Below are 63,947 nucleotides of genomic sequence, written 5' to 3' on the forward strand. Positions count from 1 at the left end.
AATGCCTCTATGCCAGAAGTGTCTGCAGTTGTTTCTTGTAGTAAGGGCGCAAAAGAATAAAAACAATACTCCACCTTGATTGCAAAAAATTAGAGAAGAGCCAAATAAATACATAAATAAAAGTGAAAAGAGTTTATCAGCCCAGGTGAGCGTACCCTTCCTGCTCCCAAAAACAGTACGTGAACTGCTATAGGAAAGGGTCTCTAACACATGTACAGGAAGAAAAATAGACCAAGAAATATTTATTTTATGGTCAACAAGCCATGTGACAAGAGTGTGCAAAGCCCAGAGCCACGCATGCCTAGCAGCAGAGAGCTGAGCTCTGGGGAGCAGTGGGGGTCTTGTCAAGCAGGAGGCATGTGCAGCAATGGATGGGTTCCACAGCAGGGCTGGCTCACAACATATCGGGTGTGTTCAGACTGCCCCACCACCTCCTGATGTATGGGGGTTTCTTTTCCTTTTCCTCTCTTGAATTTCATCCAATGTTCAAACAACCCCCAACCCCTGGAGAGCTGAGGGTGCTAGGAAGTTCATGCTAGGGAGCCCCAATATGTTACAGAGCAGGCTTCTCCTCAGGATCTCCTGGCAATGCTGAGAAGGAAGGCACCTTCTGGAGAACTCACCTAAGTCCCCTAAACAGATTCTGTATTACAGTATTCTGTAAACAGTCAATAAAAGATACCTCTGCTAACTGGTGCTGCTGGGTTAATTTCTTCCTTAGGAGGGCTGTGCTCCAGGTCCCTACAGGCTGACAAGAGAAAATGCTAATGTCACCAGTGCCTGCTTGGAAGAGATTTGAAGCAGGAGTGAGGGATGCTGCTGCAGGTCAGGGCAGCATGCAGCCCTGAAGGACAGTGCAGATCCAGATTTAAGAGCAGAGACCTCAGCGACTCCTGCAATGGTTGATCAATGGCAAGGAGTCAAAGGCAGTTGAACAGGCAGGTCCCCCTCCCCTGCTAGGACCAGCGCTGAAGATAGAAATGAATTGCTGCAGCCTGAAGCTGCTGCTACTGCAGCACCTCCCAGGGTCTTTACTGAAAGCCATGTTTCAGAGGCACCACGCATTTGCTGCTAAACAAGGCAGGAGTTCAGAGCCCTTCCTGATAGCTGTCTGCGGTGCTGCAAATCAACACGTCCTGGCTTGGAAACACAACAAGTGAATAGCAAGACCAGGACCAAAATACAGCTTTTCAGCCCCTCTGTCCCTTCGCTTCATCTCATCTGCAACAGCTGTCTCATCTTTTTCCAGCTCTATGATGACCTTGTGCCAATGGAGACCAGTTGCTGCAGACCAGCCATAGACTGGGCCCACCTTTGTGCCCACCACTAAAGCAGAGGTGCAGCAAGAGATACAGAATGCAGACAGGCCGTCACAGGACACTTCATGCCCTGCTGGGTGTGAGGTTAAATCAATGTGTTGTGTCTGGGCTCTGCCACAGCAAGCTGTGGGGACAGACCATAAGGATGCTTCCCTAAAAGCACCCTTCCTGCCCAGCTCTCTACACCTTAACCCCATCCGGGCTTAATTTATAGGGGAAGTTATGGGCAGAAGGACTTGCAGTCCTACCTACTCCCCACTCACTGGAGGGCATTTCCATACCAGTCCAGATCAGGGGGCTGGTTTGCACTTAAGAGTCCTCCATCAGCGAAGTATCTCGACCATGAACTGCTCTATGATCACCCATCTGGAGGTCAAGACTCTTCCCAACTTCTCTTGGTTATTTCTTGTTCCCTTCCCTGAAACAAGATCTGAAGGGTCATAGCCATCAGCATTTTTCCATCTTAACACCTCTAGGGGATGTATCCAGTCCTTGTCCACAGCAGAAGAAGGAAGTGGCCTCTCGATGGCAATGCCTCCAAAGAGGGTGCAGCCAAAATGACTTGCCACCCTGTGCTGGCACCTGATGATTGGAGCAAATTAAAGCCTGCTGGGACAGTGCTAGTTTAGGCAAGATCCAGACTAGTCACCCCGAAATCCTCCAAGGGTTAGGAGGAGCACGGAGAGGTTGCATCACCTTTTCCCTGTACCTGCACTGAGCTCACACTGGCAGTTCCCAAAATCTTGTTCTCAGTGTCCTTTACCATCCAGATGCCCACTGTACCTCGCAAGCTTTGCAGCCCAAATACAAGCCTGGTAGGATGAGCAAGTACTTTTGTTCTCAGAGACCCTCTGAACCTATGAAATCTGGAAGGGATGGTGCCACACAGGAGAGAGCCACCCTGCTTGGCATGCAGGCACAGGTCTGCTCAGCTAAAGGCAGAGCTGACACAAAATTGGAAGTACCCCAAAGCCAGCCTTTCCTACATTTAACAAGTGTGACAAATGAGTTACCATCATCCCTTCCCCCGACGGACCGTCTTTATCTGCAAGGAAAATGGATGCTGTGTAAATGAACCAGGGGGAATTCTGAACTGACTCTGCATCATTTTTGCATGCATAAACCATCAGGGATGGAGAGGGTGCGCTAGTATTAGTAACAATCACATTTATTATTTGTTGCACACATTATAGGAGGTGTGAATGCTGAAATTGCTGTGTTGTAGCAGGTCAGAGGCCCACCCAAACCTGCCTTAGACACAAAGAGGGTAGCAGAGGAGCATGCAGTAACCCCTTGGCTGGAGGATGGGATGATTGATTCCAGGCAGCTGCTCAGCTTCACCACAGCCCTCACCTCAGCTCCACCTGCAGCTCTGGGCCAGGAGCAGCAAAGCCCCTGTGCTCTCCCCTCCTGTCCCTTTCATTTTAATGGAGTCCCTCCAAAATCATGCAGTAGGAAAGCACCCCCAAATGGGGAAAAGGGAGGGGGAAAGATAGATTTCCAAATATTCATTTAGTCTTGCCATTGTTTGATAACCCCAAATTAAGATGGCAAAACTGCATCTCCATATACTGTCAGGCAGGTACATCCCAGATTGCACCAACCTTGCTGTTACGTGAAAGAATGAACTTTTGTTCATTCTGAAGAAATGATGGAAAGAAAAGCAGCAGCCGAATCTTGACAGGTCCTGTGACTGCTTTGTGCTTTTTGCCTTTTCTCTTTTTTTCTTTTTTTTTTTTTAATTTTGCAAGAAGGTTCCAGAAGCTCAGGTTTTGCCAAGGCTGACACCCGATGCAGCAGAAGGCAGGCTTTCAAAGGTTGCTTCTCTGCCTTTTCACTTCTGCCACTCACGTCACGCAGCGCTCTCCAAATCACACCTTTTTTTGGCTGCGAAGCCACAGCCTCTGTTGCACTCGACGGCGGGAAGGAAAACTGAGAGGAGGGGGTGGAAGAGAGGAACAGCCAAACGCTGCTTGAGAAGCATCTTTTGATGGGGAAGAACTGACGGTCACGTTGCCATATAGAGATTTAATTGTATTCCTTCAGGAAACTGATCTTGACAGCTTGACGAGGATTTCGGTTTGCTTTTTCTTCAGGTAGATGGGAAAAAATGGAGAAGGGGGAAGTGATTGTTCCCTTTTAGTCGACATTATGAGATTGTGCCTAAAATACTGCTGCTGGTTTTGTGCCCCTGGTAAAGAAAGATGTTCGGGGTGGGCGCGGTGAAAGGCCACCGAGCTTGATGAGGGGCACGCGTGCCTGGGAAGGAGATGGGGTGGGAGCGGGGCTCGTTCAGTCCGGCGAGGAAAGAGCTTCGGAGTTCCTTCACGGCAGCGCCAGCACCTCGGAGAAGGTTAGGGAGGAAAGGAAGGAGTCGGATGCCCGCTCCGAGCTTGAGCTGCCCTGCTGCGCGAGGCAGGCAGAGGGCCCCCTTACACTGCTCCAGTGCACCCAGCAGCTCGCCGCAACGCCGCCAGCCCATCTCCGCGGCCTCTGGGCAGACCAGAAGGCTTCTGGTCCCTTGCCGGGAGCGGTGGTCCATCCCCGCCCGTCCCGGGCAGCAGGCACTCGCCCCCCACCAAACCCGACCGCAGAGGAGATGGGAGCCCCTACCCGGGGCAAGAGGCAGCGTGGAGTGAGGCTGGCTCCGGCACCCTAAAACTATCCAGAGGCAGGTGGGGGCAAGAGCCTCCTGCAGGGACGTGCCCCTTATGCCAGCCGGTATGCGTGCATCACGCAAGGGCCTGGCGCCGCTACACATTTACCCTCCACACTGGCCGGGAGAGGTGGCTGCGGGCCGGGTGTCGGCGTGCTTGAGAGCAAACCCGCTGCCCCGCAGCTCTCAGGGACGCCGCCGAGCCAGTTCTCAGACAGCAGCGCACGAAATCCCAACGGGAGTGGGCGGATTCTGTTCGGTCGGTAAATGCAACCCCGCAGCTTTCCTAGTCTAGGGGAAGAGTAATGGAGAGCTGGAGTTAATTCAGGTAACAACCTTCCAGCCCAGCACCAGTATTCATCAGTTCCCATGCCATGGGTGAGCTGCAGGGCTTGCAGGCAAAGCACGGTGAGTCAGGGCTGGAGCAGCACTCAGCCTGGATACCCAAACTAACAATTAGAGATGTAAATGGCAACCTCTATCCTTCTGTGGGCCGTGTGAGCCACCAGCAAAATCCAACACTGAGATGTAGCCTCAAAACCCTGCTTCCCAGGCACTTCGTGGAGCAGGAGGCAGAGTCACGCTGCCAGCAAGTGGCAGCTTTGGCCTCTTCCCACCCATGTGCTTATGTCCTGGGTGACCTTACTAAAGTCCTTTCTCCTCTATATTTTCCCCTCAAAAACGGTCTCATCGGTTGTCAGAGGAGGAACTGCAGTCTTGCTCAGTGACACCAGGTCTTGGGCTTGCTTGGGACCTTGGCACCATGGGGGTCCTGCAAGTGGTGCAATTGCAGCAGTGCACAGATACAATCAGTGGATACAGGCGAAGAGCAGGGCACTGCTGGAGGTGCTTCTCCCCTACTCTCCATCCTTGCACACTGTCAGGACTGTACAGGATACGTGCCACAGGCTGGGCAGAGAAGAGAGCCCGGCTCTGCAGGCAAACCACGGCAGTGCGCAGCCCTGCCAGGGGGAGGAGAAGGAGGCACAGATGGCAGCAGATGCTCTCATCAGTGGAAATGATTGAAGCAAAACACAAACCAAACCAAAACAAAACAAAAAAAAAATCCTAGCAACTGGTGAGCAGCCTAACAAAAAACAGCACAGGGGTAGAGAAAAGGGGTCTAGACTGAAAGGACCCTTGCATGGAGCCTAACTCTGTGCTGCCTTCTGGCCCAGGATAATGTTTTCCCATCCTCAATTCACATATGGAGAAGAAAGACCGTGCCTCATCCTAGAGCACTGGGCAGTGATTATTTCTGAAGACTTGGATGCACTGAAACAAAACCCTTTGGTGTCTCTCCCTTTCCCCTGCCCCTGTCCTTTCTCTCGTTCCCCTCCCACTGCCTTCAAAGGAGTGAATGTGACCCCAGACGGCTTCTAAGCACAGCAAAGCCACTTGCCCACCCTCACTGCCCAGGGCAAACCGGCATATGAGCCAACATGACATGCTGTTTCAGCACTGGGGTGAAGGAGCAGGCACACTCCCTGCACCTGAGGGGTGTTACTGCAAAGCCTCTGCGCAGCTTAGCTGCTACCGTTGACCTCAGCTCCTCCAGCGTGATCACTTCGTGCTGGTGCAAAGGTCCTGCTCCTCCACCCCTCCTGTCCCCTGACTTTGACCCATCATGTTGGTACTCAGCAGCCATGCCTCACATCTGGCACATCTCCATACTCCTGCCTAGCTTTTTTCAGACTTGCCCTGGGCAGAGGGAATCAGAGGGATTTTATTCAGTGTATGACGGGGTTTTTTCTTCCCTTTTTCCCTTTGGCAGGAGCTCTTCATGGCACAGTCAGAGCCCCAGAATGAATGCTTCTGCAGCATGTGCTGAGCTGAATGGCACAGCACGCAGCCCTCCAGCCTGCTACTTCTGCAATTAATTGCATGGTAGCTGCTTTTGCGACATGCACGTGCAGCTCTGTGCCCTGCAGCTCTGTGTGAGTGCTGAGCCACACTGTGCACAGGCAGGTATTTCTGTTGAGAAAATGGAGACAGATCCAGGGCAGCCCCTTCTGTGAAAAACACAGCTGCCTGATGATGCTGCAAGTGCCTTTTGCCTGCTCAAGCACGTCAGCTCTCTTCACTAATGGAGTGACATCATTTTGGGCTTTGCAGGGGGAAGGTGGCATGCTGGGATTCACCAGGAATCTGCTGGGCTCCATCCCAGCCATTGGGGTGGGACAGCTGGAAACCTGCCTCCCAGAGACTGCATGGACAGGAGCCAAAGAGGGAAGTGATCCCTTCCTTCGGTGGGATGCACAGTTCACCATAGTCAATAGGTTTCTTTACAAACAGGGTGATATAGAGACTGGTAAACACCATCCTCACCATGCCTCACTCCAGGATGCTACCACAAGGGTGACAGACACATGCATGGCAGAAACAACTGCACTTGGTGGAAGTGGAGCCATGTCAGCCGAAGTCTCGATGCTGGGATCAGCCATCAGCACAGTTTCAAGGTGCCAGCATCCTCTTCAGTGAGAATATAGTGCCCTGTGCCACAGCCAGTGCTGCCAGCTCAAGGCTGACAGGAGACTGGCTCAGCTGGTAGCTCAAGCAACTGCATCTGAACATCAGGCAGGGTTAAATATCAAAATTATTTGGCCATTTAAAGTAATTGCAGTTTAGCAAAAAGTTTGTCCTTTGTGACGGGTAAGAAAGTTGGTTTGACAGCAATTCCTTTTTCCTAGTTTCAGTTTCCTTCATGATTAGGCTCCGATTTTAATCCCTGTAGGATGCAGGAGGCTCCACTGTGCTCTTCTGCACTTGGCCTGCCACGGCAATTAAGGGTCTGGAAAACGTTTTAAAAAGAACTATTACGTGTACAAGCGTAACTTGCGTTTGAAACATGTAGCTGGGATGCAATCCATCTTTGGATGTGCCTAAAATCTGGGAAAGGAAAAAACAGAGTAGGGCAAATTATTTTTTAAGTGCTTTACCTGAAATAAAGCACTTTCCTGTAGCAGTAAGCCACTTGCTGCATAATTTTTTGGTTGGTTCATGATGGTTGTAATGGGGAGGGGGAGGATGCTGGCCCTGGGGCTGAGACAATAGATTCACATCTGGTAGATAGGAGCTTAGAGCATGAGGCTGCTTTGTTCTGCCTGCCTGACCGTAACAGCATCACCCTGGCTGTCCCTGCTTAATTTCCCCTTGGGCAAACAGAGATGTTGCTCGCCCAGTCAGTGCGCCCGAGCCACCCAGAGCCAAGCGCGGGTCCTCCCCGCTCTGCCCGTGCTCAGGCTGGCTGCCCTCTTCCGTGTAGCCACAGGTCCACACCCAGGTGCCAGAATTTCAGGTTGAGCAGGATTGGGATCTAAATAGGGTTAGCTCCCAGCGCTGGGAGGCAGGTGAGGTTTTGCAAGCTTCCCTCACCACCTGCTCCCATCCCCTGCAATCCTGGGAGCAGTTTAACTGCAGTGAATCATTTGTTTTGGTTTCTCCCCACCAGGCACTTGGCTGCAGTGAGTCCTTGTGCAGATGCACCAGGCATGGGAGAGATGCCGGGATCGTGGGCTGGAGTTGCTACTGCCAGCCATGAGAACCGCATCACACTGATCCCCAGTCCTGATGGAACATCTCCTCCTGTTTGCTGCCATTAGGGATTTTGTATGGATTGACTCTCCTGTGTCCCCATCACAGAGTGATGCACCAGGGGAACTGTATGGGTGGCTGAGGAGACGTTGCTGGAGATGAAGGCTCAAGAGGCAGCTCAGCTTGGCCTCTTTCTGGAATGAACAGTCCAAGGCAGGTGTCTGGCAGTCCCTCAAGACACCTCATCCTCTGCTTCTTCCTCACCACTTCCCCATCCCTTGCCTATAGCCAGCCCAGGATCCTGCTCCCATCTCCTTCCTCACACTCCTCCCTTGCACTATGCCACCGTCCAGCCAGGGAGCAATCTTCTTAAGAGCCAATCTGGGATGCTCATCTGGCAGCAGCATGCCAGGCCCATGGTTGGAAACATTGATTTTAACTGGGGTTTGGAAAGAAACTGTTTAAATCCTCTCCCTTCAGCAGGCTTCAAGAGCTCGTGGCTCTCTGCCTAGATAACAGCTTTTACGAGGAAGCTTTGGGATTTTGAAACTCATTCCTTTGCCCTTCTTTTTTAATATTTTACCCCTGAAAAGGAGTGTTGAGCAGGGAAGGAAACAGCCCTAAGCTGAGGCAAGAGGAGTCCTTCTCAGTTTTATCCCAGCTGGGGCACTTCGTACAGCTGTGAGGAGGGACCTGGGCAGGAAAACCAGCAGGAAAGGCAGAATGGAGGAAAGACTCCAGCTTCATTCCAGCCATGCTGGGAATGTTCCTGCTCCCACCAGGACCAAGTGCTCCAGAGCTGCTAAAGGAGCAAGCGCCTGCGCTACCCCAACATCTTGCCACTGGTTATGGTAACTGGGTAGAAAATCCATGCCATTTTGGTACAGTGGCCTTGATTTTGCAAAGTTTTCCCTGCTGACATCTTTGAGTGAGCTGATTTTCTGCTTATGCAGTGGGGAGAGTGAGATTTTTTAGCATCCCAGGGTTTTATACCTCTGGTGCTCCACGAGAAATGACCTTTCTGGGAGAGATTTTGCTGCCAGTAACTGTGGGAGCTCAACACCCTTCTTGAGCAAGTTGCTGGCTGTGTGTCCGGGGAGATGAGAGTTAATTTTAAAACATCCAGCATCTGTGTCGGCAGGGAGGAAGGTTCCCTTGATTTCCTAAGCACCAGCAAAACCTAAGCTTCTAAACCCTAATCCCTCTCTAAACTGGAGCTGCCAGGCTAGGGCCAAGGACAGAAAAACCCTGCTGCATTAGCCAGACCAGCCGCTTGGCTATTCTGCGGCACTGCAGAGGGATAGAGGTGAGCTCACTCTATCCAGCCAGGAGCTGACCCTTGGGCCAGGCTTCCCCAGCTCCCAACCTTTGGGCCACTCTTTGCCATGTAGTCCTCCAAGATGTTTACCTCTGTCTTTCACCTGCTTGGGCACTTCAGAGAGAGTGGGTCCTGCAATGCAGCCCTGGAAGCCACCCTACAGCCCGAGCTCAGCAGTGGGATGTTTTAGGTGGGCAGAGAGGGCAGGTGAACTGCAGGCAGGAGGGGTGGCCTTGCCTGCGGGAGAGCTCCAAGCTGAGCATTGCCCGCATCTCCAGGGGCAGAAGGCCAGAAGGGCAGCCTGGGAACCACTGATGAACCAAAAATACACAAAAGTGCATTTTCTGCCAGGAGCAGTGTGGCACTGGAGGTGTCCCCTGGGAATCTCAGCAGCCAGGAGGGTCACCCCCAAAAAAAACCTTTGCTGCCCAGGCCACTCTTTCCGTGGAGTAATCTGTCTCCTTGCAAGAGAGCATCACCCAGAATCAGTCATTAGGGTTGGAAGGGACCTCTGGAGATCACCTAGTCCCACCACTCTGCCGAGGCAGGGCCGCCTAGAGCAGGTTACACAGGAACACATCCAGATGGGTTTTGAGTATCTCCAGGAAGGGAGAATCCACAACCTCCTTAGGCAGTCTGTTCCAGTGCTCTGCCACCCTCAATGTAAAGAAGTTCTTCATATTGAGGAGAAACTTCTTTGGTTTATGGCCATTGCACCTTGCCCTGTCACTGGGAACCACTGAGAAGAGCCTGGCACCATCCTCCTGGCAACCACCTTTGAGATATTTATATGCACTAATGGGATCCCCCCTCAGTCTCCTCTTCTCTAGACTAAACAGGCCCAGCTCCTGCAATCCCTCCTCATGAGAGAGATGCTCCAGACTACTGCTCATCTCTGTGGTCCTCCACTGGACACTCTCCAGCAGCTACAAAACCTCCAGGCATGGGAGCCAACCGCGCAGCCCGTCCGCGGCGGGGGGCGAGCAGCAGCGAGTCCCGAGGGGCTCCGCACTGCCGGTGTGGGGGGATGCGCAATCCCCGCTCCCTGCGCGCCGCTCCGCGCCCGCGGGGCTGACGTCACCCTGCCCCTGCGCCGCCCGCGCTGATTGGCTGCGGGTGACGTCAACGCTGTCTTTTTTCCCCTTCTTTTTTTTTTCCCTTCCCCCGTTCCCGAGGCATGACCTCATCGCCGGCCCATTCCCGGCGGAGCGGCGCGGAGCAGCGCGGAGCAGCGCGGAGCGGCCCCCCCCCCCCCCCCCTCCCCCCCGCTCCCCATCCCTTCCCCGCCCGCCGCGGCATGCGGGCCCTGCGGCGCCGGCAGCCGCCGCGCCAGCGGACAGCCCGCGGAGCGGCGCGGCCGTCCGCGCCCGCCGCGCCGGGTCAGTGCAGCCCCTATCGATGTCCTTGCGATCGCGGGGAGGGGAGAGGGGGGAGGACGGGGACGGGCAGGGAGCGGGGGGGGCGCGGTGCAGCGCGCCCGCATGTGCGGAGCGGAGCCGGCATCGCGCCCAGCGTCCGTGGATAGCGCGAAAACATACACCTACACATGTACGCGTATAGATGTGCATAGAATGTATATAGATAGAGGGGTTTGGGTGTTTTAGGGGGGGGTGGAATTATTCTGGTGCAAGGAAAAAAATGAAGGGGGGTGCTGGGGATGGGGAGGGAGCAGCCCTGCAGCGGGCTGCGCCGCGGGGATTGGGAAGGGGGGGGCTGGCTCTCCGCGGCCGCGCATGTCGGGCGCGCTGCGCTTGTTTTCGGGGGGTGGTGGTGTTGAAAATCCCACCCTGCTTTCGCGGTGTGCGCTTGCCTGTCTGCGGTGATGCAGGTGAGGAGGGGGTTTGGGGAACTGCGGGGAATGCGCGCTGTCCTGCCAGGCCGGGGGTCGCGGGCTGAGGGGTTTTCTCTCGGGGGCTGAGGGCTGGTGTTTGAGGAGTCGGTGTTAACAGCGCTGTGGTTTTTCTGATGATGAAAGAGGTTGGAGTGTCGCCCTGTGTCCTTGGCGTTTAAACGAAGCCGGCATGTGTTCAGCAGCGGGGGTTTTCATGCAACACTTCACTGCTGAAGCTCCAAAGGCACTGCTAGCGATTAATGAGTTAAGATGCCCGTTTAAAATAATCCTCTCCACCACTCCTAATGTGCATGGACCGATTGATCCCCCCCTCGCAATTATTACGAGTGATAAATGTCACTTTCTGTGCTGAGTGTTGGTTGTTTTTAAATATTCCTGGTTATTTCCCTTATTGATAAATAAGTTCCCTCTTCTTCCTGCTCCCCCCTCCCTTTTCTCCTCCCCCAGAATTAAATTCCTGAGCAACAGCAAAAGCTGATGTCAGTGCTTCAGCTTGCATTGGGGGAGCTCTGTGCACAGGTCAGTAATTTGCGGTTTCGTTAGAAGGAAGGACGCGGTGCAGTGCTGTTCTGTTAAGGATATTTGGATTTTTCTAGGCACAGATGCATTTATCCTTCGTATTGTGGTAGTTATGAGCAGCTCTCTGGTGGGAGCTGGGCGCTGCAGCAGCATGTGTGGAGGAGACCATCCCAAGCAGTTAGTGATGACAAATGCATTGGGAATAGTTGACAGAGGTTTCAATCTCCCTCTGATTTGGGGTATAAAGGCAGAGCCCTCACGGGAGATGGTCAGGGTACCCAAGAAACCCTGAACAGGTAGCACTGAAGATTGCGCCTGGCAGTCCAGGGGCCATGTTAACCTTGAAAGCAGCTTGCCCGTGGAGCGGTGTTTAACATTTGCTTGCATTGTCTTTCTCATCGTCTTGCGTTGAGGCGAAAGGATAGGGGCACAGCTGCCTACGCGCCTAAATGTGGCTGTGGAGAGCTTTGTTTTCGGAAGGATTAGATGCATGGGAATTGGTGCTTATGGGTTTGGCCTTGTCTCTGTCAGATGGGGTTTGCTCGTGCTGTCGGAGGGTGTCCGTGCCAGGAGGACTCTCTCTGCAGAAGAGGTTTGTCAGGGTTTGTCAGGGTCTGGTTGGGGGTTCCTGTGCTCACTTTGGCTTTGCTTGTAACGGCTCCCAAAATGAAATAAGCTGCAGCACCGAGAAAACCTTCCTGGCCATAGCTAGAGGTATTTGGGAATTTAAAATGCCTGCCAGGGCTTTGCAGGTGTCTTGTCCCCAATTTTGCCTGTCACAGCCATGGTGGCAGAACTGGATATGTAGGACTGTTCAAACACTTGACCCCAGAGAGGACAGTTGGGTGCATGAGCAGCAGATGAATGCCCAAATACCTCTTTGCAATGGCAGTAGGCAGAGATTCCTGCCCTCAGCCCGTCAGCAACATGCTTGAGCAGCACAAAGCTTGGGCTAAAGGGTCTCCAAGCTGAGACGGCAGCACCTCACACCAAAAGGCTTTTAACCTAACAGGTATAACCCCCATGGCTTCCAGTTGTCCCTGCCTTGTGTCAACGCAGGGTGTAGGGAAGGAAAACCTAGATCTAGCACTGCTGTTTAAATCTAGCTGCATCTATGCTTGGGAGAGCGGAGCAAAGTGGCCAGAGTCCTTAGGAACATTCACTGGGGGCTCTGCATGGAGATTATCCCTGCAAATATGGCACCATCTTTGTCTGCAGAACATATTTTTGCTGGGTGACACGCACCTTGATGAGAAAGCCACTGAGATGTCTGCCTTTAGAGAGCTTAAATTCATCTAAAATTAAATGCAATGCCACTATTACTACCAAAATACCCCCAAAGGCTGGGTAAGACGTTGCATACTCCCTGTCCCATACTGCCAAATTGGATCCTGGGAGGTGGGAGAAAACTAGCTTTACCCCTGCAGCCACATCCCCCCCAAAAGACCTCACTAAAGACTGGAAACCTGTTGTGGCTCTGGATTTCTGAAATGACTTCTCTTAACATCAGTATGAGTGAGTCCCCTCTCCATTCCTACCTCTTACCTCTGCACCAGCTGCTTTAATCTATGTAAGAGATAAGAAGTGTGTTATGTAGGTGCTTTTCCTCTTTGTATTTCTCCACCTGTAAGTGAGGCTGTTCTTAGGGATCAGAGGTTAGTTTCTCCCATGCACAGCTTAGCTCCCAAAGCCCTGGGTACAGGCAGGTGCAAAGCATGTTAACACTATCAGGAATGGAAGGGGGAAAAAGAGGTGCTCCGGCACTTGGCAGTCTTGATTTATGGTGCAGGATTGTAGGATGCTGCCATCATATTGAAACAATTCCAGCAGACTGAGTCTTGTAGCGAAGGAGGTGACAAAGAGATTGAGCTTGAGGCTGCTGCATCCTCCCTGCCTGGTAGGACAGTGGGGAGGTTGCACTGGCAGAGTTTGTAGACCTTTTTGCCCTCTGCTGTTGGTTTAATGGCAGTGATAAGAGCGAGATGGCTGCAGAAACAGACAAGTGCTCCCTGTCCTCCAAGCACAGTAGCTGGGTCTCACCCTGCTCTTTTCCCTGCTGCTATGCAGAGGAGCTCCTGCAGCTGGAGCAGCAATGCCGTCATTCCGTGGGGAAAGATCCAACGGGCTCCTCTGCATCCCCATGCCCTCTGGGTTTTAAAACCTGTTTTTCAAGCTTTATGTTTCTTCTCTGAAGATACACCTGTCCCGCCTGATGCCGGCTGGGAAGGAGGCACCTGATGTAATTATGGACAAGCTTGGGGAAGGGAGGTGAGTGGCCTGGGAGCATTCATCAGATAAGAAACTAAACAAGCTCTCTGCTCAAGATTTTCTCAGGCTTGCTCAGGAGACCTGGGTGTAATTTGTGTGCAGGATTATGATACAGCCAGGGGAATGTAAGGGGGTAAAAACTGACCGTGCAAGATACTCTACACTAGTGGTATCAGGGGCTGCCCTCAAAGCCAGGCAGAGCTTGTGGTGTGATTAGTGGCAGTGCAGGTTCCCACAGGGACAGTGGGTGGTGTATTGAACCTTAGTGATGTCCTGGTGGCTTTGCTTGCTCCTCTGATGGAGGGGAAGACCGTGTCATGTGTCACATCCCCATGGGAGAGATGTTCTGACAGAAGCAGACCAGCAGTTGAGACCACGGTGGAACATACAAAGCTCTGGCCTGGCTGAACTGTCTCCTCTTTAGCATGAGGTCATGGAAAGGAAAACGGTCTCATCCCTTCTTCTTACCAAAGGTGTTTATAGACTTTCTACCCCTATCCTTTGGGTCAGTGCTATCTGAGAATCTCCTTTGGCTCTCAGAAACTTCAAGGAGAGTGAGAGTAAGGGAGAGCCATGATGGGGGACCATGGGACACTGGGGACAGAGCCCCGTGCAGCCTATGCCAATAGAGTGCCAATGGCTCCTGTAGGATAGCTTGCTCCACCTCTCTGCTATTTGGCTTTTCCTCTGAGGTTTTGTAAACACAGCTGGACATGGTAATCTAGCTTGGTGTGAAGGGAGCTTCTTCCTTTCCTTTGCCCAGAGCTTCTGTAGGGTTTTGTGCTTCTTTAGATCTCCAGTTTCCAAAACTGACAGGTCATACTTGTTTGTGTGATGCCTTGGAAGGATCAGGATTTCAGAAGGTGGGTGCTATAGTAGCCAGGATGGGATTGGAGGAGAACCTGGAGGTGCTCACTGGACTTTGGTCCAGCACATGAAGAGTCTCATAGTGCAAGCAGGGAGTGCTAACAGCACAGAAATGCAGGGACTGTGTGGCATGAAGGTGAAATAAATGATGCATTTTGCATTGAATTAAATTAAGAGCATCCCAGCAACCTATCTGGGGCTAGGAATCCTTCCATGATTCCTTCTTTCTTTCCCACTCCTCTTACGCATTTTCCCACGTTGTTTACTGTGTGTGGAAAGCCCTCGTGGTTCCTGTTCGCTCACCCCAATGTGTGCATGCATGACTTGTCTGCCTTCATTTTATCATTTTTTTTTAAACCAAGCCTTCAGGTCTCTTGGGGCAGAGACCTTGTGTTCTTCAGGAGTGTCTCTAGAGCGCTTTATGGTGCTGTATCATTTTGCAAAAGGGGCTCTCTGTGCAGCATTTCTTTATGCTGAGTTATGGGGAACATAATTTCTGAGCCTCCTGATGACTGACAACAAGTCATTTGGTGACCAGAATGACAAAGCAACCTGTTCTAGTGTTGGCATTAGCTCTGCTTTAAGGGAGAGAAGGCTGGACCAGATGAGCTCCTGAGATCCTATTCAACCTAAATTATTCCATGACTACTCCATGAATACCCACCATCCTGCTTCTCCCAGGCTTTTGTAAAATACCTGTTATTAGGCAGTGGTGGTGAGGGGACATGAAACAAGGTGGACCACAGCTTTGATCCTGTATGGAGATTCCAATGACAGCATGACCCTGGCATCCTCCCCTCCACGGCACGTGTCCTCCAGCGCTGCTAATGATGCAGTGCGTCTTCCCGGTTCGTCTCTGCCGACCCAAGTTACTCATCCAGAACATAGGTGCGCGGTGTGCCCACATCCACCTCTTTTCATCTCACCTTTTTTCTTCCTTTTAATAAGGGATTTAGTCCTTTGAGGAGCACTGCTGTCTAAAGCATATGGTAATTCAGCTGATGCAGCAGAAGCTCTGGTAGAAATTTCAGTCTGTTTATTAGGTGGTTGCAGGGTGTTTGTTTTTTTTTGTCAAGCAAGTCAAGCCCTTCCCACACATGAAACCTGCTTCTGCTTAAATCACGCATCTCCCATTGAAATCCAGCCCCTCCTGGGTAATGCCAGGCAATATTTGCTGCAGACAAAGAGGGTCCATCAGTCTCTGGGGCATGCTGTTGAAAAGAAGCAACCAAGAAGTATCTACAGCATCTGATTGTTTTTGCGTTGCCTCTAACAACCGTTGTTTCTAAGCTTGTGGTGGCAGCCCAGTCCTCCTTGAACTGTAGCTTGAGTGGAGTTATTCATGCCATCTTCATCTGCCTTGGCCGGCAGCCCTGCATGGGGAACGGGCAGGCACAGCCTGAGCTTCACTTGGCACTTGAGGCTGTTGAGTAGAGGGCTGGTGCAGAGGGTGCCAGCACTGCTGACTTGTGAGCTAGCCTCTGAAAAACCGTATTAACTGCTTTGCTGCTGTCAGTGGACCTTGCAGGGGTGTCCCCGCCAGCTCTGCTGGCTCAGTGGGGCTAAGACCAGAAGTCAAGCAAGCTTGGAGCTCCCCTTTACACCTTACTGGCTGCCCACCTCAGGAGCAGTTCTTCTGGTGGAAAGTCAAAAGGATGCAGCAGGACAGAAAGGTGACCCAGAGGGTTGAGCCTCCAGCTGAAACTGAGCTGGAGCTCTCTGAATGATCCTGTGGGGTGGTGAAGGGACAAAATGCCTCCCATGCACCAAGAGGAGTTGACTGCTGCTGCAAAATACCCCAATGCAAATCTCTGACTGGGCAGAATCTCCCCAGACACATCCTTTTGTAAAGCACTTGCATTGTGCCATTAAAAATAGATCGGCGTGTTCTCTGCTTGCTTGCCGAGTGCTGATGCCTGGTAATTCTGTGTCGTCCTCTCAATCCCTTCTGCTTTGAGCTTGGCAGGCTCTTTGTCTGGCACCTGAGCAAGGTTCATTCAGCAGTACCTGATATAAAGACTAGCATGAGCTCTGTTGGAGTATAGCAGGATGGGCAGGAAAGTCAGGAGGACTGAACTGATCTTAGCTGGGGGTCAGCCAGCAACCCTAAAGGGGCAAGGCTTGGTGTGATGACCCAATGCTTTCTGTTGCATGATCAGAAGAAGGGATGAATCAGACCTGCTGGTGTGGAAATGAGCTGGAGGATGTTAAAACTCTGGATGGATATCATGATATTTCTCTGTTTTTTTTTTTTAAACTAGGGTTAATGTATATATGTGTATATATCTATATACACATACTTCTTCAATGTCTGCCTGGAGTTGGTGAGGGGAATATTGCTGCTCATTTCCGCCTGTGAATGAGTTCATCTTGCTTCCCACCAACAATAGCAATGATAATACGGATTAAGAGAGAAGATTACAAAATGCTCTCAGTAAAGAGGCTAGGCTGTAGGATTTCATACATGAAGAGCTATGGCATCTGACCAGCAACCTGTAGCTCGACATGGTCAATGGGCACCTGCTTGTCCAGACACTGTGAGGACAGAGGAAGACCTCCAAAATGCTTTGTCTGACCTCCATGTAATCTCAGGTTAACAGAACAAAACCATCCGGTTATGAATCACAGCCCCCAAGGGAAAAGGAAAGAGTGGGACAGGAACATCAGCTTGGGTTTTGCTTTGTCTTGTGAGTTTTTTCTAGATAAAGGTAATCCTCCAAAACCAGGAGTTGGTGCATCCTCACTGGGGCTGTGGTAAGAGGTAGAGCCTGAGCTGACTAGTGCTAATTCATCCCAATCCTGTGAGCAATTTGGCTATTGTGTGTGTATTGGAAATTCAGCAAGCCTTGAACCAGGTCAGAAGAGCCTTGCAAAATGTGTTTGCTGCCCTGGGGAGTGTCTCATCCCATGAAAAGTCAATGTAGCCCCTTGCATCTGAGTTGAATTCTGGGTCTCTGAAGGAAGGCCAGAGTTTCATCAAGAGGTTTCAGGGTGGCATAACCGTGGTGGGCATTGGCCTCTGCTGACTGGAAACCTGTGCCAGGATTTTCACTTGCACCTTAGTTTGTGCCACTTATCATCAAAAACTGTGTAAATCCTGCCAGGACACAGCAGCGCTGTTTTTCAGAGAGGCCAGGGGTCCTATTTGTCATTTAAATATGGGACACTAATGACACTGTGCTGGGTGGGTGCCAGCAGACTGCCACTGTGTTTGCTAGGTACTTGCTCCACCAGCCTTGGCCTCATCTGTGACTGTCCCTGGCACTGTACTGACATGGACAAGCTCATGTCTCTCAGGATTGTCCTTAAGCAGTGAAATGCTGGCATATTTATCTGCAGCCTCGAGGAACCACAGCTTAATCCTGTGCTTTCTTTCATTTAGCATGTAGGTGTTGTGGGAAAAGAGTGTGCAGATTCTGGAGACCCTTTCATAAATATCCATCAGGTATTTATGGTGTCTGGTATCCTAGGACAAGAGAGCGGGACCAGCCCTACAGCAGTATCTAACTGCATACCTTTCTCAGCTGCCTCTGTCTGCTCTTGTTGCAAAAAGGCAAACAAGCTACTGGAGATTCCCAAGATAAGCTTCTGGGCTCATGGGGTCATGCAGCAAATGGTGGGAAGATCAGGCAGTGGGCAGCAAGGGCCATTGAAGCATCAGTAGGGCTAGATTTCCCTTCTCCAGTGTGATGTGTCCTCTGTGATATGTGCCAAGCTGCTCAAAGCTGAAGGTGGTTTTTGCTCTGAGATGAGAGCCTGGCCAGCTCTTGGCTTGACAGGATGAGGACAGAAATGGGATAGCATTGGTATTAGAAAGCAGGATGCTTGGGAGCTCCATCCTCAGTGTGGTAGTAGTGATTAAATGGCTGGCTGATTGTGGGTAACCTTTGGGCTTAGCTTGTGTAGGCTTTAAAATGAAAGCTTGTGTTTATGCTGAAGGGGAAAATGTATAAATCATCTTAAAAACACAAGTCTAAGACAAGCAGATACTGGCCTTGTCATCAAGACTCTGGCTAAATTCCCTTCCCTGCTGTCCTCATTGGCTTTTCCTGACCAAATCTCCAGACTGACCACCATGACTGCAGTGAAAGTTTTCTGTGAATGTCCAGTATGCAAATCCTTAAATGCACCTGGGTTGCTTTGGTGGAAGCAGGCTAGGAGACAATTGCATTTGTAGGCATAGCCCATCCAAAGTTGCTGGCACAACATCAGGTGGTGGGAGGGGATGAGGGAACCTTTGCTTGGCTCAACTGGCCTCCAGAAGACCTGGTCTGCCTTGCAGCATAAGGGGTGCATGGGAAAGGCTCCCTTGCAGCTGGGTACATTCTGTCCTCTTTCCTTTCATCCCTGTGTTCCTGTCTGTGGCTTGAGCATGAGCAGCCCCCTAGCAGCCATGTACCAACGCTGACCATCCCTGTGCCACATGCCTCAGCACTGCATCCCTTGTCTGGTGTGAATGCACTGTCTGACACCCTTCTGAAGGACATCCTGGTCCTTCAGCAATGTCCTCTGTTGGAAAACATCTTCTGGACTGAGGGCTGCAGGTGCAGAGGGGAAATGGGAGGTGCAGGGTGGGAAGCGGGCACTGCTTGCAGGCATGCAGCTCCTTGCAGGGCTCCCCACCATGCTGCTTCCAGCCTACGGGAATCGAAAGGAGGCTGCTGCAGAGAAAGGAGGAGGGGAAGAGAAATTAAGGGAAAATCATGAGATCAGCAAGCAGCTGAGCATGAAACCCTGGCAAAGGTGCAGCAGCTGCCTCCTGATGGTGTGCTGTGGGAAGAAGGGGAGGCTGCTGGGGGAGTCCTCTATCTGCCATGGGAAAACCCTCTGTGGGTCTTGGGGAGTTAGAGCTGGGCTGCTTACCACATTGCCATTCCCCAAATCTTCACACTGCTGTGGCTTGGGAGGTGTCATTCCTCCCATCCTTTAGATTCACTGGGGAAAGGTGGACAAGCAGAGTTTGTGTCTGGGTTAGTGGATGTTGTTAATGGTGTTTCCCAGCCTCGTTTTATGGAGCAGAAGAAAAAAGACACTCCATTTTTTTTCATTGTCAAGCAGAGAAATCTTTTGTGCTGCCTTTTAAAGGGACCTTGAGTAGCTGCTAAAAAATCAGCAACAGTTACATCACCTCCAAAGCGGCTATTGCAGGCACCTGACAGCTTTGTCTCACTGCCACTTTGGGGGAATCATTAATGCTCCAAATTCCTTGCCCTTGGAGGAAGCCTGCATCTATCTCTGGGAGGGAGAAGCTACTACACATTTTGTGATGTTGTGAGTAGCAGAAGGGGATCAGTAGATGGGCTGCAGTTCACAGCAGATGGGGTGCAGCAGGAGGACACATCCTGGAGTTTCCTAGCCCCATCCCATTTGCTAATCTGGGTTTGTCAGCCCATGGAGAACCCAAGCATCTTTCTGGGGAGAGAGCTGAAGGCACTGCAGTAGCATCGCCTCGGGCTGGAGGCGCAGCCGTTGCCTGGCAGCTGAGGGTTTCCAGGGAAACCAGAGGTGCTAACTTGTTAATGAGTCCCACGTCCCTGATTGCTGCTGCAAAATAATAATAATTAGTAATAGGCCCGTGATTTAGGAATCCCTCAAACAGCATGAGCCTGCCGAGGGGAGTTCGCTAAGTGCCAAAGCACTTGAAAGAAATGAGGGGATGGGGAGGAAAAGAAGGGTGGAGGGCTTGGAAAAAGTGCCATTGTTTACATCCTAATAACTGTCTGGAGAGCTGGGGGCCAATGGGGTCCTGCCAGCATCTCACTGGTAAGCCTAGGGCTGTGGCAAGGCTGACCTGGATGGATGGATGGAGGATGGGTGGATGGACGGATGGATGGACGGATGGATGGATGGATGGATGGATGGATGGATGGATGGATGGATGGATGGATGGATAGAGGAGCCCTGGCCAGGCAGCATCCTGCTGCAGGCTTCAGAGGACATGGATGTTTCCCCAGGAGGGCTGCAGAGGGAAAAGCCAGCTCCCTTAGCTCAGTGCTGCTGGGTGGAGATAGAGATGGCAGCTCTTCAGGAATGGCTGCTTTTGTGAGTTACTGGGGACAAATGAGCAGGCATTTCTCTGTGGTTCTCTTATGCCTTGGCAAACTCAAGGTGGAGATGCCATCAAAGAGCATTCTTCTGGGATGATCACCACAGGGAGTGTGCTGTAGATCCAGTCTCACTTACATGATGGAAATATTTTCATGGGGTCAGAGCTGCTTCCATGCAGCAAAGCTGGCCTGCCCAAGGCAGTGAGGGGAGATTCTCCTCAATACAATTACTAGCTTGGTGCAAAGGGTAGACATGCCAGTTAGTGAGGTTTATAGTTGCTGCAGACATGCGAGGCTTCCAGTTGGTGTCTCTGATACAAGAGAAACCAGATCTGCACCTTTGCCATACCACATCTCTTAGGTGAGGACCTTGTGCAAGGCATGAAATTGAGGGAAGCAGCCTCCACCTTGGTGACCTGTGTTGAGCCAGCACAGGGATGAGTTCCCGTGGTCTGCCATGACACACAAATAGACTCAGGCTGGGTGTGTTTCAGGTTTTCCTGCTCTCTTGCCTGACCTGACCAGAAGAGAGTCACAGCCAGGTTGATCACTTGCCACACACATCTCTGTCATGCTTGTGACTCACGTGGCCACCACGCCTCACCTGACATAAATGTCCATGAAAGTGACACCAGGGACACAGCCTCAATGAGAAGGCAGTTGGCCCAGCCTGTGTGCTAAGCTATGCCCGTCTTTCTGTCCCTTGGCTGCAGTGTGGCCTCTCCTGTTTGGATGTCCCCATTCAGCTAAGCCACTTGCCCATCTTCTCATTACAGGCACTCCAGGGAGAGGTGGGATTAAAGGATTATGGTAATGTTCTTCAGGAACACTCAAGAAGATTAGGATGTCTATAATAAACTGATAAGAGAGGGACACAGTTATATTTCTGAAATCCTAATTTAGGTTCCAGGTTAACCTTTTCCCCTGGTCTCATGTCACTATAGTGAGAAGAACCCTTATGTCAGCAGTGCTTCATGGCTATGCCTGTTCCTTCACTTTTCCTTTGACCCATCTGAGCAGAAGCAGAAAGACATCTTCCTTCTCTGGTAACCTTCCCAGGTATAGAGGCATTAGAGCTCATTCTTCTCAGAGACCATTTCACACACAGCCTGCAAGGTACTGTGAAGATCTCATAGCCTCTGCTGGTACCTGGGGTGTCTGTTAGCTGGGGATGAACCCACCACCCCTCAGCTTGGCTTCAAAATGTCCTGTGGTTGCTGGCAGAGAAGCGGCTTATCTGCTTTTGACCTGGCTAGGCATGCTCTTTGAGAAGTCCTTGTGTCTTGGGTCTGATGCCAAGGTTACTGTTCCCTACAACCACACTCAGCCATCTCCATCTCCCATAAAGGCCACCAGAAAGAGAGGCAGAATGGACTTGTTCTGCCTTCCCCCATGTCTTTCAGGTAGAGCTGGAAGTGGAACCTGGTTGATAAATCACATGTGTCTACCACCAGGAGAAGACCTTTATCTGGTTGTTCTGCAGAAGGGTGGCTATTAGATAAGCCAGGAAGCCTCTTTGTCTGTCTTCTCCAATCTCTTCCACCCAAACTCCTGGTCATCTATTAGAACTTCATGATTGGAAGGCCTCTTCTGCTGGCTTAATCCTCTCAGAGCAGTTAAGTGATCAAGGATCTGTTATCTTGCCCAGACTCGTCTATTTGTATCTGAGACCTCCAAAGTTTTCCCCTTGTTATCTGGAGAGTAGATACCACATTATCTCTGGAGGTACTCAGTGGGCCCCCTGTGTTGGATCACTCCTTCCTCCCACTTCAGTCTTTCACTCTCATCCCTCTGCTGTTGTATTATCCCCATCCTTTTTGTCTATTGACTCTCCATTCCCTTTCTATTTCATGGATGTAATTGAAGAGCAGAGAAGAATTTGCAGCCTGGTGTCCTGATGGGGAAGGGAGGCAGAAAGTGATTTGGGGAGTGGGGTGTGAAAGGAAGAGGAAGGGGAAAAGCTGGCTAATCTGCATCCTTTCTGAGTGCCCTGGCTCTATAGCCAAGGTACAGCAGGGGGTCTTCTGGCAGGGCGGTAGCGACGTAATGAGGCGTCACATCGCAGAGGGAGCCCGCCTCGCTCCCCCTCAGACCCCCTAATTAGAACTGTTTCAGTTTTTAAGCCCCCCTGGAGGAGTGCCGGGGGAGGCAGGAGGAGCGGGGTCCCTGTGGCGGGGGAACCGCCGGCTGCCCGCGGGGGGGCAGCTCTAATTGGAGTCACTGCAAGGAGCCGCAGAGCCATACAAGCTTGCCGTGGGGCTGGGGACAGCAATGCCACGGAGCTGGGGGACTGCCAGAATCCTTTGTGTCAGGAGGGACCATCACTAGTGCGGCTTTTAGGAGATGCACCCGTCCCCCGTCCCGTCACGTCCGTGTCCCCCCCCCCCGCAATTTGAATGAATGCATTGGCAGAGGCAGCCTGCATGTAATATAGGGGCAGGGGAGGATTACACATCCTAATGTGGCCTCATACTGGGAGCTTAGATCTAGAAGCTTGGGATATGTACCCTCTGCTTTGGGAGGCAGGTCTGGTAGCCCAGGGAAGTTGGGGCTGTTAATGCTGGAGTCATGAGCCAGAGCAAATGCTGGGACCCCATCCTCTATTCTGTGGCTTTCCATGCCTTTCCTGTGAGCTGGCTGTGTCCGTCAGGTTTGGTGGCTGGTGACTGAGATCCCTGTCGTTTCACCCAGTAGTGAAATGACAGGGACCCATTCCTCTCATGTGTCTTGAGCTATCATTGCAGTAGGTGCCCACACCACAGGGGCTTTGACTGTGGGAGCTTCCAAGAACTGCTGGTTCACTGGGATCAGCATGCATAAGCCTCCTTTAGTCCATGGGCTAAATCCTGGTCCTGCAGAAATCTTTACAATGGCCTTTCCAGGCATGGCATTCATAGTCCTTCTAATTCAGATGCATTAAATCTTCTCACAACAGCTTGTGGGTTCTCTCTAAAACACCGTCTGGCAGGAACAAGAGGAGCCTGGTAGTAGCCAGGGCTTATTTTCTGAATGACTGCAGCAGCATTAAAACCTAATGCCATTAAAACATGATTACAATGATGTATGCCGTTAAAACCTTAGAAGACATCCTGAGCTGAATGCCCCCCACCTGCCTATTTCTCCTGCAGACCCCATGGGTTGGACATGAAGGAACCTTGTTCTTCTGGTGGCACTTTAGAGAGAACCAGGCTTGACCCTCCTCAGCTCCTAAACGGAGCCCTGATATGTACCCCTGTAAACAAACCCGCTTTCAAAGTATGTGCAAGTTTGATGCTGGAAAGCAGCAGTCACTTCGGGGCCATCTTGATCCAAGTACAGCTTCCCACGGCCTCTGCCCTAATGCCTGTCCTGTTTCTTGAAGGCAGGAGTGAAGTTCAGCTCAACTTCTTGGCTTCTGAGAGAAGTCATTTTCTCTTGACTTGCCAGGAGGCAAGCTGGCAAGATACCCATGAGCAGGCTCTGATTAAAAGGCAGATCGAAATCCACTGTAAAATGATGGATGTGAGTGAGCAAACCTGATTTGGTGGTGTGTCTGATGGGCCCTGAACTAGCTATTGCCATGCAGCAGCAAAACCTTACAGCTGAGCTAAACTACTTCTGTGAAACCATTAGGTCTGTGCTTGGCAGAGGTCAGGAAAACAAAATTGAGTGCAAGGAGCTGTTAGGCTGGGAGCAGGGAAAGGAAGAGATGTCTTGCCCTGTGGAGGTGCCTCATGCCTGCCTTTCAAACATGGCATGTCAGGGCTGGCCAAGGTGGTCAAAGGTATCTGTGCAGCAGGAGGCTCTGTAGATGCTCTGACCTGAAAGGGTCCTAAACGAGATCTAAATGTGGTGAGAACCGTGGGGAAGGTGATTAGGGAATGGGCATGTGGGGCCTCTTCCAGTGCAAGTAGTAAGGGTCACCCAGAGAAACCATGGGTTAGCAGATTTGGAGCAAACCGGGTGAAGGACATCTTCATCATAGCTGGCAAACCATTCCGCTACCTGCCACTGGCCACTGGGCCTGTTAAAGTTGACATGGCTTCAGAAAGCTATTAAACAAATTCATGGAAGAAAGTTCCACTGAGGGCTGTTAAATACAAAGAGAAAACCTCTTGCTTGGGCAGCTCTGAAGCCACAGATGCCCTCAGGCTTTGAGAACATACCTAGAAAGTGCGGCTTGTTGCACTCTTACATTCTTCTAAGGGCATCTTCTGAAGGCCAAACCCTTGGGGATTTGGACCAAGGTGAATGTCACATCCTGCCCAGCTGACCAGTTGTCTTCTCCTTTCCTCTCTTTCCAGGTTCAGCACAATGAGTTGGCATCCTGGGTGTTAGCAGTGTGAGGAGACCAGGACAGGTGCTGCCCTGCTCACCCCTTACCCCCTTGCTCGTTTCCCCCAGGGAGACGGGTGTTGGCATCCTTCTGCCCCTTGCCCCCAACTCACCATAGAGGGGACAGGCCCGTTATGGCTGGGGACAGGCTCCCACGCAAGGTGATGGACCCGAAGAAGCTGGCCAGCCTCCTGCGGAACGGAGCAGAGGGCACCCTGGTCATTGACAGCCGCTCCTTTGTGGAGTACAACTCCTGGCACGTCCTCAGCTCTGTCAACATCTGCTGCTCCAAGCTTGTCAAGAGGAGGCTTCAGCAGGACAAGGTTTCCATCACAGAACTCATCCAGCCTGCCTCCAAGATGAAGGTAGGGGGTCTGTCCCTCACTTTTCCAGGTGGATGCTTGTACCCCTCTTCCCAGTAGAAAATGGAAGGGTGGGGGTGGGATGCAGACTGGCTTAAGGGCTGGCTACATGGTATGCACTGGCTATGCCTGGTATATACATCATCCTCTTCCATCCCTTGACACCAGTATCTGCTGGCATCTCTCTGGCACTCTTTGGGGAGTTGGAGTGTGAGCTCATGCAGCCACAGGGCTGTCCTTCAGGACCCGCTCATTGCTCCCACCCTGGTGACGTGGTTCCCTGCTCCAGGAGTCCTTCCCGGGCAAGTCTAACAGGTATATCAGCCTTCAGAGTTGTCCTACGCCAGCAAATAACTCCCCAAAGCCTTCCTGGAGCTGTAAACTTAATCCCCTGCTAAAAACTCTTCCCCACCCCTCTGTCATCTCTAACTCCATTCACGACATGTAATCCTCCTCCCCTGTGACACCAGAAGCTCTTATCCGGTGTCATGGCATATTATCTCTCACAGGCTCCTCTCTCTATAGCTCCTAGTTGAATAATAGAGGTGGCTCTGAGCCACAGAGCTGGGCTGGAGCCCTGGCCAGGGTGCCCCTACGGTGCCATAGCCTGGGCCCTGCCCTCCACTGAGATGCTGCTGGAGGCCTGTGCCGGTGGGTGCCGGAGGTTGGTTTTCTATCATAGCCCACCCTCCTACTAGCTTGCTTTTACCATTTCCCCCTCCTGCCTTGCGATTTTATGGCAAAGCGAGGGTAATTCAGGCGATTAATCAAATGCTGGGCCCAGCTGGAGCCATCTGTGGTGTGTGTCGTCCCCCCCCCGCCGCCCCACAGAGCCATTGCTGCCCGCATTGGCTGCCAGTGACATCACCCCGCTGGGATCAAGGGGACTCGCAGCACGGGGGGGCCAGGCTCGCGCCAATCTGCTGCAGTGATGCTCTGCACTGGGCGATTTGGAGGGGATTGCAGAGACTGATTCCTGAACGGCTTTAGCTGCTCTTAAATCCCCAGGGGAATAAAGCAGAATAATCAGTTTTGCGCGAGGTAGGAGGAGAGCAATACGGACGCCTTCCTCCCAGCGAGGGTCACCTCTGCAGTGGCCGCTGTCATGTCACGTGGAGCAGCATCAGCAGCAAAGGCAATGTGCAAGGAGAGGAAGAAGAGGAGGATAATGGGGAAGGGGAAAGCATGGAAGAGTTAACATCAGCTGATGCTGTCCACCTTCAACCCTGCAGCCTATGAGCTGCAGAGGAGCAGTGGCTCCCAGAGGAGTTGACTGGTCTGTCCTGGTGGTCCCTGTTCTGTTCTCATAGAAGCAGCAATAGCCTCCTTCCTGCTCCTGGATCGTTGCATAATGGTCCAAGTACCGGCTGTGGATGTGATTATAACCAGGGATGGGGGGAGCGGAGGAGAGGTGTTGCCTCCGTCTTTAGTTCATGCCTTTTTCTGTTCTTTTTGGTACGGCTGAAATCTCTCCTGGCACATCCGCAGGCAGGAGGCCACCTGCCCCTGCTGCTGCTGCTCATACGCTGGCTCTCCCAGTGCATGCAGCCTGGGAATTAATTAAGCCTCAGGACACCCCTGTGAGGTTAAGCCGCTTGCCCTGGAAAGCTGAAGTGGGATCCAGAGGGGTTACAGCCATGTCCTCATCTGGCATAAAGCAGGTGTGGTGGCCATGGCTTGAGATGCCCAAGGCTTTTCATTACACACCTGCAAGCTTGTATTTTCATGTCATGAACTCTCCTCTCCACCTTTCTCTTTCCCCCATGCCTCTGATTTCAGACACTTGGGTTGTAGATGTATTTTGGGGCCCCCAGTAATCAATAAGGTATGCTGCTCGAGGGGCATAGATCCTCAGAGGGAGATGCTGAAAGCTGGTTTAGATCTCCATTACCCTGTCTTCACCTGCCATCTCTGGCCTGCTCTACCCCTGGCTCCCCACACCAGGGCTAGGGAAGGCGTTGGGGCAAAGTCGGAGGGGCGGGGGGCACGGCTGGTGTTGGGAGCAGATGGCAGGAAGGGTGACATCAGTGGTGCGATTGTCCGGCTCCATTATTCCTTCTGACGGGCCTCCCGCCCTCCTCCTGTTTCCTGCTCCCGGCCAGCCGGGGCTGCCGAGACAAAGGCTGCTGGCAGCGACATGGGCCTGCCCGGGCAGGGAAAGGGCAGTCCTGAGCCCCCACCTTGCCTTGCTCCTCCTCATCTGCCCGGAGCAAAGAGAGCTTTTGGACAACCCCACCCAGCTCTCCCCTCCACTGCTCCCACCTGCTTGCAGGCAGGGGGGATGAGAGCATTCGTCTAATTTGCCTTTCCCAGTGTTCACACCCCTCTTTTCCATACTGCTATTAAGGAAGGGTTCCATTAATGATGCTTCTGGATGCTGCGGTTTGAAGCGATGCTGTGGGATGACAGCAGCTCCTGGCTTTTTTGGTGCAACGAAAGGAAAGGGCCGTTTGGTAGGAAAGAAGAAATAGGGAAAATAAAAATCCCTTTCTTTTTCCAATGAAATATGCCTACCATTGTGGGCATAGCTAAACCACCCCTCCCCGAACCCCTTCTTCCCATGGTGCCTTAGCTGGGAAATACCACAGCAGCAATTCATTTCCCAATTAGCAATAGTGTCCCTCCACACAAAGATGGTACCAACATAATATTCTGGTTTTGGTTTGGAACCCTTCTTTCAATACTAACAATAATAAATGCTCCCAATAATAAATTCCAGTAACAACTGGAATAATTCAACTCCTCAGTACAGTTTCAGGGGCAGAGGTTATGGGAAATTCCTGCTTGGGTTTTTCACTAGCATTTCTTGAGGGAGATGTTGAAATTTTCACTTCTTCAAGATCCCCCTGGAAAGTCTTTCTACCTCTCGACCTCTTGCTTCCTGAAACGCAGCTATCTCCAGAGCAGCTACAGTCACAGTTTGAGGCATGACAAGGGTCTCTTTGGGCAATTGGAATATTTATGTATTTGCATTAGGAGCATGGGTCTGCAAGCAGCTGTTTTGCTTGAGGGGAAGCTGGGGCTTATTTTTGAGCCGTGTGCCTGACTTCTCTTTATGTTGATAGAAGCCCTGTTATTTCAGTGGGGTGATTCACTGTGTTTTGAAACAATATGTGACTGAGATGTTGGTAGCAATTGGGATAATCAGGATAGCTTGCTCTTATCTTAGCCTAGATCACCTGAAGAGCATCATGATCCCTGCTTGGCAGCCAGGAAAAGGTGGAGCAGGGACAAGGACTGTGTTTAAGCACCCAGTGCCCGGCACCACATGTCCAGCCAGGGCTGGTGAGGGTGATAGGGAGCACTGGGCTTGGCGCAAAGGCAATAAATGGTTTCAGCTGGTGTTTGGTTGGGGCTGTTGGCTCCAGGCTGGCCATAGCCCCCAGCTGAGACGCTAGCAGGCAGGAGGCTTGTCCCTGGGGAGGTGCCGTGGGGTATATCCAGCAGTGGGTGGGTTAGCAGCTTTTCAAAGGCATTCAAGTGCTTGCAAGGCCTAGTCAACATCTTGGGGCCAAAAGACATTCTGCGCCCTAGCCACTTGCTGTCTGAATGCAGGAACCCTTTCTGGAGGGTGATTCCTGGGGGCTTGGTTACTTCAGCAGTCTTCGAGTGATGGGTGATGGGAGTTCAATACATGGGCAGTCTTGAACCCCCATGGAAGAGCTCCCACCACCAAGGTGCTGCTCCTCAGAAGGACTCCTCTGTTGTCAGCTGTGCTTCTGCCGTATGTTAACACCTGGAAGAATCAGGAATCTGGCCCTGAGCATCTCTTCAGGTTTACCCTCCTCCTCTGCCCCACTTAGCTTTTAACCTCTGAATATTTAAGGCCAGAAATGGGGCTGAACATTCCCCTGATATCAGGAGTGTGTGAAGTTAATGAGAGACCATGGGGACCTGATTAAATATCTCCCTCTCATTTCTCTTTGTGGCAAGGAGCAGTGACAACAGCGTGGGCTGCCTGTGTGCTCCATGACAGTTCCTCAGGACCATCTTGCAGGCATTCTCGCCCCAGTAAGTGGGGTATTTATTTTCTGCAGCCAGGCCATGCAAGGCCAGCACTTGTTTGGCATTTACATTGAGTGAAACCTTATAACTTTAATAAGATGTAAACCGTGTCACACATCTCTGCCGTTGCTCAGCAACCCTGCAGTAATGGCCCAAACAAAGCCTCCCCATGTGGAGGGAACACTAAATCCTATTGTGGGATAATTCTGCTTGGCCAGATATGCTATCTCCCCTGCAGCCACCCTGGTCTGGACCATGCAGCCAGGATGAGTCCCTCCCCTACCGCCACTCAGTCCCCAGCTCACTGTGCTTTTGGGGGAGATGCTTTTGTTAACCTGGGGCTTCAGGAAGAGGACTAGATTTTTGGGATATGCTAACAGTGTGCTAGGGGGGCTTGAAGGGATAGTGGCCCTGTTAAGGACTGGCAGTCTTCCAGCTCAGAGTTGGCTCAGCAGCTACTGTGTTTCCCTCCAGCTGTGCTTGGATGCCCTCCTGTGAAAGTCCTGCTTCAGGGATGGGGGAGGCAGAGATGCTGGTATAGATCCTCAGCTGGCTTGCCCCCAGGTGGATTCAGTAGTTTTTCAGTGTCTTATTTTAAAATTCACATGTCCTTTTCCCTTCCCGCTCATCCTGCTGCTGCCTTTTCAACCCTCCCATCTTCCTGCTGACCTGCAGGGCCAGTTTTGCTCTCCAGTTCCTGGTGCTGGGATGGAGACATGCGGCTCCTTTGAGCTTCCCCCTTCCTAATGCAGAGCTGTGCATGGTGCCCTGGCAGGGATTTCTGCCAATGCAGGACTGTCCTTCTGCTGCAGCGAGGAGACATGATGAGCTCAGCTAAATCAGTGCGCCCTGGAGTTTTAATTTGGGTGGCGCTCATGTTATGAGCAGGGAAGCACCTGCAGCAGGGCGTGAAAGCAGCATTAATACTGACAGCAATCCCGAGTGAATCTGCTGTGGTGGTAAGACAGGGCATGGCAGTGAGACAGCAAAAGGAGGTGGGTACCTGTGAGTGGTTCCTAGTTTGAGTGGTCTCCTAATGAGATTTTGGAGAGGGCCAGGCAGGGGGTGGGCACTGGGCAGCTCCAACACAAGCTGGAGGAGAGATCGGCTTGGGTGTGTAGACCCTGCTTCCCTGCCTGCTGCTGCCTCCTCCTCCCACAGTGTGATGGATGTGCCTTACCCCGCTGGCTGGGAGGGCAGGTGCTCAGAAGGCAGGCATATGCCATCCGCATTCAGCAGATGCATTGAGCCATGCCTGTGTGAGCATTTTTACCTTCTTTTAATGCATGGACCTTCATGTAGGTGTAGGAATGGTTGGCTGTACTTTGAGTGCTCTTGCTGCAATGTAGCCATCACCAGGCATGGGAGGACTCCTGCCTGCAGACAGCTGTGTGCCTTCAGGGTACCCCACCATCTCACCTACCCCAGAGACTGCAGCATCAGGCAGTAGGGCTGGGTGCTGTTTGTGGTGTGTAAAGTCACATGAGAGCAGCCCAGGAGCTCCTTTCCCGCTCCCCAGCATATCTCTACAGTGTACAAGCACTGCCATGCATTAGAAAAGGAAGAAAGAGCATCCCCTGAACATCCACTGAGCTAAAGAAAAGCTCCTTCATCCCTCAAGGGTGATCTGCAGGTTTGGGTTGAGCTTTCAGAGGGGTAGTGCCTACAGAGGTGTCACTGTGCTGGAGAGCGTCTCCAGGCTGAGGCCTGAAGAGCACCATTTGCTCTAGCCACAGTATGAGGGCTGTGCTAGGAGCACCCCTGTCTGCAGAACCACCCCCCAGTCCTTGTGACACCAGCCAGGACACAGAGGAGTATCTGAGGGCAAAGGCTGGGTGGGGAGGAGGTGGTGGAAGAAGTCACAGTGACTTCTGGGATGCACTTAAGTAATGGTAAGCTGAAGGTGGGCAGTGGGGAGGAGTGACACTATTTCAGGTTAGGGTGCTCAGTTCTTGCCATCAGCGGAGCTACTCTAGCAGGCAACTGCACCGACATGCTTGTAGCCGTGAAGCAGAGTCCCAGCCTGCCTGGACCCTTCATGTGATGATTAAAAGCCAGCTTGTGGGGATGGTGTAGAGCTGTGATCTTCTGCTTGTATGACTGCTAAATTCAGCTTTGCTTCCCATGGCTGTGTGGGCAGCAGCACCCCCAGCATTCAGCCTATTTCTGCGACTCCCAGTTTTCGCTGTTCCCCTGCAGGTGGAGGCAGAGGAGCACCAGGACGTGGTGGTCTATGACCAGAGCACACGGGACGTGACCGGCTTGGCTGCTGACAGCTTCCTCTCCATCCTCCTGGGCAAGCTGGACAGCTGTTTCCACAGCGTCTCCATCCTTACAGGTAGGAGCCCTGGGCTACCACTCCACCTGGCACTCGTGCCCTAAGTCCGGAGTTACGGAGCTGTGGTCACACGTGTCCATGTGCGTCTGCTGCCCTGGCCACCGGTGGCTGTGGTGGTGGAGGGCAGCCCTGCACGCAGACCAAGGAGGCCCAACCCACACTGGCATTGTTAGGTCCTCCCTGTGCGTTCATTCCTTGCACTGTCTAGCACCCCACCACTGCACCCACCAGCCAGGGTGCAGTGAGAGAAGAGGCTATGTGGTGGTCACAACGGCATAGATCCAGACACCTTCATTCGGCCATTGTTACACTGCTTCATCCCTGGTCAAAGCACCAAAAGCCAGACCTGGTTCAGCTCTTCTGTTCCCTCTCGCTGCTGTTAAAGGGAAGGCTGGAGAGGAAATCCATGGATGTGCTGGGAGAGGGAAGAGGAAGGAAAGCAGGGGCAGAGGGTCATCACTGAGTGAGTCAAGGTCTGCTGGAGATGGTGCTTTCCAGGCGTGAGCACACAGGCAGGAGGAGGCACAATGCTACCCTAATTACAGCCCTTCTGCATAACGCAGGCAACCGATGAATGAAATACTCCAACTCAGCAGAGAGGAGGAGAAAGAGGCAGAGAGCTGCTGAAGGGGGAGTTAAAGCTGCTTTTAATTCCCCGTGGCTGGGACATCTTTGTGGCTGGCTGCCCACCTCTGAGCTTGCTGCCTGTGGAGGGGTGGGCAGGTGCTGCCCCTTGGCCCTGCTGAGCTCAGCCAAGCTCCTAGATACTGCCAAAAGCAGAGATGGGATCACCTCTGTTCCCCAAGCCCATCCTCATCCTATGGTGATTGGGTATTGCTTTGTGGCTCACATGGAGGGTACTGACCTCCGTGTTCCCAAGGCATCACAGGGATGGAGGGAGCTGCTGTTCCTGCCAATCCCGCAGTGTAACAGACCTTTGGAAGGGGTAGTTGTGATGGGGAAGGTGGCACAAGCAAGTGGCATTCAAGGGACCCTGCCTGTGCAAGGCACAGGTCAGTGCTGCTGGATTGGAGCAGCTGCATTGTGATGGGGAGAACAGAGAAGAGAAATAGTGGCATAAACCTCCCAGTTTGAGGGTTTCGAAAGCAAGCAGGGACTACATGAAATCACAGTAAAGCTGATTAACATGGCCCAGGCTGCAGGCGCTTGGCTGGGACCTGCACTGGAAGATGCCACCATGAGCTTGCTATGGTGGCCCTTGGCCTGGCCCAACAGCAGTGCCTGTGGCTCCAAGGTTGTTGTGGCATAAACAAGGGTATGGCTTGGTGCATGGTGCAGGAGAAGTTGGATTCAGTCACATCTGGAAAGGAATCTGCTTAGTCACCAGGACAGGTCAGGAAACAGCCTGTGCATGACCCCAGCACCCCACAACCTGCTGCCACTTTCCCAGGGTTGGGCAAGAGGCAGCACTGTGTGCTGGCTGCAAACCCCCATCCCCGAGTCCTCCTGAGGCAGGGATGGAGCTGGGTAAGGTGGCCCGGAAAGCCTGGGAGCTTTCTGCTCCCTGGAAAAGCAAGGGGAGGCTTGGGGGCCCCCCATAGTACTGGCACACCACAGCAGCATGCATGGCATGCCCCATGCTGGGTGAGCATCAGCAGGGTGCCACCCCCTTGCCATCAGCATCACCACCACCAAGCCTCCATAAGCAAATCTGCACCTTCCTTGGGCACATACATACTCCGTCTTCAGGGCAGCCATTTCCATCCCTCTGGGCTGCAGAAGCCCAGATGCCCAAGCAGGAGTGTGGCTGTGCTGGGTGCCGAGCAAAACCTTAAACCACCCTAAGTCAAAGTGCTGCAGGACCACAGCCTGCTGTGGAACATGGACCACCAGCGGGTGGAAAAAACGGGAACCAAAGTGTAGAACACTGGGTCATGGCGGCGGCGGTTTACATGGAAATGGTGACTGGAAGCGGCTGCAGAGAGCATCCGGGGAAGGCTGGGCACACTGTCCGACAGGCACAGCTTCCTCCTGCCTGTGCTGTGGGCAGCAGACGTGTTGTTTCAGAGGCAGCTCTGCAGCACTTGAGAGCTCTGGGGCAGGATATTTGGGCTGGGCCTGATTCTGACCCCTCTCCCTGGTGGGGTTTAACCCCTTGGTCTACCCACTCCAGGCTCAGTCACCTTGTCCCACCCCAACCCATCCTGTGTCCCAAAAGGAGTGCCTGGATCCTCCCTGGAGGTGGCTTGTGACCCCAGTGGGGAGTTAGCCTGGCAAGGGCTGCTGAAATTTCAGGGTTCTATCCTGAAATCTCAGCCTGCCCCTAAATGGATGTCAGCACCTCAGGGAACCCCATCCTGAGTGTTCCCAGTCTGGTGTGGCAGCCATATGCAGCCCCTCCGTGATCCCCAGCTCTCATCAACCCAGGCAAAGTGACACACATCCAGTCTTTACTGTCCCCATCTCGTGCAAATGCCTTGCTCGGCCATTCCTGCTCAACTGCAGCCCATCATTCATGAGACCCTTGAAGCAGCTGATGGAGTCTGGTGGGTGAGGACAGAAGAGCTAGGCATGAGGAGCAATGGCAGGGACCCCTCAAGGGTTAACAGCTCAGAAGCAGCGATTCCAGCAGGCTGGGAAGGAGGAACCTGAGTCAATTATTCCCAGTCTTGGAAATCATCAGCTTCTCTTCTTTTTTCCCCCCTTTTTTTTTTTTTTTTTAATTGTGTAAGTATAAATAGTGCTGCTTGCTGCCCTCCATCCGTGGGAGCAGAAAGACTGTTGATTTATATGGTTTTCCTGACATCACATGAAGTGGTGGAAAACTGAATGGAGCCAACATTTTTCCTGCATTACGTAATGCCCCCTCCCTCCCAGCCCAGCTCTGCTATTCCTGCAGGAGCCTGACTGTTCTTTAACCTTTGTTTACTTCAGCACAAACCCTTGCTTTTTTGCCTTTCTTTTTTTTTCTTTCCCTGCTATTTTTTGCCCTTTTTTCTTCTTTTTTTTTTTCGCTTTGCTTTTTTGCCCCCCTCTTCCCCTTTGCAAACACCCACTTGGATTTTATTAACAGCTATTATCTGTTTATGAAGCAGCAGCAACAGCAGCGGTCTGGCTCCAACGTTCCCTGACGGCTCCCGCATGCCAGCTCTTGTATTGGAGCCTGGCCAGAGCCAAAGCATGGTGCTGAGCTGCTGGGTGCCGAGTTTCACCAGCTCCTCTCCATTTGCCCAGCTGCAGTGGAGGGTGGGGAGATTCTCCTTTACTCTCATTCAACAGTTAAAAGCGACAGCTGAGGGCTTGGGATGCTCACCCAGATGATGCTCAGGCATCCATCCTCCATGGTGTCCTTGGGCTGAGCGCTGGGCTCTCCTCTCCTGTGCCCAAAGCCATATGCCACCTGGAGAGGACAGCAGGGTGGCAGTGTGACCAGCAGCCTGGACTGCTGGGTTTGGGACTCTCCTTGCACAGCAGAGGCTCTTTACATTGTGGTTTCATGAGCCAGGGGAGCTTTATCATTGCAATATCATTCTCTGACCTGAAACAGGCCCCTCACTTGCTTTCTGAACTCGAGTCACAAGCTTTTCATCTGGCTTGGGAGCACGTGTGATATCATATTCAGCCCCCTTGTACCCCCCCCCCCCCCCCCCCCAACCCCCCCCCCCCCCCCCCCCGTACCAATTCTTCAAGGAATGTTTAAATTTTCCAATCCTGTTCTTTCTAAATTTGGAGTGTCTGTTTACTCCCAGGATTCGGAAAGAATGTGACAATATCATCAGCGAGAAATCCCTCCCAGCCCTCCACTCGCCATCGTCCTCAGCAGCGCTGGCCATCACCCAGGCTCTCTCCAGCCCGGCCATCCAGCCCAGCCAGGGAGAGCTGTAATTGTATGGCAGTGGTGATCCGGAGAGGGCTGAGATTTGGGAGATTTCAAGGGAATCTGCCAAAGGGAGGTGACTTGAGAGCAGACAAAATAAAGTAGTGAAAAAAGAAAGGGGATTTCCATTGCAGGAGCTGACACTTGTTCTGCCAAGCATGAGTGGGTTCAGCACTGGCTGGAATTATTTTAGAAATGAGGACTCGGGGAGAAATGATTTTAATCAAAAAAATAAAAGAAAAAGCACTTTTTTTTTTTTTTTGCAGAGGGACAGTCCTAAAAAGAGGTTAATCATTAGGGCAGATGAATGTCACTTTGCTCATCCTTGATTGAAAATACAGTGGTGCTTTTGCTTGTCATGTCAGTGGGAAGCCACATGCCAGCATCACATCACCCTTGCTGCCTGCTCTGCTTGAAACATGTTGGGTTGGAGCTGGTTTAGAGGAAAACAGAAGATATATGAAAAAGCCAAGCTAGGTAGGTGCAAAAGTAGCACGCAGGCAGGGCAGGGCAGAGCAGAGCAGAGGAGGCTTGCTTTTAGTCAGAATCGCAGGGGCTGGAGACTCTGTGTGCATCTGAAAGGCAACAAAGGTACAAATTAATCTGCAAAGCTTGTCCTGGCTGATGCTGAAGCTCAAAGCTTAGCAGGACCCAGAATCAGGCTCAAGGAATCTTTACAAACTTGATGTAAGAAAAAAAATAATCTAAAACCTAAGAAAGAAAATACCCTGAGCACCCACACTTTGGTCATCAGTCAGAAGCTGCCTGATGGGAGTGGGGAAGTAGGACGCCACTGCATCTGGTTATTTGATGGTCACCTTCCTCATCTCCCTGTCTGGACAGCATCATGATTTCACCTGACAACTTCCATATGTGAGTATGTCTCCTGGGGACATAGCACATGTAGGATGCACGAGCTGGTGGACTTTGTCCTCTGCCTCCAGCAGACCCTGAACTTGGTGCACAGACCTGAATATGCACACATAAATCAAGCGTTAGGGCTAATTCAGGTACCCTCATGGTGCTGAGGTTGAAGACCACTTGTGGACTTACTGGCATGAATCCATCAGATGTACCTGCATGTTTTTCTCTAAAGTCTAATTACTGCCTCTGAACCTCCCACAAAAAACCCTGCCCACCCATGGACATCTCCATCCCATAGTGTACTATGATGAACTGAAACAAACGCATCCTTGGCTGGTAGGAGTGTGGGTATGAGTAAGGAAGGCACAGGGGTGGAAGGAGATGGGACAGAGTGTTCACATGAGACTCTCAAATTCTTGCTTATCCCAGATTTGGGAGTTTAGAAGAACGAGCTGTGCAAATAATGTGATTGGGGATCCAGGTTGCTCTTCATCCTGCATGATGCTCAGGAAGGGAAGAAGGGTAAGAAGTGCTGTGGAGAGGGTTATGCCTGGCTTTTCTCAGGCTGCAGGTTGTGGGGCACAGGGGGATTACCTGTGGTGATGCTTTCCTTTTGACTGTCTGGAGGGCTGGAGGTAGGGCACTATGGCCAGCCTAATGAGAGAGGCACTTCTTTAAGCACCAAATGGTAATGCCAAGATTTGTGATTTTTACAGTCCTGGAGGATTAGGTAACTCTCCAAACCTCCTTCCCACTGACACAAAGCATCCCTGGGCCTGTGGCACTGAGCACTCACTTTCTTTCCTGCAGCAAAGCCATCTGGGACCACTTTGGCCAGGGCAGGACTGTGTTTTCTCACCCTCCAGCCCCCGTCCAGTGCGTGCTGGCATCCAACCCTGGCCACCCAGCCCAGCGGTGGCCCTAGGGAGTGCTCCCCGTCTCCGTGGCTTGAGGCATGCTGTCAGAGTAAGGTGCCCTCTTCCCACCCTCTGCCATGACCAGGAGATGCCTGGGAGGATTTTGGCCCCAGTGGGACCAGCCGCTGCATCTCTGGCAGGGGTTAAGCTAGGTCATGTATGTGCGAGCTGATTGTATTCCAGACCTATGCTCTAAACCTCCCTGTTTAGCAACACTGTCGTCAGACAACTTGTTTTCCCTATTCTATAATTACCTCAAGGAGCTTCCCCTCCCCCTCCAGTTGCGTTTTTTACCTTCGGACCCAGAAAAGGAGAGCAAAAGGGGCAAAGGCAGGGAGGGATGGAAGAGAAGGGGTTCGGGGAACAGCAGCGCTCTGGTTGCCAAGACTTACAAAACCACCATATAATTTTGTTTCTCATTTCTGGATAGCCAACAGGAGAAAGGCAACTTCCCCAGTAAGAGATCCCAATGGGCAGGAGCTGCTGCCCAGTTATGGTTTCCTTCCTTTTGAAAAACCTGCCTCCACTCATCTGCCTCCCCCTTTCCCTGGGCCTATGCTGCACGCTTGCAAAAGGTCAGCGCTGGCAATTATTGCAAGGTTCTGGCACTGGGTGGAGAGAGGAACTGGAGACCACTGCCCCCCTAGGCTCTTGTCAGGCTATAGGTACTGTCATGATGTAGGTACGTAGGTGCTGAATAGGGGCTTCTTGTGCTCCTGCTCTGCAGGTGGGTTGCATGAGACTCTCCAACCCATTGCAGCAGATGTTTCTCCAGTGAGTGCTGTGGTAATGAGAGCAAAGTGGGGCCAGTGAGGCTGGGATCTCTCTCTAGGTTATGCACCTCTGTCTCCTAAACAGGGGCTGGAGGCAGGATGGGAGACAGCCTAACCAGGAGGAACACATGGGGAAAAGGGCCGAGGGGCAGCAGCTGATGTGTGGGGTGTATTTCCACTCTATGGACATTGCTTTTCATCTCTTTACTTGCCAGCTCACCCCAACACCAGCTCCCAACCCCTGCCTCGGTCCTGGCAAAAGGGTGAAGAAGATGTGGAGAGAGAAGGGAGGAGAATGCTGCCTGGGAAATTATGCCTGCAGGCAGCATCTCCATGGACCTCACACTGGTGTATAAGGGGATTGCTGACTACCTGTGTTCAGTTGCCTTTTGCTGAGGGTGAGAGGGATGTGGAACACCATGGTGTGAGCCTCCTGCAGGAGGGGCTGCTTGACGGTGTTGTCCCCAGCTCACTAGCTGGGGCTCCCAGTAGCCCTGAACTGAAAACTCAGTCCAAGGACATCCTAAAGGAACCTGCCAATACCAAAATGACTTGTGTTGAGGGCTTTTGGAAGCCTGAGGGAGTCGGGCAACGTAGGGCATCGAGGGAAGGCAAATGCATGCTTGTGCACTTCTGGGTCAGGGCAAACTGGTGATTACACCTCCTCCTTCACTGTGTGCTTCCTGCAGCATCCCCCTTGGCTGGCACAGAGCAGCTGGCCAGCCACTGCCCTTGCACAATCCAACACTGCCTCAACTGCAGCCATCAGAGTGGGTCACAGTCAAATTGCCCTCCAGCATGGGTAGAGAGCACCGATGGTACAGGAGCAGGAGATGGAGGCACCTCCATTGCCAGAAGCTGTTGGCACTGGCCACCAGCATCGTGCACCCTTCCTCACAGGGACAGAGGTTGTAGATGTTGAGGACCACAGCCCCCTTAAGAAGCTGCCATGGGAGCCACTTCCCGAGCATGGCTCTTGGGGGAAGGCTGCTCCTCTCTCTTCCAGCCTAGTTGGAGCACTCTTTGAATTTTGTCCAACCTCTGACCCACATCTGATAATAATCAAACCATATTTGTTACAACAACAGGGCTCATTAGGAGGCTGGCTCCATTCGGGTGGGGAGGGGGAGGGTAGAGCACTTAGTTAATGCCAATGACTTCATCTCATGTGATGTCATTCAAAGGAAAAACACTGAAGTCACTCACATATGGCTCAGCCTGGGGTTTTTCAGCCCATAAAGCTTCAGATTTTCAAAGGCACAATACATGCCCCCCTTCCTCCCCCTGCTCCTGCACTTACTATAATCCTGAATGATTTTCTGGAGGCCTTGGCTCAAACCAATAAACTCGTAAGGAGCTGTGTGAAGACATATTAAGGTCTTCCCACGGGTGGGAAGAGAGGGAACAAGAAATTCTTTCCCCTAGGACAAATGTACAGAAGAAAACCCATGAGCCCCTACCTGCTTCAGAAGCCCCCCCTGATGGATAGACCACAGCAGGACTGGGAGAGCCCATTACTACATAGCCCCTCTAGCCGGATGTTTGCACATGAGAAGGCTTTGGCGAAGGGCACATCTCCTTCAGAATATGGTCCTGCTCTGCTGGGAGCAGGCAGATAATTACATCCGACATGGCCGTGCAGGTGTGAGCAGCCCAGCGCCAGCACCTTTCCCCACCAGCTGTTGAGGCCCATTCACCTCCAGCTGTGTGAAACCATTCCAGGATGAGAACCCCCCTGGGTGATGCTCTCAGTGGAGGCCACAAGAGGAAAGATGAACTAGTGGTTAAGGACCTGCTGTCTGGTCCCCAGCTCTGTCCTACAGCAGAGAACCCTGGAGAAGTTGTTTAAACTTTTGTGCCTCGGTTTCCCCCTTAGGAAACAGATCATGTCATTGCCCTTCCTAGCACTGGAGTTCAGAATTAAACATGCCCCAGGGGCTGCACGTTGGTCCTTCCAGGAGCAGCTGTGGGGTGCCTGCACCAGACAGGGGGCAAGGATGGGGAATGGTGCTGCATCCCCCCTTTGTTATAGGGATTTGATCGCACATCGCTCTGGCGGGTGCTAAAATGAGGTGTGGACATTAACTTCCTTCCTCCAAGGCCCTGTCCCCAAATTAACTCCGCGGGGCCAAATCCGGCGTGCTGCAGCCATCCATCTCCTGCCGCGGCTCCTCTCTCCGGGTGGGGGGGCGTTGAGGGGGGCTTTGAGCGGGCGAAAAAATCACTGTTGCGCCTTTAAGCAGGGAGCGAAGCATATGTCAGGCCCGGCGCTCTCCTGCGTGTCTGTGTGCTGAGTAAGGAATGCGGCCGCATGCCTGACCCGTTAGCTATGAGCGCGCTACGGGCGCGCTTGCGAGCGCGGCGGCGGAGGGACGGATGGCTCAGCGGAGCTGTTGCTCACGGGCTGAGCTCATTCCGGCTGGAGCGGGAGCCGCGCACGCAGGGAGGGAGAGGAGAGGAGAAGGGCGGCCGGGGAAAGGGGGTGCGCCGGGCCCCCCACCCCGCTCGGGTTTATTATTTTTGTTCCTTTAATGTTTTTCGTTTGCTGAGGCTGAAGGCTGGAGCCGGGGGCTGGCGGTGCTCTGCCGCAGGGGGCATTTTGGGGATTTTTTTGCATTTTGTTTGCCCGCCAGCTGTTGTTTTGCTGAGGCAAGAGGTGCCCCCGCAGCCCAGCTGCCTGTATGCCCGTGGATGTAATGATCGCTCCCTCCGAGGACCAGTTCTGGACAGACATGCGCGAGAGGCAGATGAAGCTGAAAATAAGGGTGCGGAGGATGAAGGAGAGCAGGGACATGAGAGGTTTGTCAGCCGGGACGGCTCCTTTCCTTCCGATGGGGACGGAGGGGGAAGAGGGGGCGGCTCCTCCTGATCCCTGCTTTGCCCGAGGACGGAGATCGCTGCGGCCGGCGGGGAGCGGAGCGCGATGGCTGGCGATACAAAGAGCGCAGGCAGCTGGCGAGCGGGGAGATGGAGGAGAGCGGGGAGAATGAGGCGAGCGGAGCGGGAGCGATCCCCAGCTCCCAGCCGCGGGCAGTGTGCGGGAGCGGTTGCGGAGGCAGCTAGCCTGGTCCTGGAGGCAGCAGCAGGAAAGGAGCTGCACGGAGGGGGCAGCTCCTTCAGGCAGGTGAGAGGCTGCCTGCAGCGGGCAGGGGCACCTGCAGCAGGACGTTAGGCAGCTTTCCCACCTGGTGCGGGGTCCGGAGGGGCTGCCTGGCCGGGAGCTGAAGGGACCACTCCGGGGTCCCCTGAACCGTTCTCCATCCAAGCAAGCTTGGCGAGGGCGCGGACGGAGCAGGGGAGGAGGAAGGCTGCGGGAGCCGGGGCAGGCTCTGCCGCCAGCATCTCCATTTCCGCGGGTGCCGGTTTGGAGGGGTGACGGAGTCCGCGCCCCGGGTAGGGGGGACGGCGAGGACAGGATGCCAGGAGCGATGGCCTGGGAGAGCGCTGCGATGCTGCCCGCGCCAGGCAGCTGCCCGAAGAAGCCATTTCGCTTCATTAGCACGGTTGCTGCCTGCCCATCTTCGGGGGATTTCGTTAAGAAAAGGGATTTGCAGCGTTTCCACTCGCCAGTGTTAGGGTGAAGGGCAAACGGAGGAAGAGGATATTAATTGGAGCAATTTAAAAATATGCCGAGCCTGGAATGACCTAGATTACCAAAGGGTTGAATCAAGAAACTTCCCTTCCATCACCACTTAAAATGGGAGCCTGCTAAAAGTGCTTGACAGGCTTTTGTGGCATGAAGCACATAACCCAGTGATGGTGTCATTAGTAATAAGTCACTCCTGGAAATGACACATTTTTCTTTACTTAGAACAAGTCAGGCTGGTCCAAGGCAGGCACAGTCACCAGAGGAAAATCAAGCCCAGCAGCTCGGGGAGCGTGTCCGTTGTTCTGTGGGTAGAGGGCTTCCTTTCTGCCTCTTTTCCTTTTTTTTTTTTTTTTTTTTTTTTTTTTTTTTGTTAAGGACGTTTTCCTCTCGTTTGGAAGAACGGGACGGGGGAGGCGGGGTGGGGGTGGTTGGGACCTGCCTGCGAGGCTTGGAGGGACTGGTGCAGGTTGGGAGGCAGCGGGGTGATGTAGCAGCAGATGGGCAGAGGCTGTTTGTGGTGAGCACTGGGAAAACGGGGAATTCACATGAATCCATAATAGGGCTGATTAACCGGCTTTCTCATCCCCACTGCTTGGGGAAGGAAAAAAAAAAACCAACACAAAGGAACCAGCAATGGGGTGATGAAATTCTGTACCGACTGAAGGGAGGGTGAAACCCGGCCTGGGGGAGAGCACAGGGGCTGGGCAGGGGAGTGGGAGGGAACAGGGACTCGGGGAGCACCGGCCATCTCTCTCCAGTGCGCTGAGACGAGTGGAAGTAAAAGAGCATCAGCCAGGAGAGGGCCAGCTGGCCAGGTTGCGAAGCACCGGGGTTTCACCTGGCTAGGTAGGAAGGCATCGCAGGCGGGACCTGGGAAAAGCAAAGGAGGCTGCAGCGCCGAGAGGGGAACAGCGAAGATGGAGGCCGGGGAAAACTCAGAAACGTCCCAGGCAGCGGGAAGTGCTGGCAAAGGCCCGGATCTTCCCGGGGTGCAGTGAGTAGTGTTGCATCACGCCGCCCGGCTTAGCTCCCACCCAGTACCAGAGACAGGGAGACCGCGTTTCCCGAAGAGGGGTTTTCCCAGCGGCTCTGTGGGTTGACGTGTGGCGTGCCTGGCCCCTCCGCTTGCTTTCCTTCAATTCAACCTGCCGCAGAGATGCTTGGCTGAATGCTCGGGCTCCGTGCCTTGCCAAGGGCTGAGCAGACTGCAGGCGATGGCTTTGGTTTTGCAGCGGCCCGCCCCCCCCCCCCGCTTTCATCATCTCCTGCCGTGCCTCAATTCAGCAAGGTGGTTTAACGGTGTGGGACAGATGTGTCCCCATGGGGCTGGGGTGCTGGGGAGGGGGCACCCAGGCATCATCCTCACCGGCACAGCGGTGGGGCAGCCGTGCTGGCATGGCGGCTGCTCCTGCGGCAGCCGAGGCGCGTGCTTGCTTGCATGCCCCACTGCCCCTCGCCACGTGCCGCCCTGGCAGCCGCTCTCAGCCACCACAGGCATTTTAATGAGAGCTGGGCAGAGCTCAGCCCCGCACAGCCCCCTGGGCTGCCAGGAGCTTTAGAGAGGCTGAGGGTCTCCAGCGCCAGCACGGGCACAAAACTCTCCAGTGGGGCCACGTGCTGTGGGAAAAGCTCCAGCACCTACATGGGGAATCAGTCCCTGAGCAGCTCCAGCTGCTGCTCTTTAACACTCATTTATAGGAGCAATGAGGGTGGGCTATAAACTGCTCTAATACCCCCCAGTTGCCAGCTCTGCCAGCTCCTGGTGTGAGAACTGGGGGTGAGGAGGTGGGGTCCAGTGGCTGCTGCCCCAGGGAAGGTTTGCAGCTCCAGCTGTGCTTGTTCCTCATTGCCACAGACTGATGGCACAGTGGGGTAACATGTCACTTCTTCACTGTTTCCTGCTGGGGGGCTTTTGGTTGGATTTACTTCACGATGCACATGAGAGGCTGGCAAATGAGACATGTCCCAAGTGCTCAGTGTATTTGCAGTGGGGTGGAATTTAGGAGACTGATGGGGCTGGTGGTGTTCAATGGCTCTCCTGAAAAAAGGATTTAGGTGAATAAGGTGCCTTGGGCAGCCCTTTCACAGCTTTTTGCAATTGTCAGGGTGCAGGATAGAGGCAAGACCTGTTGGGTCGTTTGAAGGGACTCTGAAGGAGGCGAGTCCATGGGGCTGGAGATGAGTGGGCAGTCTGCAGCTGTCAAAACAAGACCTGAGAAGGGTTTCAAGCCCCATCATTTCCCTGTTTCCACTTTATGCCCTGTTTCCACTTTATGCCTCTAGCCTTGGAAGATGGCCTTGGTGCAGGGAGGGATGCAGGCAGCAGCAGGTAACTGGGATAGCCCTGTTTAATGTGCCCTACACCTCCCTTTTATCCCCAGCAGCATCTCCTCTAACATCCTGTGCAGCTCAATGGATTGTAAATCCCCAAAGCTGGGGCTTAACACCAGGAGGAAAATGATGCTACACCACATCCCTGTCCCTAGCTAGGACCTTCTGTGTCACCCTCCCTGGACCATCACTGCTGCTTTTCCTTGGCAGAGAAGGGAACAGGGCATCTTGCAGGTGATGGGTGATGCCTAGATATTGTTAGTGTCCCAGACATGAGCTGGATGTTCCCAGAGACCACCTGAAGGTGACAGCAAAGGTAGCAGAGGTGTCCCACATCTCTGTACTTCAAAGTTTCAGTTCTTACACTCTTCTGGCACTAAGTTGTAACACCCTGTGCCTTGGTTTCCTCTGGGGGAGTGACAGCTCTCCCTCCCTCCTGAAAGCTGTGTTTGCCTTCAGCCCCACCTTGAGCTGCACACCACTAAGGGTTTTTATGTCTCTGGGGGCACTGATGAATGAACCCCCCCAAAGCTGAGTTCACACCCCAGCCCTCCCAGAGACCTGCATGATGCTGGTTCTTGGCTCTTCCTTCCTACATCTTCAACAGGAGCAGTGAAGGTGTCCCCACTTCTGGCCTGGTTCCCTGTGCCCAAACTTTCCCCCTCTCCTGGGACCCACCTCTGCCTCAGGTAGTTGTAAGAGACAGGAAGGCACTGGGTTTTCCAAGGGGATAGCTTTGAGAGCCCTCAGGAGTGCTGGAGCCATGAGCAGTACACTGGGCTGTGCTGCATAGGAGCAGCCGTTGTCAGGCATGACAGAAGCATCAAGAAGAAATCAGTGAGCCCCAAGCACCCACCAACATCAGATACAAATCCTTCCTGGGCTTAATTCCCCACATGCCAAGAGAAATGGTGCTTCTGGCACCAGCACTGTGAATAAATGAGAAAAGATGAGGAAGACCCATGCTGCACTGGCTCCTCACCCTGTGAGGCTCTGCTGCTCTCTCCCAGCAAAAGCTGGGATCCATGGCCCAGGGTATAGAGGAGGGAATGCCCAGGCATCAGCAGGAGTCCAGCCAGGGACATTCACTGCCTTTGGGATTGTTTTGAAGAGCTGCTTTGCTTTCTAAAAATGAAAGGCATGCTAGAGCAGCCGGCAAGGGGTGGGGTAAGTGTTGCTTCAAGGTTGGGATGGTGTTGGGTACCCATCTCTAAGGTTTCCCCCAAGCCCAGGCTGCCCTCAGCAGCTGCAAGCACGGGGGAAATGAGGACAGGCAGGATGGGAGCATGCCTGGGCTTCCAGACACAGGCTAGAAGCTTTGCTTGGGATAAGTGGGGCGAGCAATGTGTATCATTTCAGGTGCTGGCATCATCTGGTTGCTGGCAGCATGCCGGGACAGGCACTGCAGCAGAGGATGCTGCTGCCCCTCTCTGGAAACATCATCCCCCCCCCCGCTTCATAGCCCACTCAGCCCCTGCCTGGATTTCCCCGGGCAGGGCTGGGAGAGGATCTGCTGTCAGGCAAGTGCCGGCAAGGGGGAGAGAGTGGCGTGCCCTGACCTGCTCTAGCTATGAGATCATCCCACGCTCCCGGCTTTTAAAGAGTGATACAAAGCTGTACACGGCCTCAGGCAGCTCTTGAATGGAACAGCGAGCACGAGAGGCTGGGGACCAGAGTAGGCACTGATCCCTGGAGCTGTGCTCACATGCACCCTCCTCCCCCAAAATGCACGGTATTCCTTCAGAAAAATTCCCATTTTGTTTTGCATGAGTCCAGGGGCTAAATCTGTGCCCCACTAGACCCTGTGTGCTGAAGCTGAAGGAAGCTCTGCTTGAGCATCCCCTCAGGCATCAGCAGCATGTGTTCAAGCGTGGAACGAAGCAGGGAGGTCACACATGTCCACGCAGGGCTGTGGCTGGAGATTTGCACTCCTTGGCAATGGGGACACAGCGCAGGGATGAGCAGTAACTGGAGCTGCGCTGCACCTGTGCTGGGCCTCCTGCTTTTGCTCTGATATCATGTCCCAGTTGAGAGGTGATGTCATTTCAGAGGGAGCCAGAGAAAAGGAAGTGCTGGAGACGATAAGGTGCTTTAACTGTACCCCTTCTGGCTTGGGCAGGTTTGGAAGCTGAGAGCTGTGTTAGGTGCCAGACAGGAAAACATAAGAGAGGGGAGGAAAGAGGTTGGTTGAAGGACACCTTCCTCCTGGGCCAGTGGGAGCTGACACTGGGAGCTGATGAGATGGAGGACCTTGAATGTTTCCAGGCGGTGTAAGCACAATTTTGTGCACTGCTCTGGCTTATCTATCACCTTCACCTCCCAAACATGTGGGGTGGGTTATCTGCAGCGCCAGTCATGCCACACCAGTAGCAAGGAAGGTGCTCCAGGAGGATCAGCAGAAATGCTGGCAAGTTGCTAGAGAAGGTAACTTGAGAATGTGCCAAGGATGCCCTGCTTTCAAAGGGGAGAGAGACTTAATGGAAAGTTTGTCACCAAAAGCTCATTAAAAGGTCTTGTTAGCAATAGAGATGGGCCAGGAATTCCCATGGTGCTGGGACTTGGACTTTCAGAAGGATCTCAGAGGGGCATCCTGGTCCCTCTGACAGTCAAAGACCCAAAGTCTCCGCTTTTTGGGTGATGTCAAGCTGCATCTGCTCACTCACATGAGTAGGAAAACCTAAGGGAGACTGGGCTGATACAACCCAAGGTCCTCTCCATTGCATCAAGCTGGGAGTGGAGCTGGGCCACCACTAGACAGACCCAGCTCTACCCTGGAGAATGGGATCAGTGAGTGAGAGCAAATCAGAATCACCAGTGGCCTTAACACAACCACATAGGACATACAACAGCACCGAGGGCCTTCCACCTTCACAAGCTGCCCACAGTTGCAGGCAGGACAACACCTGATGACCTGCTCAAGTCAGTGCTCTTTCCAATGGAGCTGGGGACTGGCTTTCAGGCAGACTCATCCACAGTTAGACTGTGCTTTTGACAGTGCCAGACATCATGGCAATAGTTCTGGCTATCAGATGCCAACTCCTACAGCCCCAGCTGAGGGTTTTCTCTCAATATTGGGCTTTAAGATACTCAAGCTGAGTATGACTGCCAGGCAGCTTGGTGCAGTAAATCAGGCACTGCTTGCTGTCACATTCAGTAAGGTCAGAGTGTGAAAAAAGGCAATGGCCTGCAGGTTCTGATGTGCTGGTCCAGTCTGATGTGGTGGAAGTCATGGGCTTGGCGGGGCTGCGCAGAGGCAGCATTTCTCAGAAACCCCAGTGTGTAAATGTAGCCGTTGTGGCAAGGCTTGAGCTGACCTCCCAACCCAGGGAGCTTTGCACCTCAGTGAGCTTGCTTGTTGTCACCCTGACCTGGCAACTCTGGTTGTCCTGAGAGTAGTAGACATCCAAGAAAAGGACTTTCACTTCTTGTCAGTTGTCTGAATTAAGTGGGTGAAGAGCAGGGTGGGTGATGGATGCCCCATGTGTGCATTAATATCCAGCTGCAGCAGGAAAAATCAGAGCTGGGTCTCCATTCCTTTCTCCGTGTGTGGCACAGTAATCACAACATGTCTGCACAGGTTAGCAATGGCTTGTGGTTTTTTACTCCTCAGGGCTCTGTTCTTAGTGTTGCAGGGTTATCACTGCTCTGTCCCCAGCCCAGGCCTTGGGTTGGTACTTTTGGTCTCAGCCTCACTACTACAAGCTCAATGTCCCTATTTTCTCCACAGGAGGCTTTGCTACCTTCTCGTCCTGCTTCCCGGGGCTGTGTGAGGGGAAGCCAGCTGCCATCCTGCCGATGAGCATCTCCCAGCCATGCTTGCCTGTGGCGAATGTCGGCCCCACACGCATCCTGCCACATCTCTACTTGGGCTCACAGAAAGATGTCCTGAACAAGGTATGGCCCTGTTGAGGGAACACATCTGTCCTGTCCCATCTGGGAGGGCAGCCAGCCTTGCAGAGGGGTTAGAGCATTAAGGACTCCTCTCCTCCCTGGTGGGAGGACCATGTATGGTCGGTCTGAACCTACCAGGAGGCTGAAGGCAGGCATTGAATAGGCAGAGCCCAGCAGAACTGGGGAGAGTGGTCACAGGATGAGTCATTTTACATTGAGTGGTCAAAGTCTTCAGCCACAGCAATGTGGGGATGGGCAAGCTCAGGCCATGGGCAAGGGCTTGTTCAGAAGGCCCCAAAACAAGCAAAGTTTTGCTGTGGGGAGAGAGGAGAAAAGAGGGACAGTGCCCTTTTAAAGGTACTGGAAGGGCTGTGCTATGATGTCTTGCCAGGGAAAGAATTTTGTTTAAAGGAAAAATAGCAGCGAGAAGAAAGAGGAATTGTAGGTAAAATGATGCCGGATGTCTGCCTACTGCAGGCAGGAGGGAGCCAGCTGGGTGTCCTCGCCCAGGGCAGGCAACAGGGGAGACAGATCATGATGCTGGGATTGGGGGGGGGGTGCTTAGAGACAGAAAGGAGGGAGAGAGAAATTATATACACGAAGTAAAAGGAAATGAAAGAGAAAAATGCCAAGAATGTGAGCCTGGGAGCTGGGCTGGCTCCACTGAGCCTGCTGGGATGGGCAGAAATCGGCTGCTGGAAAGCCAGGGCTGAAATCCTAGTGCAGTCTCCCGAGGAGCCAATGTCAGGCAGGGAAATTGATGGTTTCCTTCCCTTCCTGCCTCCTCAGAGGGTTTTGGTCACCTTTTGGAGCTGTGTTCTCTGCCATCCCCACTATGTGGCCAGAAGATGCTCTATTCACAGGTAGCAGAACAGTGTCAAGTGCGGAGGCCATGGATGGGCGATGTGTCTTTTCTCCAGCACGTTGCAAAGGAGAGATCCCACATGGCAGATCCATGCACTCTAGTGTGGAAGGACTCTTCTATCTACATGTTTTCTCCTCCCATTTAATTCTGGGTCTTCCCTGGAATAGTGACCAGGGACTGAGACCCAGCAGCTCAGATATTCCTCCATTATTTATAAGCAACCTGCCCCCAGTTGTACAGGTGATACAACTGTGAACACCTAACAAATCTATGAGAGCCCCCAATGCATTTCTGAGGGGTGTGCGAGCAGGCATTGGTTAATATAGGGTGCTCCCAATGAACCACCCTGCTCTGTTGATGAGATGCCTCTTCTCCCTCAGCTGATACTTTCAAAACTTTCGGCCACAATTTTCACTGATTTTCTTTCCTGTTTTTGTCTGTTCCTTTCATACTGGGTTTCTTGGTATTTCCTCTCTGGGACCCCCTTCCAGGTGTCTTTGGTCTTGCTTATCTTTACTTGGGCCAAAGTAAAGATTTGCTGAGGTTCAAACCTGTGTCATCTAAACTGACAGTTCTCAGCTAGTCTCTGCTATACTACCATCAACTAGGTCAAATGAGCAATGGGAGACCCACAGGGGAAAGTATTGGGATGGGATAAGACAGGGAGCACATGCCAAGGCAGATCTCCCACACTCGGTGCTGGCTACACTCAGCCAATCATTTGATTGCTTCTTTCCCACCAGGACTTGATGACACAGAATGGGATAAGCTATGTCCTCAATGCCAGCAACTCCTGTCCCAAGCCAGACTTCATCTGTGACAGTCACTTCATGCGCATTCCTGTCAATGACAACTACTGTGAGAAGCTGCTTCCCTGGCTGGACAAGTCCATTGAGTTCATTGGTGAGCTTTTGTTACAATGGTTGCAGACATTCCAGTTGTCAGCCTCCAAAACTTGGATTCTCCTTCTGTCCTCCATGGTCTTACTCCCAGCAACACTTGTCCTTTCACACAAAGAGATGGAGGGTTAGGGAGGGAGGCTAGAGTCATTTTACTCTCACCATCTCTGATCACATCAATGCTTTTCTCTCTGCTTCCTCTGCCATGCTCCAGACAAGGCCAAGGTGTCCAGCTGCCAGGTGATTGTGCACTGCTTGGCTGGGATCTCCCGCTCAGCCACCATTGCCATTGCCTATATCATGAAGACCATGGGTATGTCATCAGATGACGCTTACAGGTGAGTTTTCCCTGGGGGGCAGAGGGGTGTGATGCTGCTATGTTTCACTCCTGGAAAGGAAAGCAGGCTGAGCCCAGAGGAGAGGGTGGGGGCTCCTTGAAACTCGCCTTGGCTGAGTCCCAGTGAAACCAAACCAAACCTCCCTTCATAAAACGCATGCAATGAGGAATGGTTGGGAGAGGTAAAAAGGAGGGGAGAGGCAGTCCCAGCTGTACCCTGGGGCATCCTGAGGCCCCATGGTTCCCCAAGACCCCTTTCTTTGGAGGGTCTGCTTAGAAGGTCCTGGATGGTGCCTCTTCTTCCCAAAGAGGCTGAGAGAATAAGGGTGAACCACTGAAGGACCAAACACCAACTGGGGCTGTCTGTGCCTCTTGGCAGGTTTGTTAAGGACCGTCGCCCATCCATCTCACCCAACTTCAACTTCCTGGGCCAGCTCCTGGAGTATGAGAGGAGCCTGAAGCTCCTAAAGGCCCTGAAGTCGAAGGGTGACCGGAGTGAGGGAGATGTGCAGCAGGACCCGGCAGAGGCAGCTGAAGGCAGCCGGCATCCCCCACCACCTACCTCAGAGAAGGCCGAGGAGGTGCCGAGAGGCACTGGCTCGGTGTCCCCCCATGGTGACCCGGAGCGGCAAGGCGGGACCACGAAGGTCCTGTCGCCCACTGCCCTGCAGCAGGGGCTCAATGGCTTGCACCTCTCCTCTGAGCGCATCCAGGACACCAACCGCCTGAAACGCTCCTTCTCCCTGGACATCAAGTCTGCCTATTCCCCAGGCCTGCGGCAGGAGCCCCCCGGACCCCCCGGCCCTGGAGATGCCCCCAAACTCTGCAAGCTGGACAGCCCCTCTGGCCCTGGCAGCCTCAGCCCCTTCTCCCCGGGGGCAGACAGCCCCGATCGGCCGAGCGGGCCGGACCTCCTGCTGGAGGCCAAGGTGCGGCAGCGGCGAAAACACCGGCACACCGCCGGCTCACCAGCGCACGGGCTCAGCCTCAACGTTGGCGGTGCCTGCGCTGCACGCAAGAGCCCCGGCGCCGAGGACGGGCTGCCACCGCGGCTCAGCCAGCCAGCCCCTGCTCCCAGCACCGCCACCAGCGCCTGGGGTGGGGTGCACCTGGAGTCCCCCAGCACCCCGACCAGCGAGGCCGGCTGGTTTTTCGGCATGGACCCTGGCAGCACCAGCAGTAGCGGCGGGAGCCTGTTTGCCGCCGCCGGTCCGTACCCACCGCCCTTCGGCTGCGGCGGGGTGGCGGGTGGCTGTGAGATCCGGTTGAGGGACAAGGCGCGGGCTGAGCCGCGGGACGGGCGGCACAGCTGGCATGAGGAGGCCGGTGCTGAGAAGCAGTTCAAGCGGAGGAGCTGCCAGATGGAATTCGAGGAGACCATGTCCGAGGGCAGGGCCCGAGAAGAGCTGGGCAAAATCAGCAAACAGTCCAGCTTTTCGGGCAGCATGGAGATCATCGAGGTGTCCTGACACACACCGGGGGCGCCTGGAGATGCGGGATGGGGACGGGATGGGGGGATATTTAAGCTGGGGAGAGAGGGAAGGGGACAGGGACGGCGGGGTCGGGGGTCGGGGGGGGGGGGGGGGAGGGGGTAGTATTTATACCCACGTGTGCATTTTCGGGAGCGCACGCGCTGAAACCGAAACAAAGGCGGATGAGTCTTTGGAGAGTCAGGAAACACAGCGGCGGATGCTTAGTCCCCATCCTGCACCCACCCTGGTCCTTCCCCTCCATCCACACAGTTCCCCGCCCTCAGAGACCCACGCTCAAAATCTGGGCGTAAAATTGGAGCGGGAAGGGGCAGGGGTCACAGTTCTGGCTGCAGAGACGGGGCACAGCACCTGTGGAGGGGACCATATCTGCCCCTTCCCTGCACCCCGGTGCGCTAAGCATGCTCCCCGTGTTTCTCTGGCTAAGTATCCTAAAAATGCTGCACTGGAGCAGCCCTATACATATATAAATATATATTATATATAATATAAAGAAAACCAACCTGAAAACACACACAAAGGAAAAGGTAAATGGTTTTACTGCAATTTTTATTGAGACGTAAATAATATTTCAACTTTTTTGTTTTGATTTTAATTTATTGAAGCTGTTCATTCTGGCAATGATTTGCAGACAATGTGGGGCGGTACTTTCAGCTCTATTTTTACTGTGTATGGTATTTAAATCTGAAATACGAGTTTCTAAGCAATATCTGAGGCCTGTGGCTCCTTCTATAGCTCATGTCGACAACAAAGATTTTCTCCCCATTCCCTCTGGGTAGACCAACAAGGGGACAGGAGACTTTTCTGTGCACTTTTTCTAGAAACAAACAAGCAAACGAGGAAACCATAAAACCTTCTTACAACACAAATTGAGCCAGAAAACTCTTCTGGAAGCTGCTGCCTCTTCTTCACCCCTTGGTCTCTGTTTGCTTCTCCTTACCCCTGTCCTGGCCATTGCTCCCACCCCAGCCATCCTTGCCATCCTGGCTGCCACTCCATCCCAGTCATGTCCCCCTCCCTTGGGCTGTTCATCCTCACTGGAGATAGTGAGGAGGGAGTCACCTGAAGTGGAGGGAAAGGTGTTGGGTGTCACCTCCAGCTGTGCAAGGAAGGGGAAGGCATCAGAGGCTGCCACAGTGGAGGCAGGCGGGGGGGCTGATGGCAGTTGGGATTTCTTGTTGGGGGGCATCTTGCCTGCCCGCCCCAGCCCCTTGTTTCCCCCTTGCTTCAGCTACCTTGCTTGGGAGCTACGGGCACCATTTTCCATTTGAGGGCCATGGTTTTTGAAGCTTCTCCCATCCTTTGCTTCACATCCAAGAAAATCACGGGGTGTGTTTTTGCAGGTACTGGGACTCTCCCAGCCCTGTTCCCCTTCAGGCTGGCTCCCCTCCTTTAAGCAGGTGATAAGCCAGCCATACCTGAAGCTCTGCAACCTGAAGTTGTGCAAGGGGCACAACTGACTTACTTTCAGAGCTGTTTAGCTGCTTAACCCACCCTGGTGGGGAGCCAGGCTCTTGCTCCTAAACTTCAGTGTAGGCTTGTGAGAAACTGCTTTCTGGAGCTGTAGGCACTGAACTGCCTCTGCTGCAAAGCACATCTCTCCCTGTGGCTGTCTTTGCTTTCTCCCTTGTCTCGCACTAGTTTGCAAAGCTAATACCTCAGGGGTCTCTGTTCGTGCATGTCTTTGTCCTGTGTCATCCTTGGAGTGTTGTTTCTTTTTCTTTTCTGGGTCCACATGATTTCTCTCTTTCCCTTGTTCCTCCTCTTGTTGTTCATTTCTATCTTTAAATCAAACTACACGTGACAAAACCAAATGATCTCAGGTTTAAAACTGAACACAAAGCAGAGGCATGAGGAGTTGCAATAGTGCGAGGAGGGGCTGCTCGCTTCAGCTGGTTACTTCCCCAACCACCTCTGTGTCCATGGCTGAGGCCTCCCCAGAGGCTCCTTACTTTCTGCAGGCTGGCTTTAGTTTTTCTGGTTTTCCATGGGGCCATTTGGTGAGATGCTGGGGACCACCATGTGCTCCTGTCCAGTTCCCCGAGGTGTGGCGGGGAGGGACGAGGCTTGCTGGAGAGCCAGTGATCACCTACTTCTCTTCCCACATCACTTTTGATGTGGCAAGGGATCTCACAGCCATCCCTCAAAGGCCCACCACCACCACCCATCATTGCCTCCACCAACCACCTTGAACCAGCTCAGTCTTGCCAAACCAAACGTTTCTCTTTTCTGAAAGGACAATGTCACAATTATCTAAGCTCCCTTTTCAGTTTCCAATAAGCACTTGGGTCCATCCTGTGAGCCAGGCAGCTATTCAAGAGCTGCACTTGCAGCAGGGTCTCAAGGAGGCTTTGATGTGAAGTCCAAGGAGGAAGGGAAAAAGGCTTCATTCTCCCTCCAGTAAACACCCTGAGCCCAGGGTTAGTGCTGCCTGCTTCCTGCACAAGGAGTGCTACTGGTCTCACTTCCCTTCCTGCTGCCCTCAGCAGTGGCACCTCTTCCCAAGCATGCCAGGGATCATCACCTGCTGATTTCTGCTCTGCATTGCTCAGTTCCTACCCATCCTGTAGTCCTCCAGGGCTGGTGCCAGCATGGATCAACTGAGCTCAGGTCAGCCATGTTGCTGGCAGGAGCTGGTTAGGTGTAGCTTTGGGCAATGGAAAGGGGGCTAGGTGACTTCCCAAGGAATTGAATAAAAAGAGGACATCAGGTTGGCACAGTCAGGTGGGGAGATGAGCTGAGGCATTATCAAGCTCTCCTGAAACTCATTCCGTTAGCTGACATGGCACATTATGAATGCAAAAAAGCAGCTGGAGTAAATCAGGAAGGAGAGGGCACACATTGTACATGAGACTCTAAATGCCTGCAAAGAGGCAGATAAGTGGTTTGCCTTCTGTCATCTCCACTATGCCATTCCCTGGATGCTCCTCAGCCATGTTTGAGGGGTTTAGGCACTCTTATGTACAAGACTTTAAGGCTACATCCAGAAAATATGCTTTGATGGAGCAGCCCTGCCTAAGTGTCTACTGCTAGTGCTGACCCAAAGCCATCAGGGTCGCCAAGTGGCTTACAGTTAACTGAAATGATATTTTTTTAAAATCAGGCCCTGATTTTTTTTTTTTTTTCAATCAGACCATTTTGTCCATGAATCAGATTGTGAGTTATGAGGATGGAAGTGCTGGCTTGTAGCTTTTCCCATCATCTGTCAGACAAGTCTTTTTACGGGCTTTCATAAGCCAGACAACCCAATCCAAAGGCTCACTGGAACCAAAATTCACCTTTCCAATCTAATCTGATGAAGGTGCATTTATCTGTAGGGTTCCACAGTGGCAGAAGTGTGAACAGAGGAGAGGAAAGGTCTCTCCTTGCAAGGGAAGAACCATCAAAGCTGTTGAGTGCCCAGTGGTCACAGCAGTGGCAGTGGCTGAGCTTTCCACTAGGTGAAGGATGGAACAAACCACAGCTTTCCTTCATGCTAGCAGGGACATTACAACCTTATCTCCAGCCCATCTGTCCCTGGGGCTGAGCCCTCCAGCCACATCCTTCCCACCTACCTATCAGGGGGGTGAGTGAAGCCGGCAAGAGGGCAGCAATCAGGTTGGCAAGACCGAGGCAGAGGCTTGGGTTGGAGCAGGCTCACCCCCAGCCTTGGCGGCAGCATCCCCATGACCTGCTGCCTTCCTGGCCCTTCTCTTTGTCTTCTTGTTTCTTTGGATGTCCATCCCCGTCACATCTGCCCCTTAGGAGACAATGCTCCCCAGAACCCTCTCCTGCTGTCCTCTTCCCCTTCCCATCCTTAATACTAATGATAATAAGCTATCAGTGTTGTCATTGCAATCTATGAACGATAGATTTGAGTATTTATGATTATGATTATTATTATGGTTATGATTCTGTACGTTTTTGCTTCTTACTCTTTGTATGTTGCTCTTTGTTTCTCTGTTGTGAATAAATGCAAGGCCCCACCACACCTTCTCTCTGCTCCCCGCAGCCCAGCTGGGGCTGCACTCCTGGCTGTCCCAAACCCCAGGAGGCAAACCCTTGTCAGAGGAGCTGGAGGGTTGTGCTTCCTAAGGGTATAAAGACACCCAAACCCTGGCCAGATCAATTTTCTTAACTCTTCCCTTCCCCTCCTGCTGCTCCTCTCCCCTCTACAGGTGCCTACTTATGTTTGTAAAAGGCAGGAGCTCACTGGCACCAAGAATGGAGGATTAAATGGCAAAAGCTTAAAGCTTTTGTAACAGCTTCAAAAGAAGCATTGGCCAGGAATCCAGCTCATGGAATCAGCTCTCTCCAGGTCATAGTCCTCTCACCTTCTTCAGCTGGCTGCACCTACAGGCTGCATCTTCACCTGCAGGGGCTTCTTGCTCTGCTATAGCAGCTGGTTTGCAAAGCTCCCCACACACAGCTGAGCCCATGCACTGGACACTCCATTTTAGCCAGGTGCCCTGGGCTTTCTTGGCTTGAGTGTCCTCCTCATGTCAGGTGAGCTCCCCCTGCCTGGGGACAGCACAGCCTAGGGAGGACATGTGGCCAGTGTTAGAACAAGATCGGTGGCAGAGGAGCAAGGAGATATGTGAGCAGCCTCTAGCACCTGGAGGGATTCAGAAAGGGGCTGGGAATGGCTCCCAAAATGGGGCTGGACACGGCCTTTATCTAACACTGATAAATCAGGATGTTGTAAATGAACAGAGTCCAGTGATGTTTTGTCACACCCATCGCCTGGGATCCTTGTACAACCTGGACGTTCCCAGATGATTGTAAGGTGAAGGAGACATTAGGGGAAGGGAAAAGGAACCCTGTCTGCACTGCGGTACGAAATATTCTCCATACTGCGCCAGCCCCATGAAGAGTTATTTTAATTTGCAGGGTTTAACACCACCCTTCTCTCAGTGGCCTGGGCATGGTCTCTTGTCTCTGTCATGACTTTGCTTCACTGTGGTTCGGGTCCTTCTCATCATGCTGTTCTGAACTCATTTCCGAGATTTCTCTGAGGCCATGCAGGAGAGCAAATAGCTCAGGTCTCAACCCTCTCTTGGGAGACCTTGGCAGACCCCCACTGGGGTCCTGGTCTGGCATCACCCTTCCTACCTCACCTGCCTTTTGGGCAGCCATGGACAAGGAGGGAGCAGGCAGGTCCCAACCACACCAGGGCTGAGTCTCCTCACCTTCCACCCCATCCCTGCAGGATCAGGCCTTTCCTCAGCAAGCACAGCACGGGGGGCTCTGCACCCATCCTGGTGTACCTGGGGACTCCTGAGCAAGGAAAAGAGGCTCTGGCCACTAGCCCTACCACCCTCCCTTCCTCGCTCTTTGGCCAGTGCCAGTATTGGACCCAAGGAGACACCCTGTCCCTGCCTCATCCTTATTTATTTATTACCAGAGGCTGTAAACAGCAGTGCTTTTCTACCCTCTACTTTCTTTTCCTTTCTTTTGTATTTTGGAACAACGTGTTGTAATAAATACCCAAATAGGTGTTTTAACAGCTGGTGTCAGCCTTGGTTTTTGAGGGCCAGACCTTCTCAGGGTGGGGCTGGAAGGTCCTCTCTGGGGCACTGGGGGAGGGCAATGGACCTCTGGCTGCCTCAGTGGAGGCTGAAGCCAGTGGAGAGCTGGACACACAGCCAGACCCATGTCTATGTATAGGAACCAACAGCTTGAAACTGCAGCTGGATGACTTCAAAGCAGAAATAAGACTCATGGCTGAGGAAGTAAGGGGATAAATCCCTTGGGCATCCAAGGGCCCATGAACTGCAAACAGCCACTCTAGGGGTTTCTGATGGTCCTGTGTGTAACTCGTGGCTCTGAAGCAGTAGGCAGGCAGCTGAGCAGCCCCTTTCTAGTGGAAAGGACTGGCCACGTCCTGCTCCGGATGGGTATATCCAAGGGTAGAAGATGGTACAGCTTGCCAGCTAAAGAGCACAAAGGCATGGAGTGTTTGCATTGAAACTCGTTCTGGGGGGTTTCTTGTTGGGTTTTCTTTGCCTCCCACCTATCGTCTGCTCTCACCTTCCTCCTGCCATGGAGGCAGCATATATAGCCACACGCTTGCTGCGCACTACAGCTAAACCCTATAAACATTCCCTGGTCCCCCTGCGGCTGAGTTGTTGCCTCTTCCCCTTGGCAGCAACTGTGCTGTGTTTGGGTGGTCACTGACCAAGCAGCCCCATTTTGGCTTGGCTGTGCTCAAGCAGAAGCTGGTGTAAGCATTTCTCTGATCTCCCCAGCAGCAGGTTTGCTTTGGAGGGAGGAGAAAGCACAAGCAGGCTCCCTGCAGTTCTGGCTCCAGAAAGCCGCAGCACTTATTGACTTAAATGCAGAAGGGACATCTGTCCCCATGGCTGTTTTCCATAGGCTGGGCTAAATACCCTGGTCTTTCACAAATCCACTCTTCTCATCCAGCTGCAATAGCAGTGTCTTTTGTAGAGCCTCTTAGAACTACTGGAATCATCTGCTGCTGGGGTAGAAATTACACTGTCCAGTGTGAAGCTTTGGCCTCTTCTACAGCTGACCCCACTAGCAGCTTCAGAGGGGCTGTTTGCATGCCCTCCTCTCTCAGCCACTTGTTGCCATGTGTGACATGGAAAGGGAAAATTATTTAATACAGAAACATGAGTACTGCTCCCATCTCACTCCCCGTCTACCTGCTCCTGGCTTCATTTTTCCAAACCTGCTGCCCTGGGGAAGATGCTGCAGCAGAATTCCCAGGGCTGACATCTCGTGTCGCTGCTTCCACAGGCACAGCTAAATCCCGTTGTGTTTTAGAGAGGAATTCCCTCTGGGCCAGTAGACTGGAGGGGACCCAGGTGATGCTGCAGGGTGTCTGCTCTTAGCTGGGGCTACAAGTATGCGGAGACTCTATCCCCTGGCAAAGGCACCCCTGGGTGTGCACCCAGCACAGCTTCCTTCCCCTGCCCCAGTGCCGAGGCTGCCTCTCCTCTCACTCCTCGTGGTTTGAGCGGCAGAAACCATTACTGCAACAAGAAACCCAGGAACGTCCTTTTTCCAGCTCTTTGGCTTTTATTGACTCAGAATGGCTGCCAAGCCTATAAATAAATGTTCCTTGTGCTAAATATAGCAGCCACTGAAATAGGCTGCCGGCTATTTATTTAGCTTTTAGCCTCTTTGAAAGCTTGCCAGTCCGTACTGCCTTTACCTTCTCACTGTCCCACCCCAGGCTGCAGCCACCCACCGCGGGGGCATGGCTGAGTCAGCACGGGGAGAAGGGGTCGAAGCAAGTCAGCCCTGTCTCCACAGGGCTGGAAAGCCAGGGAGGCAGGGTCCAGTGCCAGAGGAGCCTCAGCCCCCTGTACCTCTTCCCAGAAGGCTGGGGGTCCCCAGGAGGGACATTTGCTGTCGTGGTTGGGCAGGGGCTGAGCCAGCCACAAGCTGGTTTCCTCTCCTGGGAGGACTCAGGACCTTCTTCCAGCACTGGAGCCTGGAACAGAGAATTAATCATCTCCTGCAGGCTTTCCAGCATTAGGTGATGTGCATTGGTTTTCCACACTTTGCAGGAGTTTAAGTACTCCTGGTGCTCAGAGATGCTGTTTGTCAGGATGCTGAGGGCACCCAGGGGTATAAATTGACGCACACCCCCCATGCACCCCTGCTCAAGTCAGGACACCCAAACCTGTACCCCAAGCCATGCTGTAGCTGTGACCTGGCCCCAGCTCCCATGTGCACCTCAGGCAATGTTGCAGCTGTGTACCCTGCTGCTTCTAGTAGAACCCCTGGCTCAGCTCCACTTCACTGCATGTCTGGAGAGATTAGCCCTTATTAGGGCACTCTGAGACCCTCCATGAGGTGACTGTTCCTCCAGAGCCCTGTTGGTTGTGCATTGATGCAAGAAGGGATGAGCTTCACCCCTCCAGCACTGATGGAAAGCAAGGTGAGGGCTGCTTTTGTCCTGCAGGCATTGCCTCACACCCTGAGCCTAACAGAAATAGGATGTTGCTCACCTTGGGCTATGATGACTTTGCTGCATCTCCACACCAGTGAAGGGAAAAACCCCATCACTCCCTGGAAAGCCACATTTGCTTCTGGAGCAATCCAAGACATTAATAATGCTTAGCACTTACAGGGGGTTTTGCTAAACATGAGCTAATCCTTACAACACCAATGGGAAGGAGAAAAGTAATTATTGTTATTTGGCTTAATTTTTCCTTCTCATGTACCCCTGCAGGTGGGGATCAGCTCTACCAAATTCTGAGAGCTCTGGAAATCAGAGGAGAATCCTACTCACCCCAGCTTGTGCACATAGGAAGCCTGGAGCAAAAATGCAAGAGGTCACCCAGGAAGGCAGAACTGGAGCAGAACTAGTGTGTGAGGGAGATCCTGGCCCCATCCTGCTCCCACACCACCAGGTTGTAATTCCATAGTTGTTAGGGTAACCCTGGGCCCCTTGAGGGTCTTCACCTACAGAATGCCAGAGGGACGTGGCTGCTTTGTGTCACTGCTTACCTTCCTCTCCACAATGTCACTTCACAAGCTGGTGAGATACCTTGCTCTCAGTGGCAGTAGATGCAGGCAAGGCTTGTGAGCATATTAGTTTGGAGTACTACTGCAGTGAGTCCCAAAATTCCTACCCATGACACTCTTTCCAGAATCACAGCCCTGGACTTGGGTTGGGATGCCCTGGGTGAGAGTGAAGGCCAAAATAGGGTCAGCTGCCTGTCTGGGTCCTTTGCAGGCAGAAAGGGCAATTTTAGAGTGTTCCCTGAAATCAGCAATGCTCCACGGCCACCTTCTTCAGCTGAAACCCATGCACTCTGTGTCTGAGTGGACCCAGATGATGTCATTTAGTTTTCCAGGCTTCTGGGCTGAGCCAGCAACTCGAGCCAGAATGACTGGAGATGCTTTATTTAGAAGGAGCCCAAGTGCAACCCAGCCCAGGCCTTTGCAGCACCCCTCTGCCACCTCCCATCCCTGCTGATGCAACCCTGGCTGCAGCAGGGACACCAAGCTGACTCAGACGAGGTCGCTCTTGGGAAGCTCAAAGTGATACCCTGTGGGGTGGGTGGGAAGAGGGGATACTTCAAGAGGCAGGTGAGGGTGATGCTCTGTCTGTGCTGCACACTGGCCCCAGGACCAGGGAACCTCCAGGTCCTTCTGGGCAATGTGCACAGCAGAGGAGCATTCATCTTCCCAGGTGCTTTTTCCCTCCCTCCTGCTCCCTGAAAAACTCAGCCCAGGCTCCCTGGCATGGCAGCAGCCACCCTCCTCATCCTCACACTAGCCAAGCTTCCGGCTAGCTTCAAGGGCTTTTTAGACTGAAAGCAAATGTTTTCCCCCACTAACACCCCTTAACCTGCCTCCTCTCCCTCAGCAGTATCTCCTGACCTGCAAGTGGCTAAGAATAGCCCTGCCACTGGCTCCAGTCTGGTGCTGTTTGCTCAGTGACTCAGAGCTGGCCAGGCAGGCACTTACTCAAAGGGCCCCATTACTCATCTGTCTGAATTGCCCCAAGGATGGGGTTTGTGTCTCTCACTCAACTTTCCTTTAAAGATGTCTTATTTATTTCTTTTTAATAAAGCTGCCATCCACAAAGAGAGGTAATTATCCTGCTGTGGATTTACCACTAAACATGTGTGCTCCAACCCGAAATGCTGCAACACCCATTGATCATGCTGGCAGCCCCTCAGTACTGCTCCTGCTCACTGCCCTGCCAGAAGGGAACTGTGTGGGCAGGAGCAGGGAAAGGAAAATGCCCCATAACTGCATTTCATGGCACCTGGTTAAGCATGCAAACGAAAATCCTCTCCTCCAGAAACCACCCATGTTGAATGCCAGCATGGATCTGGCTGTGCCGAAATCCAACTGGCCCCTCAGATGCCCAGGGCATGATCCAGCTGCTCCCATCTTGCTCACAGCCCACATTAATTGCAACCCTCCTTCCTCTCTGCGGGGTGTCTCATTGCCCCTGCAGTGGGTGCTGCCATGTCTGCAAAGCACCTTGGCAAATTTAAACAGGCCTCCGTGTTAAAAAGCCACTCCATTTCCAAACGACAAAAAGGCAGCATCTTCCCATTCTGGTTTGCTCCCCTGAGGCACTTTCCGAGTCACAGCCAGTTGCTGCTGGGAAGAGAGCTGCATCCTGAACGATGCACATCTGTGTCTACAAGGAGCTGACATACCAGTGCTTCCACTGCTGGGGGAGGACAAGACTCCTTCGCCTGCCGCAGCTCTGTGGGGACAGTGCACAGGATGTGGCAAGCATGGTGCTATCAGCAGGGTTGGAGGATGTGTGCTGGGATGCCAGCTGTGATGGAGCATGCATGGGGTACCCCAAGCTAGGTCTGGTTTGTCTGGTTTGCAGAGATATGCATTGGATGCAAATAAATCCACCCTGCATGGAAGGGGGGGGGGGGGGGCAGTTGGTCTGGATTTAGGCTGTGACTGCAGTGCTTCTAATCACCACCCTGCCCTGGGTCTCTGTGTAAGAGATGCTAAAGGCCTGATCCTGTGCTGCAAACACAAAGGAAGCCTTTCCATCCATCTGGGATGAGCAGACCCCCAGTGTTCCTCTGCAAAGCACTGTACAGGAGAGCCTCAGAGGAGATGGTGTCTCCAGCTCTGCAGCATTGAGCTCAGCCAAGGCAACAGCAGTCAGGGATGCAGGACAGAGGGAAGCAGAAGCCTGGACATCCATCCGTGGGCTGAAAATTAAGCCCCTGCATGCTCCAGTATACGCATATTTGTGTGCTCCCTCCATCCCAGTGACCTCCTGCGTCAGCGTCAACCCATGGGGCCATCTGGCTGGACGTGATGCTTTAGAAGAGCAGGACCAACCTGCCAAGCTTGCTTCCATCTCACAAACCTCACTGCCACCCCTGGCATCCATCACACTGCCAAGGGCTGCCAAGGGCACAGCAAAGCCGGGCCACACCAGAGGAGGCAATAGGCCATTGGTGGCCCAAACCAGAGCTTCATGGAACAACTTTCCCTGGCACCTGCCTCAAAGCCGGGCTCTGAGCAGGGTTGAAGGAAAGTCCTTGAGATGTTATCTTGAACAAAAGCCGTGCCTTGGCCCTGCAGAGTCCCGCAGCCCGGGCAGCACCCACTCTGCAGTAACGTATGTGAGCAACCTCTAGTGGCAGCTCCCGATGGCTCAGGAGCTCTTTAAACCACGGAAAAACTGCCTAAGCAACACCAGGAGATGGGAAGGGGGAAAGGAAGTTTAACCTCATGTCATGTCCTTCAGGAATGCTCAGGGCGATGCTCAGTGCAAACAAACCCCATTTTGTAAGTGTGCTGAAGCACCACTGCGGGTGTTTGGTATGAGGAGGATGAGGAGGAAGAGGAAGGGAAGAAAATGAGCAGCTACTCACACGTGTTGCTGAACAGATGCAGGACAGAAGTCTGGAGGGCAAAGCTGTCTGCAAGGCAATAGCCAGCGGTGGATCAGGAGCCACCAGCCGGGCTCTGGACCCACCAGGCTGCATGACACATAAAAGAGCAGGTGCCCACCTCTGTGCTTCAGAGTTGAAATCTTTTGCACCCTACAGGTGCAAATTACTGCATAAGAGCAAGGCCACGCTGGTTCAGTGTCTCTGCAAGCAACCTGCCCTCCTGGCTGAGTAGGACACATCAGCTCTGGTGGCCATGGTGTGCAGCTCCCTTCTTATCTCCAGCACACCAGCTATGAAAGGTACTGGGTAAGGAAAAGGCTCTGTGTGTTCCTAAGAGCTACATCTGTCCTGCTCCATTCACCTGAACCATGTGGTTTAAGCCTTTCACGTCTCTAAAGCCACTGAAGACTGGGTTTAGGCTAGGACACTGGCAAGTGTTGGGCTTCTGACAGGTGGCTGTACGAGATGCTACAGTCCCTTCCACTTCTAGGGCATCCTTCTCTGCAACACAAAACCCCCTTACCAACATCCCAGCCTGTCCTCTTCATCAGCAAGAGAGGTCAGTGACAGGTCACCACTGGCTTCCAGACTGTGTGTCCCATCTGTGACCCATGTATGCGGTCTCTAGCATCAGGAGCTGTGAGAAGCTCAGCAAGAACCCTTTCTGGCCTAACCAGTCATTTCAGGGTGTGCAGGAATGCTGCTTCCTTCAGCCTGGCTTCAAGGCTTGGCTTCGGCTTTGCCCCAGCATCCCCTGGGCACAGCGCAGTGATGAAGCGTCTGCATTAAGGCTATGGGAGCCTCCACACAGTGTTGCTCAGCAGACTTGGTGGTGCCCCGAGCAAGGGCCAGACTGCCTCATCTCCAGCCAGGGAGTATTAACCTTCCCCCACCAGAGACATTCCTCAGACCTTGCTGATGCCAAGCAAAAGTACATCATAAAGTCAAAGGGCTGCAGGGCTGCCTCTCCCTGCACTGTTAATTGCTGCACAGGCTACCCATTTGGGACAAGAGCCAGGACTTGCAGGAGATGCTCCCTGCAAGTACCTGGCACATCTGCCTCTCACTTGCTACAAACCTCTGGGACAGACTGTTGTAGATGACCAGGATTTTTTGGTTATGCAGTACCTGAGACAATGGCCAGGAGCCCAGGGCTCTGTGCCACTTACCCCTGCTGCAGGGTGAGCCCATAGAGCTGTGGGTTCAGTTCTGGCACCATGCTGAGAGGGGAACACAGATGGTACAGACAAGTCAGAGACAGGAGAAGAGCAATTTCCACCAAGGCAAAGGCACTGGCTGATTAAGAAGTGCCCGTGGCTGCTGTAGCTGAGGTCATCGTGCCACTGGGCCAGCATATTTGGGATGCATTAGGATGACTGTGAACTTTCTGACTTCCCCTCTTCTCC

General features: G+C 52.9%; 2 protein-coding genes across 6 annotated transcripts in view; both read left to right on the forward strand.

The window, feature by feature from the left end:
• The window catches only part of IFITM10 (interferon induced transmembrane protein 10), a 10,596-nt gene extending 10,507 nt beyond the window's left edge, over window positions 1-89 (forward strand). The window contains exon 3 of the mRNA XM_057412893.1: window positions 1-89. This exon is cut by the window's left edge and continues 180 nt beyond it. The gene's annotated coding sequence lies outside the window, so the exon portion shown is untranslated.
• Window positions 90-10,098: 10,009 nt separating this feature from the next.
• DUSP8 (dual specificity phosphatase 8) lies at window positions 10,099-51,902 on the forward strand. 5 transcript variants are annotated; one of them, XM_057412876.1, is made up of 7 exons: window positions 10,099-10,206; window positions 24,664-25,059; window positions 31,261-31,399; window positions 47,439-47,605; window positions 49,211-49,370; window positions 49,581-49,704; window positions 50,083-51,902. In XM_057412876.1, exons 2-7 carry the CDS (start codon window positions 24,829-24,831, stop codon window positions 51,170-51,172), a joined length of 1,911 nt encoding a protein of 636 aa, XP_057268859.1. In that variant the 5' UTR covers window positions 10,099-10,206; window positions 24,664-24,828; the 3' UTR covers window positions 51,173-51,902. The 5 variants fall into 5 exon arrangements, with proteins under 5 accessions (XP_057268859.1, XP_057268861.1, XP_057268858.1 ...); XM_057412878.1 differs by lacking the exon at window positions 10,099-10,206 and adding an exon at window positions 10,526-10,655; XM_057412875.1 differs by lacking the exon at window positions 10,099-10,206 and adding an exon at window positions 11,102-11,198.
• The last annotated feature ends 12,045 nt before the right edge of the window (window positions 51,903-63,947 follow it).

Source organism: Pezoporus wallicus, unplaced genomic scaffold (genome assembly GCF_028554395.1).
Source record: "Pezoporus wallicus isolate ANWC-B61680 ecotype Strahan unplaced genomic scaffold, APGP_CSIRO_Pwel_v1 scaffold_6885, whole genome shotgun sequence".
NCBI classification, from domain to species: domain Eukaryota; kingdom Metazoa; phylum Chordata; class Aves; order Psittaciformes; family Psittacidae; genus Pezoporus; species Pezoporus wallicus.

Coding starts and splice junctions, on each gene's coding strand:
- DUSP8 (XM_057412876.1), top strand. CDS start 24,829: ATGGCTGGGGACAGGCTCCCACGCAAGGTGATGGACCCGAAGAAGCTG. Junction 47,606..49,210: donor AGAAAGATGTCCTGAACAAG/GTATGGCCCTGT, acceptor CTTTCCCACCAG/GACTTGATGACACAGAATGG. Junction 49,371..49,580: donor CAAGTCCATTGAGTTCATTG/GTGAGCTTTTGT, acceptor GCCATGCTCCAG/ACAAGGCCAAGGTGTCCAGC.